At 46.2% G+C, this 71,744-nt stretch overlaps 4 protein-coding genes across 5 annotated transcripts; 2 read left to right on the top strand and 2 right to left on the bottom strand.

The window, feature by feature from the left end:
• Positions 1-18,779: 18,779 nt before the first annotated feature.
• On the top strand, positions 18,780-21,101 carry LOC127336452 (uncharacterized). The gene is made up of 2 exons (XM_051363258.1): positions 18,780-20,515; positions 20,896-21,101. Exons 1-2 carry the CDS (start codon positions 19,100-19,102, stop codon positions 21,004-21,006), a joined length of 1,527 nt encoding a protein of 508 aa, XP_051219218.1. The 5' UTR covers positions 18,780-19,099; the 3' UTR covers positions 21,007-21,101.
• A 1,509-nt stretch (positions 21,102-22,610) lies between these two features.
• Positions 22,611-30,294, bottom strand: LOC127336451 (mechanosensitive ion channel protein 1, mitochondrial). The gene is made up of 8 exons (XM_051363257.2): positions 30,137-30,294; positions 28,712-29,474; positions 28,011-28,282; positions 27,354-27,454; positions 26,473-26,580; positions 25,340-25,561; positions 24,509-24,643; positions 22,611-23,054 (listed from the first exon to the last, which is right to left on the bottom strand). Exons 2-7 carry the CDS (start codon positions 29,449-29,451, stop codon positions 24,542-24,544), a joined length of 1,545 nt encoding a protein of 514 aa, XP_051219217.1. The 5' UTR covers positions 29,452-29,474; positions 30,137-30,294; the 3' UTR covers positions 22,611-23,054; positions 24,509-24,541.
• Positions 30,295-37,553: 7,259 nt separating this feature from the next.
• On the top strand, positions 37,554-40,829 carry LOC127336449 (ferric reduction oxidase 2-like). Of its 2 annotated transcripts, none has more exons than XM_051363256.2 (7): positions 37,554-37,882; positions 37,984-38,092; positions 38,212-38,382; positions 38,465-38,699; positions 38,784-39,111; positions 39,213-40,184; positions 40,273-40,829. In XM_051363256.2, the coding sequence occupies exons 1-7, from the start codon at positions 37,690-37,692 to the stop codon at positions 40,410-40,412; spliced, it is 2,148 nt and encodes a 715-aa protein (XP_051219216.1). In that variant the 5' UTR covers positions 37,554-37,689; the 3' UTR covers positions 40,413-40,829. The 2 variants fall into 2 exon arrangements, with proteins under 2 accessions (XP_051219216.1, XP_051219214.1); XM_051363254.2 differs by having other exon boundaries at positions 37,555-37,882; positions 38,197-38,382.
• An 8,061-nt stretch (positions 40,830-48,890) lies between these two features.
• Positions 48,891-50,812, bottom strand: LOC127336448 (uncharacterized). The gene is made up of 4 exons (XM_051363253.2): positions 50,537-50,812; positions 49,773-49,869; positions 49,483-49,682; positions 48,891-49,399 (listed from the first exon to the last, which is right to left on the bottom strand). The coding sequence occupies exons 2-3, from the start codon at positions 49,840-49,842 to the stop codon at positions 49,492-49,494; spliced, it is 261 nt and encodes an 86-aa protein (XP_051219213.1). The 5' UTR covers positions 49,843-49,869; positions 50,537-50,812; the 3' UTR covers positions 48,891-49,399; positions 49,483-49,491.
• Positions 50,813-71,744: the final 20,932 nt, after the last annotated feature.

The raw sequence follows: 71,744 nt of genomic DNA, 5'->3' as shown, positions 1-71,744 counted from the left end.
TGAGAGAATGGGAAGAACTACTTGGGCTCAAGGTGGAAGAAAGGTATTTATAGCCCAAGTGGAAAAATAACTGTTGGGGGAAAAAGACAGAAAAACGGGCAGCAAATTGGGCAGGAAAAACGGCCCAGCCGGTCACCAGGCCGGCCGACCGGAGCAGCAGCCGGCCAGGCCGGTCAGCAGTCGGCCGACTGCCCAAGAATGCAGTGGCGGCGAGCGCGCCGAGCGGCGGATAGAGCTGTGGGCGCGCGGGCGAGCGGCTCGGTGGCGCGGCGGCGGGAAGGCCACAAAGCCGCGGGAGAGCGGCCCGAGCCGCGTGGCGGCGGCGGCCCAGCAGCGCCGGGCGGCGCGGGATCGCGAGCCGCGCGGGGGCGCGACGGGGCGCGGGCCGGACGGAGTGGCGGCCGGTTAAATTCCCTGGTTGGACCGAGGATGCGCCGGCAGGCGGTCACGGACCGGGCCTGCGGCGGACTTGGGCCAAAATGCCCCGGAGGCGGCCCGGATGGCACCAGCGCCGGACCCGGTCGCGGACCGGGTGGGCAGTTCTTTGGGCCGGTCGACCGGCCGGCTCCCTCCCCTTTTTCCCTTTTTCTTTTTATTCTTTTCTCATCTTTCCTATTTCTTTAATAACTATTGCTCCCGAACTCCGATTGACATGAAACCAATTTTGTTTGGAAGATAACAACGAATGCTATCTAATAGAAAGTGAAAACCCAAGAATCTGTAGGAGGGGATTTTATCATGAATATAAAAGGTAGAACCTTATATCATGAATAACCGGTAAAATCACCCAACATCGAAAACGCAATAGAAGATGCATGTGAACTCCGTTTTCGATGAACTTGAGCTTGTTGTAAAGCTAGCAACAAGCTCAAGAACCTCACACCGAGAAATACCAAGAAGCAATAAGAATATGCAACGCATGCAAGGATTGAGCTCCCTAAGACGATGTGATCAAGTTACCCAACCGAAAGCCCCTCTTAATAGTGCGGCTCTGTATCCTATAATCCGGTCTCCCATCAACCACCTTGAGACCGGTAAAAGGAAAACCTATCAAGGTCATACCTTTGCCTTGCGCATCCCGCTTGATCTTGATGATAACTCTTCAAGCTCTACACAAGCCGGAATGCCTCACTTGATCAATGTTGCTTTGTGAAGACTCACAAATGCTCCCCCATACACTATGATGGGAAAGCTCCATTGATGCACATCTTCACATGTCCATTATCACCAAATGGATGGCAAGCTTCAAGCATGTGATCCACTCAAGATGCTCATCTTGAACTTGCCCAACTCAACCTTGTATCTTCTCATACTCACATAAGATAGAGCATGACTAATATTGAGTTCCACATAAGAACTCCATCTTCATTTCTTCTTCTTGATCATTTCACATATATATATATTCATACCGATGATCTTGATGCCAATACATAAGGTATACCTTTATCTTCATGGCATCCATACTTGAATCCAACACATGGAGAGCAAGTAGTACCTATGAAATATTCCTTCATATAAACTCAATGAAAACATTAGTCCATAGGGGTTGTCATTGATTACCAAAACCACACATAGGGGCAATATACCCTTACACACATGTTCTACCACGGCATGATCTTGAAAGAAATCACCAATCGAATGGTCGTGGCTTCTCCGTTGGCATCATCGTTAGTGACCACACCAGCGACGGCATCGGCATCGCCAGCGACAATAACAATAACATCGATGCCGACAAAGCAGGCCAAAGTCGTCGTGCTAGGCGGGCCTTCGCTGACTCAAGGACGCAGTCGGAGGCTGAAGCCAACGAAAACCATTCTTATAGGCTCATTTGTACGCATATGTAATACTGGAGGACACCAGTAGAAATGCTCTTATCCATTTTCTTTGGATAACCCTTCTCAGACGTATGCACAAAAATATAAGCATGTAGCTTACAAGATGCAAAGCTGCAGGTGAAAGATTATGTGAAGATTATTACAGACCATGGAGTACAATACATGTCCAAATTTAGAACTCCACATTAAGCCCCAGCCGTAGAGACAAAACACGACAGAATCCCGATTCAACACCATCAGCTAACTTGACAAGGAGACACCATTCTTTTCTCAGAGTCCCCCATCTCCAACACGAGAATATTCGCGAAAACAAAAAAGGGGAGTATTTGGAATCAAGAGAAAATAATCTGCTACTCTTTGTGAGTATCACATTGGCAGCCGCAATTTTTCATTCGTACCATAGCAAAGCACTTGGGCCGTATGTGCCGTATGCATAAAGTTGTGCCCATTCTTTCGCTTTCTTTTTTGTTCTGATTTTTGTTCGAGGTAGTTGGGCTCACACACTTCTAACAACAACTAGCCAACTAGGCTTTCACAATATTTGAAATCTATCGGTCTTAGGGCCCATATGTCATATCACAACGCTGTCTCCAACTCTCCATGCACTCGATCAAACAGACAAACCACGAGCAATATGGATTTCAGGATTTGTATGGCTATCTGTTGGATGGCTATGGTCGCAGACAAACGGCTTGCATGCGCCGTCATCCTTATCACGGCCTATCTGCAGATAACCATAAAAGCATGTGTCGTATGATAGTTTGTTATGTTGTGCAGTTCCTTACCGAATAAAGCTTCGGCTGCGTGAAGCGGTGCATGCCAGCAGGTTTCATGAGAAGACCAGAAGATTGGGCGTCCAACCTTGTGGAAACCACATCACCAAGCTTGCGATGCTGCTGAACCATGTTTTGCTGATGCTAAAACATAGAACCTGTGTCACACTGTATACTGCTCCCTCTCTCTGTTAATAGTGTTAATTTTTTTATTTAGATTTAACTAAAAATAAACTAAAACGCGACACTTATAATGGATCAGAGGATGTAACAAACTAGGACAAAACCCGTGCGTTGCTACGGAAAGAAACCTAAAACCAGACTTGAACATACAAATATTCCCCTAAAATCATGAAACCAAAAGAAGAAATAATCAAGATTTTATCTGAGAAACACTATACAAGCATAGACGCTCACATACACACGCATACGCTCACCTCTATGAACGCACACACGCACATTCTACCCCTATGAGCACCTTCGAAAGACTGAGCCGGTGGATTGAATCTTGAAATTATTGCAGAGCATGGAACTCAGAGCAAATGTGCCAATTGAAATAGCAATCTAGATGTGCAACGATACATTCAAAAGCCAATGACTGGTAGTATCTTTAATTTCTAATCACATAAACATTGCTACATGAGATTATATAGCAGAAGTGCCCGTGAGTTGCACCGAGATAAGCTAAAACTCAATCGCTCCCTCCTCCATGCCACCATGGAGGAAGGTGCTCATATTTTCTCATATTCATAGCGAACAAAGTTAGTCCTAAGAAGGTGGGCTTATAAGGTCCTCGCTGCACCGACTTGTAAAGCCGCAGTCGCGTGGGCGCTTGTCACATTTTTATTGAAAATTGAAGATAGGAGTACTTTTCTGGTACTAAAGGTACCTTTTCAATTTCGTGTTTCTGTATATATTTAAAATAGTTTTCTTAGAAAATACTTAACAGAAAATGACGAAGAACAAAGTCTACATGTATTTGTTGGGATTGCTCCATTGCGATAGAGTGTGTAAAGAACAAGAAGCAGGTCCCATACGTGTGACTGAAAATAAAAAAGATACTCGTGTGATGGTGTGCTGCTAATATACAAACATTGGTTAGGGCATGTACATTGGTTTAGACGGATGCTGTCTGTAGTACTACTCCATGTCATCTATAGACAGTGATACAGACAGTATCTTTACTATTAAATGGGAGTTGGTCGTTTGACACTCAACGCACTTTGATGGTCGTCATTAAAACAATCCGGACCATTCAATCTTGTTGACATCAATCCAACCGCCTCGCGAAAACAAAATCAAGACACGATCTGATCCTCCTGTTTAGGCAGATCTCTCAAGGTAAAAAGGAATGTGATCTTCTCGTTTCTGAATGTTTCTGAATGGCAGATATCTCCGGAAATTTTGTAGACGCGGTCAGTCCTTCCTTTTAATGCCTACTTTTCAATAAACAAGGGGACTTGATTCCTTAAGGTATATCCCACAAAATCTGGACGTGATCCCTTGACCCCTGCAATCTCCAGAATATATGTCATCAGTGCAGTGCCTGCTCCGCATGAAACTAGATACTCCTCATTTCTGTTTCTTGTTCTCGGCTGCTCTTCAGATGATGATGATGTCGAAGGTGCGGGAGAGAAGCAGGCGACATCAGTATAAGCACGCCTGCGACGACCTCGTTGGAGCCTTCATGGCCGCAGTACAAGATGTTTGGGCCGCACTCGAGCTGCGGTAACGACAAACACGGCGTTACTAGATTTAGACTCCCCAACACGGCCATGTCGTTCATGGCGTCCACTCATCATGGCCGTGTGACAACCATAATGTCACATTTTGAGATCAGCAACAGTACCCTTCTTGTTATAAATTGCGGTTCTTTTCTTGAGATCCCCAAAGTGACGGTTTAGCTTAACATCTAATGGGTCATCTCAACTCTCATCTCCTTAATTTCCCCATACAATTTTCTCTCCCATGGGGCATCTGAGCCGTCACTACCGTCGGAAGAATTGAACAGTACATGAAAGATACAATATGTGTGAGATGCATCGGGGGATCCTTAAACTTGCCATGTCAGTTGCCTCCTTATCCGTGAGTTCTCTTTAGTTCAAATAAAAGTTTAAAATCACCTGTTCAAAAAAAAAAAACTTTAAAATGGGTTCTCTTTAGTTCATAAAAAGTTCTCTTTTAGTCCTTAATCTGTGGGTTCTCTTTTAGAGTATCTACGGTCGTATCATCCAAAGCGCTCCAAAGGTTTTGGAGTGCGCCAAACATTTAGCCGCTCCTAGCCGCACGCTCCAAAGCCATTTTTCATCCGACACGGGTCCAATATGGTGCCCGGCACCCCGAGGCCACCCCTACAACACAGGGGACGTTGCGGGGGCGATGGACGCAACGCGGAAACGCGTCGTAAGTAGCAGGCCCGCCTCGTCAACGACGTAGATGTATGGACGCGTGGTTTAAACCCGCCGCCTACCTCTGGTTAAACAACGTAATGGCCGCACAGCTTTCTCAGCGAGCAGCGTAGTTTCCCCATGCGGCGCAACGAAGTGTCTCGTCACGCATGGTTGCGTGGCCCTATGCACCGGTGTTATTGTGCTCTACCTCCCCGGTCTCCCTCCGTTGTATAAAGACGAACCCGCCTTCTTGGTGATTCCACACCATTCATGCCGCTCTCCCAACCTCGCCATTCCCTAGATCTTAGCCATGTCTAGCAGCCCTTAGAGCGGTCTCCCCGCCAACGGATTCGGGCGTGGTAGCCTCGCTGTTGCGGTGGCATGGGAGCTATACGCGGCATAGTACTCTGTGTCACCGGACATACGCCGACCGAGCAGCGGTGGATGGAAGATGACCGTCAACGGGATCGACATCCCGTCGGCGCCCATGCTGGTGACGAAACACTAGCGCGACAAGATCAGGACCCAGCGGTGCCTCCTGCGCCCAGATGAGCGCGCCGATCCCACCTGGGCCGCCACCAACAACGACGGTTGGTGGGTCAACTTCTTCAAAATGTGCCGAGACAAAGAGCTGCGCAACACCGATGGCCTCATCTGGCTGCTCACATCGTGGAACAAGGACATGGGTGCATGTTTCTGGGGCATGTCAGGGTGCACCCTCTCCACGGTCCTCAACGGCTTCCGCAACGGCGCCCCCATGCTTGAGATGCGCAACCATCCTTGCGGCACGATGGAGGAGGAGCACACCGACCCTCACGGCAGGCAAGACGTCGTGGTGGACAACGACTACAACTTCTTCCAGTACTATGGCCGCTCCGTCAGTCGCAGGCGTTGTTAGTTTATTTTATGTTTGAGACGTGGCCAGAACATACACGTCCCAAAAACGACAACTAACGTCAGCTTTCCTCAAACCCTTAATTCAGCGCTTGCGCCGGACGTGACGGAGTAGCGCATGTAGTACATGGATGGAATGTTCCCTTTCGGTTCGACCTTACCATGTTCAGACCGGTGTGCATGCACCTCCCATGATCTCCTCCGTGTCTACCATAGACATTGTTTACCTTTCCAGGCTTACATTTCTATCTATCGTCACAATATAATTTATTATCACAATATATTTAAGCAATTTTTTTATCAGGCGGCGATGATCGATTCCACACGAGGTCACTAATGACAAGTAAAGCGAAATATCCTATCCCTGGCAACGTTGTTCGATAGTTGCCCTAAGATAGACTACAAAATCTCGTCACGCGAATTGGTAAAGATATTCACTTATTGACGAGGTATCAACTCGTCAATGCCTACGGTATCAACTCGAAGGTGGTCAGACGAACAAAGAAGTCTAACTAAAAAGAAACGGTGGCTAGGGTTCACAAAGATCGATTCTTTCTTTGCCCTCAGCTTTACCTTTATATAGGAGGCGAAGCCGAGACTTTCCGTATCATAAAAGTATACAAACACTGGGCCGCATTGGGCCTTTCCATATATTGCTACAAGTGTTCCTATATTGACTACTTCCTCAATCCGCACGTCCTCTTCTTGGGCATTCAAATCTTCGGGTTCGTTTGCCTTCAATTCCTTAGATACCTAAAAGCATGAACCGGGGACATATACGTGACATGCCCATTAGGCATACCCATGTCAGTGGCCCCGAGATTTTATTCGAGTCATAGAATCGAGTAAAATCTCCATCCTTCATCTCTTTTGCAAATTCTTCGAGTCCACAAAAATGTTGTTTTTATTCGACATCTATATTGTACATGGATATTGGTAAATGAGGTTGGTTCATCTGACGGATCAAGTACCAGTTAATTGCTCTTGTGGCAAATCTGCATAAAACTACTTCAAGTTCAAGTTCCCGGACTCGAACCTGGAATACTAGCGTAATTCAGGACGTGTCGCTTTAGGACTTATTGAAAACTGAATTAGAGCTAAGTTATCATGTATCCAACGCGTCCGCTGAGATTTTCTTCACATATATTGAAGCGAATAAAGTGGGAGAGCGTATTCGAGTGCGATGCCACGCCACACAAGCCAGATCATGGGGTCTTATGTTCGTTATCCTTTTACAAATCACGGCATTCAGAGTTTTTACGGCGGCGAACGCGCTCTGAGAATATATTGTCGAGTGTCTTTGTTTGGCTGATGGAATGCTCCATTTCTCCAGGTCGCACCATATCTTAACATTCATTATATGTGTTTCTAATGGTTGTCTCTTTAAGGTTTTGATTCCTTCTCCATCAATAGGTCACTTTAACTTCTTCTCTATGGATAAGCATGTCTTTTTAATTTGTGTCTATTATTGATCCTCTTTTTTGCCGCCATCAGTAGAGAGTAAAATGATTCGATCTCCCAACATGCAATTGATGTTACAAACAATTGCAATCTACCTAAATGACGCACTTGAATTAGCACAACTTGGTTAGAATGCCGATTTTTTTGGCCACGTAGATCACCGGTTGGTATTCCAGATAATTCAAACAGGTAAATATCTCTAAAAATAAACCCAAATATTTTACTCAGTTTTCAATCATAAAGATAATGATGATATATTTATCTGGAGGAATGAGCCTGGTTATTTTAATTTTTACATTATGTTATCATGGAATGGTAAAGTAGTGGTTCATCTAATATACACTCTGGGTATTCTATATTCTACGTGGCATTGTTTTTTTCATTTTTCACTTGAACTATACATGCTAATGATAAATATTGTTGTGCAAAATGTTTTCGAGCCCAGGAAGAAGTTTTTTGGTACACTTGCTCAAGTACCATAGAAATAAAACAGAAGAAAATATTCCTAACATTGTATGACAACATCTAAGGATCATCGAGGAGTAGATATTTTGAATATAAATATTTAGTCGAGTGCTTATTTAATATTTATAAACGATGCCAGTTATAATGGTTGTCAAAATATAATTCAAACCAGATAGAATCTTATGAGTTCATAGAATAACCTCTAGCCTTTTTAGAAATATAATTGTTTACATCTATTATAATATAAATAGGAGCCGTAGCAACGCACGGGCATTCAACTAGTATACAATAGTCTGTCTGTAAGTTATCTATTTTTAGTCATAGCTATATGTGAGTATAAATTATAGACACCCTTCATACAACAGCAAAAATGGTGTCTGTAAGCTGTCTGTAAGAAGCCTACAGACTGTCTGTAACTTTACAGACAGCCTCCTTCTCTCTCCTCATTCTCTTTCCTCCACATCACCAAAATCACCTATAACTACCTCTTACAGACAGCTGAGTCATCATCATTGTACATGCCCTTATGTGTTATTACATAAACTGGAAAAAAAACTGTGCGTTATTTACAGAGAAAAGGATAAGGCATTGGCCTTCTTCCTTACAACGCACAGATAGGCATAAAAGGGGATCTCGATGCCCCGATCTCCAAGGCCTCCACTCCACCAGTGCGGTGTTCCGGTCTCTCCCACTACGCCATCTTTGCCCACAAGGCTCCTTGCTCCATCCTTCTCGTTGGACTCTGTCGGGCGGGCCGCTGCTGGCTGAACGCCCACTCCTGACAAAAGCGTGGTGCGGCTGCTGATTTCCAGCAGTAGAAAGGAAGCTCCAAATAGAAATTGCTACTCGATTCAATAGCAATACTCCAAATCCACGCCACCTGTGCCTCTTGTAGCTCCTGGATACTTCGCGGGGTAGGAGACCGGCGAGAGGTGCACGAGGTCGCCTGGGCAGGCTGGACGGCGCCCAGCCTGACTCCCATTGCAGCTTGAGGAAGTCAGAACCTACCCGTCGGCATCCTGGCCAGCGACCCGCAGGGCCTCGCCGGCGCCGCCGCGGCCCGTGCCCATCTCCTCGTTCATGTCGCAATCCCCGTCCACGCTGCTCCTTGCTGTTCAGCTCCGTCCACGCCTGCCTCCGGTACTCATCTCCTCGTCTCCCCGTCCATGTCTGCCTCCCAGCCCCGCTTGATGGAGGAATCGGGGAGAGGACGCCGATAATCTCCGGGATCCACCTAGATCTACTTCTTGATCCAGAATTTGTTCACTATGATTTCTATGGAAATCGTCGGGAGAGGAGAGCTTGAGCCTCGGGAGTGCAGCCATGGGAGCGGTAGGTTCAGGCGTTCAGCCTCAGGTGGTGTGCGGCAAGAAAAATAAACAAATCGGTACCGGCAGGGATGCTTTGGCGGTTTCTTTGGGCTCGGCCCACTTGGCCCGTTCGGTCGATGGTTCGGTCCATGGTGCGCAAGATCGATCAACCCCGACGTACACATACGAACCAACGGATTGCAATTTAATAGTAAAGATTATACAGTAACAATTCATCTTGTCAACTCGTAACAAGCACAACTGGAGGAGTACATAGTATAGAGTTTGACCACCAGGCACACGTCACAAAACACCTCTTCTTTTTTTGGGTGATGCATATGCAGTTATTATGCACCACTCGAGGAATGATTTTGACAAAAGCTCGTAGTCATAGGACCCTCCTAGCTACACGGCGAAGAATGTGCGCACTTAATTCCCTGGGAAAGAGTGGACATGGAAAGCGACCAAGCAACACGCCTGCTCGGATTTTCAATCAGCAACTTTCCAATGCGAGCATTAGAGCAAGTACAATAAGTCCTAGTCAGCTGGCTATAAGGATTAAAATAGTATATTATTGCTTAGTTGGAGGAGAGAGGGGAGGAGAGAGAAGGAGAGTGGGCTCTTATGCAAGAGCCAGCTCTAGCACGTGCTCCTAGGCACTTTGTGAGAGTGAAAGGTGGGTCACGCATTGATTAAGTACTACATTTTTATAGCTCACTATTGTATATATTGACTCTAAATTGGCTATAGATGACATGACACTTGGCTTATAGCCAGCAGCTGGCTATACTATTGGAATTGCTCTTAGGATACGGGCAACCAAATATTGCTGCGGACAGCACCAACATTCCCGGCGCCGCATGACGCGAAATGGATGTAGAACGGGCAAAAGGGAACGGTCTCGGCATGGTTGGGCAGCGAAGGCGACGCCGCCTGAGATGGTGGAAAGGCAACGGATTCACTCCCGTTTAGTTCTTCTCGCACAAGACGTCGCCGCCGAGGGAATCACTTATTATTGCACAGATCTTATTTCGATATATCCTTTTCTCATTCTCCTCCTGGATACGTCGGCGTGCGAGCGTGCGACTAGCTTTCCACTTAGGCTGCCACTAGGACTATGATCAGCTGATTAGTCTCACTGAGTCTTCTTGTTAAAGCGGAACATTGTCTACGGTCGTGCCGGGGATGGAAACGGATGCGAATCGAATAGTGTCCTTACCATATCAGTTTTCGTATTTTTAAAACGAATACATATGCGGATACAGATATTACTGAATATGAATTTGGAGCGGATGTTACTCGAATACGAATACGGATCTAAGGTTTTCTCAATTTAGAGCGGATACGAATATATATAAAAAATAGACTCGTGTTTTATAATGAGCCAACTATAGAATGACAGAGCGATAAATATATTGATATAATGCATAGTAGTATCAAATTCATTCAATCATATAAAAGAACATTTAATCGATTTTTTTAGTTTCTCTAGGTTAGGTAATTGGTATACTGGGACCGAATTACTAAAATTGGCTAACATAACCTTATTCGGATACAGGATTATACATTTTCATATCCACATTTGCTTCAAAATTCAATACCATATTTATATTTGTTTTTGTAAAATGGATCCGGATATTTACCATATCCATTATCATGGACGCTCGGATTCAGATATTACCACTTTCATTTTCAATATCTCTAATACGAATGTTGGATAATACGGATTATCCACTACCAGTTTCCACCCCTAGTTCGTGTGTGCCATGGTAATTGAAGCTGTTGAATCTGCAACCGCTAGAAGTTGTGAAGAATTCAGGCAGTGCAGTTGTTTGGCTTAAGCGCGTCATTTCAGCACAAGTCGGTCATTTAAGGCCATGTTTGATTCATAGGAATGTTGGAGGAAAACACTAAAAATAGAAAATTTTCTTTGGTGACACTATTCATCTATTTGATTTAAAAGAATTGAGTATAGGAAAAGTGTAGGAATATTTCCTTTGGCATAGGTTTTATAGAGAAATCAAAGAAATTCTACAATCCACTTAAACCTCTTTTTTATCGTTCCTATGCATAAAGAAGAAGACAAAGGTCATAAGTTGCATGATAATGATCTAAACTTATCTTTACATTTATTTTAATCATGATTTAATTATGGTTTAAATGATTATTGTGTTCTTGCTAATCCTGTGAATCAAACACCTGATATAACAAATTCCTACGCTTTTACAATCTTATGGGATTACACATACATTTCTATCATACTTCTATGTTTTTCCTATTCATAAGTTTGTGATATCCTGTGAATCAAACAAGCTCTAAGAGTTTTCCTCCAGCGAAAGAAACAAGGAGGTGACCTAGGATTCCACCCTAGTCGTCGCCGTCTGCCTTGTGTATGACCAGGAATCGACGGGTTTGTGCCATTTGATGTTGGTCGCTCCGGCGGCAGGAGCGGATAGGGACCACATACCTCCTAAAGCTAGAGATTGATCAACCATCGACAATGCTATGGTGGCTATGGCGGTGTTGTGCGGGCTAATAATAAGTATACCCGCTTCCTCGTCCACCTTGTCTGCGACAATCTCGTCGGTGTCGGGAATCATCTGATCGTTGATCAACCAGCGACGTAGCTTCCATGGATTGGTGAATCTCGTTTAGTTTACGTGTGTTAGAGGTTTGTGTCAGAAGATTCAGATTAACTCAATCGCTTAATGGCAACTGCTTCAGCTCTGGGACATTGGTCCTTAAGGGCATATGCACTAAAACTTGGCTGACATCAACAACGCATGCCAGCTCCAGTAAGGGAGGCACGGACAGCGATACGCCGGCGGCTTGCTTTAGCGGCAGTAAAGGCCGTTGAGTGGTTTAAGGACCTTGATGTAATTTATTTTATGCTGAGGCCGAGTGCTTGGTACTTATCAGAACTTCAATAATGATTCTGATTTTCCTATAAAAAAACCCACACGTATTAACTCGTGTACGTTTGAGATATGGAGCATCCGTGTTCTACGGGGCCGAAGGACTATTTACAGTACGTTTGGGATCCTATCGTCGTTACTCTATCTATAAAAAGATGCTCCAAATTTGTTTAAATTTAAACTTCTGTCTAGATACTCTTTAGTGCATAGCTATATATATCTAAATTTAGACATATCTCCAACATTATTTTATGAATAGAGGTAGTAGTATAATATTTGTCGGGGGGTAGGCGTGATGATTGCTGATGATCCAGTGCTCTCCATTGTAGGCAGTAGGATCGAGCTGCCCCGTCCCTTTCATGGTCCTTTCCTTTCCCGTGGTGCCATAGCCATCGACATTTTTATATAGTCCTAGGTAGTGTAGGAGAATCACATTATCTTCTCTTTATTATAATAATCGCACTAATTTGGTTTTGTTTGGCAGTATGCCATCGTTAAATTCGGGTCCGGCCTCTGGCTTTTAATTTTCGGCGCACCTAGTTATGTAGAGCAAATAGACAGACACGAGACCCCATACGGCCATAACCCAACAGCACCACGTGAATTTCAGACAGTCCAAAAGTTCATGTACACAGCAATCATGCAAGATTGACGTACTCGCATACTTCTGATTACTGAGCTTGGGCAGAAGTCTCAGCTTTCAGGTCCAAGTCGATATAGCACACGCGGACATGCCACACGCCACCGCTTCGGGCAAGACGACGTAGCTTGAACAACTGAACGCAATCTGGAAAATGGATGAGATGAGAAGACGATACGTACGGCTAAGCTCTAGCAACTGTTTTGTGTTCCTGGAAGCCGCTGCCTTTTTGGATACGCAAAAAAGGCCACACTCAAAAACCTATCTTCTGCGGTTCTGCCTTCCAGGGGTTTTGGCGAAGTGGCTGATCTTTATACATACTTTACAAGAGCTCCCGTCGTTTGAATTGGATGTGGAAACCCCTGACATCCTTCCGGTCTCTCTGCACACTACACTTTTCATGAGATATCTTCTTTTTTTTTTGCGGAAAGGATCGATATGCATTTATCCAAGATTCTTACAGAAAAACCCAGAAACAAAGAAAAATACAAAGGAGGTCCTCCTGGGCTTCCGCTTCGTCTCCGTGAAGCAACACGCTACGCCGGCATGGCCGACCGCCACTCCTCCAAGAAGCCTTGGACTGGAAGGAGACCCCAAGCGGTCGGGGGGTCGACGCTCCTCGGCACCAGGGCGCCTCCATCTTGCACCGCAGACGACGAGGCGATCTTGGACAGACACACACGAACCTTCGAGATCTACACAAGCCGGCACCGCCGTCCCACGGCCACCGGCGCGGGGAAGAGCCACTCGAGAGCTCCGCCGAGCCTCGAGCGAGAAGAGGACAGCAGATCCGCGGCGGAGCTCCACGGGAGCCGCACCAACGGAGGAGGGAACCACTGCCATCAAAAGAAGCCACTCCGGCGCCGCCAGACCCTCCACAGCGCCGCCAGCTAGCCACCCACACACACCTAAGCTATAAGCACACCGGGATCCGTAGATTCCCCGTCCCGGAGGGCGAGGGATCCACCGGATCGCCGGCGGCGAGCCTGGTCGCGCGGAATCGCCCAAACAATCGCCTTTTCACTGTAGACGGGGAAAAGGAAAGAGGTCTTTTCATGAGATATCTTGTCCTCCCGTTCTCGGTTTGGTGCCTCAGAAGAATTGATTTCCAACGCCTTGAAGACAAGGTTGCCGGCAAGTTACCCGTGGAGTGGAAAATTCATACATGGCCGGCTGTACATCCTTAGTAAAATTGGTCCTCACCCCACAAAAACGATCTACCACTTGACTCCATCTCATGTGCATCAAGATACCATCAAGTAAATCAACAAGTTGAAGTGAGCAATTCTTTGGTCCGCACCAACAAGACCACATGTGCTCAATGCAAGGTCATTTGGGAAACAGTTTGCCTTCCCAAGAATCTTGGGGGCCTTGGTGTGCTAAACACTGAAAAGTTTGCAAAAGTGTTAAGATTAAGGCGGCCTTGGGTTGAGTGCAAATAGCCTAGAAAAATTGGGTGGGGACCGGGAACCCCTCCAACGTCGATGATATAAATTTCTTCTACGTCGCTACATCGATCACGATTGGCAACAGAAAGAAAGCTCCTTTGTGGGAGGCTCCTTGCCTTGATAAAAGGAAACCGAAAGAGATTGCCTCATTAATCTTCAAGTCCCTAAAAGTATGAAGTGGAGAGTTTCTAAAGCGTTGGAGGAAAACACATGGATAGGAAAAATCACCATGGATGAAGCTTTCACTTTGAAACATACTATTCAACAATTCATTGACCTTTGGATCCAACTAAGGGATCTGCACCTCAATGCCACCGTTGATGACACCATCATTTGGAATCTTTTGACCAATGGAGATTACTCCGCTTCCTTAGCATACAATGCGCCATTTTTGGGTACAATGCTCTCCAACATGAATAGACAGGTTTGGAAGAATTGAGCCCCACTGAAAATCAAGTTCTTCGCTTGGCTTGCTCTCCAATAACGTTTGTGGACGGACGACTGTTTAGCCAATTATGGTTGGCCAAATTGTGGCATTTGTCTACTTTCCAAGCAAGCTCTTAAATTGATCAATCACCTCCTTGTAAATTGCCGCTTCTCCATCCGCTTTTGGGTATTCATTAAAGATTGGATGGATCTCCACCCACTAGACCTCCAACAATGGTCAATGCTATCTTTCAAGGCATGGTGGTGAAGATGTCAGTATCTACTCTTAACCGGAAGGTCATGATATCCCTTGCCATGCTTGTTTCTTGGGAGATTTGGAATGAAATAAACTCGAGTGTCCTCTTATCCTTCTAGAAACAAAAAATCAAAAAGAGGCTAACCGCTTTTGGGATCACTGTGGGTACCAAGCGTTTGAGTGAAATCATATCGGGAGAGTAGGCTCCTTTGTAGTATTTTTTTACTCTTTTGTTATCGCAACTCCTTAATTAATGGAATTGGGGCAAAGCCTTTTCCCCGTTAAAAGAAGTGTTTCCCTATATCCATATGATTCAAAATATATTGTAACACAAATACTAATCAATCTTATTATGTTTAACCATAACATAGTGCAACGGTATTTCAAATTAAAAAAAAGTTGAAATCAATAATTAAATATGATCGGAATCAATCAAAAAGTCTAAATAAAACAAGAATAAACATGAATAGATAATAACATATAGGATGAAATAATCTTCGAAAAATAAGGACTTGCCGGAATGGCGGTCACGGTGGAGCAAGACGTCTGCGATGGGGCTTCCGTGCGGTGGCTCGCTGAAGTTAGGTACTCGCGATGCATCAACAACAACGAAGCTCCAACGTGGTGGTGTGATGAACTCAGAAGCGACACTAGCTAGAGAGCTAATAATGACGGAGATTCGTGCTCCACATCCTGGGATCGAAACACATTCATCATAATCGTCGGATTACCGGCACGTGTCCAAAACCCTAGCAGTAAAATCAGCCACAAAGATTTGTTACCGTTAGAACGCTTACATCTGATATCAAATTAGGCGGAGCGGAAATTTTACCCTAGATTCCAGGTAAGTATGCGGTAATTCCTATTCAAAGATGCGGGATTTCGCGAAATGACAGTGGAAGGAACATTTCAAGGATCTAATCGATGTATACCACTTTGAAGAAGAAGATAAGATTCCGCCTAGACTTAGACTGTCAGGCGGAAACTATTTTAAAATATGGAGTTCTCCAAGGTTCAAGCATGATCTGCCCTAAAGATATAAGACGAAGAAAGGGCATGGCCTGCACTAGGCGGAAGAATCCTGGAATCTCAAAGAACTATAAGGCTACTATTGTGGATATACTCCATGTGTATACCAACAACGTGGACCAATTCCGGCAAGTCCGGTGACCCACAGATGGTGGATGCGCCTATGGCCCAACCGGGCAGCCTAGTTGCCCATTGACCAAGATGGGGAGTCCAGGATCAGAATCTCTAGCCGGATCCATCATCATCATAACGAGCCGGAACAATTCCGACATAGGTTAGCTGAATCCTTTCGGATACAGCAAGTTATATCAATTATGTTAGTGTTGGTAGAGTTCGACTTGGACTACTCCTTGTAAACCCTAGATCCTGACGCCTTTATAAGCTAAATCTTGGGAGCCCTTGAGGGACAACTCAACCTATTGTAATCTCGCACCTGTCTCCTGAATAATTCCAGACAAGCAGCAGTAGGACCTCACCACCATAGTGAGGTTTCCGAAACTAGGTAACTCGTGCGTCCTGGTTCCGATGAATCCTTGCCCTATGGCTCTCTCTCCCCACCGTGAGGCACCCATTATCGGAGTACCATCGATCATGCAATGGCACTCGGTGTGATGATGGGATAGGTTGGTGGGGTTGCTGCCGCAGATGTTAGGGTTAGGTTTAGTTTTAAGGTTGTGTTTTCCCTTGTGGTGTTTGGCCTTGTGCCATATCGAGGCTTTGATATGACGTCCCCGAGCGGCATTGGACATTGGAAACATCCTTTCTCTGGTCGGCTTCCATGGAAGACGTCGTTTGTGTGTGGATTCAGCAGGAGATTCTTAAATAATCTCGTCGCCCCTCTCCCTTGTCCACTTTCTTCTCGCCTCCATTGAGGAGGAGGGGTGAGGTGGAACGGGAGTGTCTGGAGGTTTGTCCTATCCCTCTCCTTTGTTGTTGCCGTTGTCATGGTGATAGGAGTGAAGGTGGAGATGGAGCAAGCCCCCAATCTTCTCGATTGGTCCCATGCTCATCATCATCGACATGCATCTAGAACTATGGTGCGCTTCGTCGGTTGCCGGTATCCATGCAGTTGAATCCTCTGGCCTAAATGTGGCTCTTTCAAGAATTCCTCTCGGGCCAAGGTTGGCAAGAAGGGAGGCGGTGCATATTTCTTCTAGCATCCAGGTCATCTACGTCCTCAAGGTGTTGGAAGTGGCAGAGTGGCGACATCATCACACCAAGTGGTTTCATCCCCGGTTGGGGTGGCCCTGGATTAGTGAAGAAGATGATGTTTGTACATGATCGTGTTTTTTTATTTTCCCTTTAGGGCCTTCTTGCAAAGTTTAGGGACTGGTTTGTAATTGCTTTTTTTAGGTCATGTTTTGGGTTGTCTTGTAATTTTTGTCCTTATCTAATAGAGCATCTTGGGTCTCAAACAAACCTTTTGACCATCAAAAGGCATACCAAAGATTTTTGGAAAGACACATTGAAATGGAAGCGCTCGAACCTATTCAGAAGTAAGTTTAGGATGAGGTTTCCAGATCGATTCTTCTCTATATCTAAAGATTTAACTATCAATGGCCGGCTGCTCCATCTATTGGATCTTCGAGCGGAGCTCGACTGCTTTCACATGGGGGTAGGGGACATGAAGACAACTCCTAGGTCATAAAGGGGCATCAACGGGTAAGAACCGGCTCTGGGAGGGGGTGTCCTGGCCCCCAGGTGGGTGTCACATACTAAGAATCCAAGCGATGGCGAAAACTAAATATGACGCGTTCTACTAGTCCATTTCGCCAGATAGAGGCGTGAGCACTAGTGAATAAGGCAGGCGTTCACTAACGTTTCACCAGCATCTTCTAACCAGACCCAACACGCTCTTCTGCATGCGTGCTCTCTGCTATCGCATTATTAATTTGATTCAAACTTGCAAAACAGGGAAGGCCAATCTTAGACTATATGCATGAGGTGAAATTATCACCACGAGAAGAGAAGAAGGTTGTGCTTGGTAGCAAAGTCTTTTTGAAGCATCGACACTCTCAAAATACCACACCACAATTTTAAATACTTCGCTGTGTTCGTATGTGACTAAAGACTGCGGTATTAATACTTCACTATGCCTCAAAACATGCTATTTTGAAGTATTGGAGATACAGCTCTAGACCTCTTGCTCTGAATCTAAAGTCTTACCAGAGGATACGCAAAGTACTGTGGCTGTAATACTTGAGTTTTAAAAATATTTTTTGTTGCCAAACTAGGCCAAAATGTTTATGGAAGCGAACACATGCTGATTTCATTACACTCAGAAGTCGTTTGGAAGCTAGGTTTTCATTTCATTTGTAGCATTTTGAGTATTCATTTCATTTACATTGTAATTTCAGAAATGAACACTTGTTTGGTTGCCACAAGAATTGTAAATGACAGTAGAATTCAATATTGAATTTGTTTGGTTGCCACAGGAATTATGAATGACATGTTTCAGCTCGGAATTGTGATTACACATGACATCATTTTGCTGGATTTCCTAAATGAAATGATGGTCCAATTCTGTGGCAACCAAATAGCCCACATATGGAATTTTAAAATAAATTTAAGGATTCCAGACTCAAATGATGGATACCAAACGATCTCTCAGTGTAATGTAAAGTCGATCAGTGTTTCGAACTCCAAATCAGAGCGCCCCTTAATCTGAAACACCCGTTCGCACAAATATAGCAACAGTAGCTGGTGCGTCAATACACCTTTCCTGGTTCGTAAATATCCAGGTCGGATTATGCGCAAACGGCCAGCCCAAAATTAACCCGTTCTGTGATCCGTACGCAGAAGAAGAAAACAGCGTCGTCACAGGCAGGTAATCATCACCCCCAGACAACACTTTTCCTTAAATAAACAGGAAACTAAATGAACTTGATTAGCGACGGGACATGCAGGCAGTGCAGCACCGGCACGGGAAGAAAGGTGCCAAACCACACCCACTCCGCCGCACCCACAGGAAGAGAAGAGGAGTGAGAGAACGAGGTAGGAGCTGCGCCGCGCAAGAACCAGAACCAGAAGCAGAGCAAGACGCGGGGGCCGATCCATGGGCGACCTGGCACTCTCTCCACGCACCGTGTAAATCGCCCAAATCTCACTCGCTCCGGTACCAAGTCAGTCCACCAGTCTACCCCATCCACCCCACCCGCCGCGGCCCAGGGCGAGAGTCAAACCGGAACTGCATTTGCCGCCGACCGTTGCCACCTCCACCACGCCGGCGGGCGGCGGCGGCAGCCACGGCGCCAGGGATGAAGGGAGGCGGCGGCGCCGCCGCCGGGAAGGAGACCGCCACCGGCTCCTTCCTCCGCTTCCTCCTCCTGCTCCTCCTCCCCCTCACCGCCCTCTACTTCTTCTACACCCTCCACCTCCTCCTCGCCTCCGCCGCCTCCTCCGCCGCCACCTCCTCCTCCAACTGCCCGCCCGACTCCACCACCGCCCGCCTCTCCACCACCAACCGCACCGCCGCCGCCACCGCCACCACCACCACCGCCACGGCCACGACGCTGCAGCACGTGGTGTTCGGCATCGCGGCGTCGGCGCGGTACTGGGACAAGCGCAAGGAGTACATCAAGACGTGGTGGCGGCCGCGGGGCGCCATGCGCGGGTACGTCTGGCTAGACCGCGCCGTCCCCGACTCCAACCTCTCCACCTCCGCCACCGGCCTCCCCGCCCTCAAAATCTCCTCCGACACCGCCGCCTTCCCCTACACGCACCGCCGGGGCCACCGCTCCGCCATCCGCATCTCGCGCATCGTCTCCGAGACCTTCCGCCTGAACCTCCCCAACGTGCACTGGTTCGTCATGGGCGACGACGACACCGTCTTCTTCCCGGACAACCTCCTCGCCGTCCTCAACAAATTCGACCACCGCCAGCCCTACTACATCGGGTCCCTCTCCGAGAGCCACCTGCAGAACATCTACTTCTCCTACGGGATGGCCTACGGCGGCGGCGGGTTCGCCATCAGCCGCCCGCTGGCCGAGTCCCTCGCGCGGATCCAGGACGGCTGCATCCGCCGCTACCCGGCGCTCTACGGCAGCGACGACCGGATCCAGGCCTGCATGGCGGAGCTCGGCGTGCCGCTCACCAAGCACCCCGGCTTCCACCAGTACGACGTCTACGGGGACCTCCTCGGCCTCCTCGCCGCGCACCCCGTGGCCCCCATCGTCACCCTGCACCACCTCGACGTCGTCGCGCCACTATTCCCAAACTCTCCCTCCCGGCCCGCCGCGGTCCGCAGGCTCTTCGCCGGGCCCGTCAAGCTCGACCCGGCGGGGATAATGCAGCAGTCCATCTGCTACGACGGCGCCAACCGCTGGACGGTGTCCGTGGCCTGGGGCTTCGCCGTGCTCGTGTCCAGGGGCGTCACCTCGCCGAGGGAGATGGAGATGCCGGCCAGGACGTTCCTCAACTGGTACCGCCGCGCCGACTACACCGCCTACGCGTTCAACACCAGGCCACTCGCGCGCACCCCGTGCCACAAGCCCGCCGTCTACTACCTCACGCCGGACGCGCGCGGCGGCGGGGAGACAACGGTCACGCGCTACCAGCGGTGGCGCCCCGCCAACGAGACGCGGCCACCGTGCCGCTGGAATATCACCGACCCGGACGCGCATCTCGACCGCATCGTCGTGCTCAAGAAGCCTGACCCGGGGATATGGGACCGGGTAATTCTTCTTCTAGTACCAACTACCAATTCAATTCCTCCTCCTTTTCATTTCATCAGTATACAACGACTCAACATGGCCAATTGCTGTTTAAAATTAAGACACTGATCATCAATCTAGTAATATGCAAGGTTTAGCAAGACATTATTTTGCCAAACAGTAGCATTCGGGCAAGTGGTGAACTGCAATGTCAAATCTAGAAATTTTAGCAAACCATAAACGTTTGATAATTGCATACTAGGTTTGGTTGGTTGACTATCTGCGGGAATGTTGTATGCTAATTAATGATTGCTGATGCAATGTCCTGTTCTCAGACATTGATTTATGATTATGCTTTGTTTAGCAAGTTTTCTGATGCTTCGCTCACATGGATGTTGCAGTCACCGAGGAGGAACTGCTGTAGAGTGATGTCGTCGCCCAAGGGTGCGAGGAAGACGATGACCATCGACGTGGGCGTCTGCAGGGACGGCGAGTTCAGCCAAGTAGTTTAGTCTGTCCAGACAGAGGAGAGTAGGACGATTCTATAAATTTTTTCTCTACCTGTAATTCTTGCTGGAAGATAACAAACGAGACCCTCGTTTGGTCATCTCCTGCCGTGTTCGTTGCTTCACGAGTCACCAGGTACAAGGACTCGAGCTTTTGGCCGGACTTCCGGCCATCGCTCGCGCCACTTGCTGCCCCCACAGGGTCGACGGTGACGGATGAGGCCGTGCAGGTTCGCTCCCTGTGATGAGGCTGTAGCGAAGTGGTGTGGGGCTGGGATTTGGATTTTGGGGAAAGCTTGGATTCAGGCTTTCAGTGACAAGATCCAGGCATTGAGTCAACATGGAGGGGATGGGAACACGGTTCTGGTGTGGCCCTTGCGGGGGACGTGTGTTTATGTACGAAATCGGATCCCTGCGTCGGTTCTGGTACTCGGCTTGGCTAGCTATGGCCACGGCAAAAGGAAGAACATACCCAGCGACAGCTTGTACAGGGAATTCGCTTGCTTTCTCGCAATACGGACGACCAAATCTACCGGCACCCATGCTCCCCATCATAATTAATCAAGGTCATGTAGAGAGTGTCCATTGATTCGACCGAACCATCAGCAGCAGATCTATAAATGCTCGCTCAGGCGGGATTCAACAGGTGGCGCACCGCCACGCTTAAAAACGATTTCATCTTTCAGCGTGCACATGGCCAAGAAAAGGACGTCACATGCCGACCGTCCTAGTTTGATTCATATCTGCTCCTGATTCTATCCTAGTCCAAGATATCAGAGCAAAGGTCCTGCCAAACTTGAGATTATTTTAGTATCCTACCTCTGCAATGTTAATGAGTTAGATACGTCTACAGTCATTGTTTATTGATTGAGTAGTAGACTAGCAGTGTCCACACTGCTAGACGCCGTTACTTTACTGCTAATCATTTTGATTTTTTGATGAAGCACATTGTTCTCTTCATGATATACTCAGCGTTGAAGCAAAGTACGTACTACTCAAGCATACGAATAGAGCAAAGTACTACTCAAGCATACGAATAGAAGAAGCATACTCCCTCGTTCTTTTTTTTTTTTTTTTTTTTTTTTTTTTTGAGATTTCCTCAACTTAGTACAGCTGTAGTATCTGAACTTATGCACTAACACACTCCACACGCACACCACACGCACACACACCCCTAGTGCACAAGCTAGATAGCACACGTACTAAACCGCGAGCCTAGTCAACTCCAGGGTTAAACCCTATGGCAGTGGGAAGCACTGCAATACCTCTAACCGAACCGCGGGAGGAAACTAATATCTTTTATTCTGGGGCAGAGCCCCCGGTGAGACACCCGGAAAATCGCTCCCACTGGGAATCGATCCCGGGCGGGCTGTGTGGCCACCGCCAACCACAGCCACCGAGCTACACGCTCGTTCTGAAAGTCTACACTCTAGCCCTAAAATTTATTCTGAAATTTGCACTCTTTATTAGATACTATAATTTTCAATGTAGCTTGAACTGGTTGTTTACCGTAGTACGAATAGGATCATCAATTCAAAGGCACGCAGATCTAGAAATTAAAAAACAGCTTGAACAAACGACGCGTGTCATACATGTCCCCGACAGCCCGATTCAGGACAAAGCTGCCATCACGTCTATTTATGCGTCCAAAGCAACAATTACACGCATCAACATGTTCCAGCATTTAGAGTTCCAAGGCCACATATGGGAAAATGCTGGTCCCTGATGCGGCTGGTAAACCGGGCAAGGCTTCAGGTGGATCATGATGATAAGCTACGAGAGTCAGACATCCATCAAGTTACCACAGCTAACACTAAACGAAACAGGGTAACCTACCCGCTAACCAGTATCAGCAAACATAGCAAAAAAGTTTAACAGGTTGACAGTGATATTCTCCGGCAACAAAAGTGGAAACTTGACCTTTGTTCCAAATGAAACATTCGTATATGCAGTCGACGGTTTGAAGACATGAAAGACTGAGGTCCTTGCCTTCGCACACCAAGCAAAATTTCCTACCCACCGCGTATGTACTCCTGCAGACTAACGAGATTCACCTGCCAAAGATGCAATTCACTCGTCAAAGAATGTACAGATCTTACTTATCCAAGTAATGTAAGCAAACCAACTCTATTACTGTATAGAAGGCCAGAAGAAAAAAAAAAATAGTCCACCCAATCATGTTTTCTTATATTATCCCAATATATAATGTATTAGGCAGCCAAAGTCTATTATATAAGACAAATGAAAAAAGAAAATCGTTCATCCAATCCAATCATGTTTGCTTAGAAACAGAACCAACTGAAATAAGAGGCCAGAGGCAAGCTGCATACTACTTGCATCATTGCATGTCTTGACATGTTAACCTCTAGGGCATGCGATATATAGAGATTACATTAACCCACAGAGAAAGAAACATGCATGCACATCTAAAAGGACAGTTCAAATTTTCTGCATGCTAAATGTCTATGGGCAGCTTTTCAGTTTGTGAGGAACTGAAACCATAAAGTGGCGTCACATTTGAGCTAGAAATGGTAAATTCCACAAATGAGTGAATGAAAAAAAAACACTTAACAGTTTGATACGTTATGAGAACCTGGCAATGGTTTGAAAACTGAACCATACTTCAACTGAACCCGCACAAATATGTCTGTCAACCCAATTCAAACTAAACCCATTCGAATTCGCAAAAAAAAAAAACTAAACCCATTCGATACTTTTATCAGCCCAACCAAAACAAAACCAGTCGATCTTTCCACCCAAACCAAACTAAACCTAGCTCCCACCCGTGGGTTTAAACCATTTAGTTAAATCGGTTGAAAACAGTTCGCTCTAGTGGGTCGATGCATCAGCCAGGTAGGTGTCCTTGCCAAGCCCAGAGAGCTCAACGACTCATCCTCCTCTTTTGTTGCAACTCCTCCACCGCCAGCGCCACCTTATCTTTTCAGTTGCTTCATTTTGCCATCCACCGCCATTCCTTCTCGCCTGACACCACCCCTTCATTGTTGCCACCCCCACCCCATCTCAACCGTGTACTGCAGCTGCTCAGGCTCCTGGAGGCAGGGCCAGCAAGCTGCACGCAAATGGTGATGGCTGAAGTCGCAGAGGCGGGGCAGGCGAGTGGCGGCGGTCAGAGGCATGGCCGACATGCAGGGGAGGCTGCGGCTATAGAGGATTTGAGAAATTGGAAGGGCCATCGTGGGAGAGAGACTGTAGGCCTGCAAACCTGCAAGCCGATCTCCCCAACCGATTGTGAACCATGGGTTTAACTTGGCTGGAACCAGAACTGTTCAAGACCGTACCTGACCATACCCAGCTGTTCTCTACAAGAAACCGAACTAAACCAACCTGTTGTCAAACTCAGCCCATTTACAACCCAAACCAAACAAACCCATGAGAGAAAACACACACGGTTTAGATACAACAATTCGCAAATTTAGTTATGACGGCTACTAATGTATCTTGGATAGTTCATCTACAGGGTACAGCAGCCAAATAATAAAACACTTACCCTACTTGAGATTGAGAAACATCAGAATCAACATCACTGTGTGGTGATGCGCCCAAATTCAACGCCATGTGACTTGATAATCTTTGCAGCTCCCAAAAGAATGTCTTGTTCTGCATATAGTAACTCGTCCTTTTTCTGAAATGTGCCAGAAATTCATGTCAAGAAACAAAAAGATAAAGAAGACGAAGGACGATAAGTATTCTAAACTCACTAGTCAACAGGTTACAGCACAGTAAGAGCATTGTTCTACGTTGATATGCCCTTGTGGTGAATTCTGGATAATAACCAAACTATGAATAACTGAGGGAGATATATAAGCGACTACAAGCATCCTATTAGTAAATAGGTAGGTACTGCATTACTGTGGAACATCAAACTGCATTAAGTTGGACAGACTCTGACAAAAAATGGTGTTATGTTCATTTCGAGAAGACAAGGGTACTTTGGATCATATTTCCCGGTCTTGTTGCAGCACAGCTCCAGAGCACCAGTAGCAACTGCAACTTACAACTTGGATTCAACAGAACAGGTTGATATGATGCAATCTAGTAAGTGTTGATCACCATTTTATGCTAAAGGCATTGATGCAAAGAGATACACAACATTTCACATCATATCTTCTCTTCCACTTTCGATCACGGGCCAGGGTCTAAGAGAAACATGCATGTACAAGTACAATATACAACCAGTGTTGCCAGGTCATCACCATTTGACCTTTATCTGGCGCTTACTGTGAGAATTAAGCCACTGTTTTTCTTAATCTTGTCATCCAAACAAATACCTTACCAAAATCCAACATAATAGCTATGAAAAATAATAAATTTAACGCACCATTTTTTGGAGGATGCACCCTATGACGAGCTCTCCATATGAATCTTCCAATTTTGAGAGATAGCAGTAAGGAGCATCTGTTTCCAAGATAACTTTTGGGTTGGATCTTAACATAGCCCTTATCTCCTCTGAAAATGCTGGAACCTTCTGAATGTCCTCAAGTCTTATAGGAATCCTGGTAACACTAACTCGCGATTTAGCACGTGACCTGTTCACTATAATCTGCAAATTATTCAAAGAACCCCATGTAAGAAGGTAGGTCCCCGCTGGTACTGATAATCCTATTCAATAACAGCAAGACATAAATAATACACTGACGAAAACAAGCAACAATATTCTCCACATGCATTGTCATCTTTCTAGGATATTTTAACTAAAGAATGAACGAAAACGACATGGTCAAAAGAAAAAGAATGAAAACGTTTGAATAACTTTTCTACTCCCAATTCCACTACATCTGGAACGAGGCTAAAAATAGAACAGATCACTATTAGAAAATCATAAACTGTTAAAAAGGTGCACCCCATGCAAAAAGTTCCCACACATTGTGGTCTTGGTAAAATCCTAACATATTAAGTTTCAGTAAACAGTAGCAAGCTTTAGCAGGATAAATGGCTAACTACTGTGGTCGCTAAGTTCTTAATTTGTTCATCTTGAGCTATAGTAACCATCGCTAATCATAAAAAATTGCAATTGCATGAGATACACATGCGAAATTACCACATTGCAATTTCCTATGTTGCTTATGGTGTGTCTAGTGATTATCACATTGACTAAAGATATTAAGGGTATTAGTACTTCAAGTACTGGAATATTGCATATAAGATGGTTCCAGGATCATATGTATAAGATATACATCCAAATGTGCAAAGTGGTTCATTCAAGTTGCCTTAAGTAACCCATGAAAAAAAATTCAGCACAAATTACTAGCTAGAGGAAATCCAGCCTACTGTAGCGAGTGATATCATGTCGCCCAGTGCCAAGAAAAACAACGCACTCAGCAAAATCAGGATTATGACCAACAAATGGAAAATGCAAGATGTTATGCACTGTGACACATAACATGTCACCATGTAAGTATAATGTGTGCTATAAGGATATAGTAGTATCCAGTAAAAGAAGATGTGAGATACCTGACTGGAGAAGAGAGAGTTGGGTACTGTGAAGGGTTGCTTTTCTGGACTGATCAATGATGTAGAAGTGAGTCCTATTTCAACCACCGTACCTTCTATTGACCCAGCCTGCAACAGTTCCTTTTTTACTTGAGAGCCTCTATACGTTATGTATTACACAATTATAACAACAAAAGGTAATAATTGGCCTGTGGATATCTATGATTATCTCCAAACATAGGCTTCGTGAGAAATAAGGTAGCATCTGACTGACAACAAGATATGATTAAACACATAAAATACTTCCTCCTAACATTATCAAGTGCTGAAAGCACAGTAGCATTCGGTCAAGAAAGCACAATACGTGAGAAAATTGGAATATTGGAAAGTGTGTTTATCCATTAAAACAAACACAGTGGTTATAACTGTATGAGTGGGTTTTCATGGCTTGGGTCAACTTTCTTTCCTCCCTCATAAAGCCTCTCAACGACCATGAATTGGTAATTGGTATCACTTTGCTGGAGTGTAATGTAACGGTTAAACACTGTAAGATTTCGGGTTTATTTTCGTCAGAGCATGCCCTCACATATCTCAAGCTTAAGATGAACATCTCCTTTCTCCTAGGGGATGATAATCATGAACTCATATTTCTCAATGTTATTGTTTGATAACTTACTAGCAACCACTTGCGTTTATCACACAGCAAACCAATCATCACTGTTACCAAAATCTACTACACTAGATAAGAAAATTATACGAGAGTCCAAGGTCAGCGAAATTTCGTAGTGCATATGATAACTCATGGTAGCTCCAGGTTAATGAAATTTCAGAGTACATATGGTAAACTTATGGTTCTAGCAAATATTTGTCCAGAAAAAGTGATCGGATATATGATAAGGCACCTTTATGTATTCTCCAACTGAGAATGGCTGAGACAATTGTAGGGAGAACCCATTCAGCACGTTACCCATGACATCTCTAGCAGCAAAAGCCGTAGCAACACCTGCAGCGTACAGCAAAGTAAAAAGGACTTTAGTTTTGTTCGAAGTATTACCTAGTGCAATCAAGAAATATCAGGAGTCATCATACTGAGTAGAAATGGCTGTAGTATTGAAGTGCAGATAACTGAAGACAGTAACATTCCTATATATTTCTGCACTTTAGCATGCATAGCATAAATATACATGAAGTTATACAAGATCCATATTATGCAGCTACTGAATAGGTCCATCATGGATCCATTTCTTGTATCATATCATTCTAATAAACATAAATGACCACATCTCATTTATGATAACTAATTTGTACAGCAGGGTAAGCCAAATAAATACAATGCGGCTTCGGTAAGGAGTAAAAGATTCTTTCAGAAGGAAAAGGAAGATACTGAGATATTCTGGTCTGAGAAGCACATGGCATGACGAAACAAACAATTATTCAGTGCTTACTTGTACACACTATGCTTGGTTATTAAATTTTATTTTTTTGCAGACGATGATTTCTAAATGGATTATTATATAGGCATATCACATATTATTCCTCAAAACTGTTCCGAATATTACCTCCCACACCACCAACAGTTAATATTGATTGAACAGCTACACCACAAGCCTCAGCAAGACCCATTACTCCAAGTGCAATCAGTCCAATTGATGACACTGTGTTAAATGCTGATAACCTGGCTCTGTCAGTAACTAAGGCAGTTTGGTTGGTCATAGCTTTGGTGATAAAGTTTGCTTTCCACCTATGAAGGAACCAGACAGTAGAGAGAACAAATGCACCCCTCAATGCTTGTGGAAAATAAGGTGTTACGCTTGGTGCCATCACTGCAGCCCTGATGAAGAGAAAATTTCAGAAATAATGAGCATTCGCAGAACACAATATGCCACTTTTTATCAGGCTAAACCTTAAGCACAAGTATTCATACAATTGCTGAACATAAATGAATATTGCAGTGTGGTGTCATTAACAAGAAAATAGGTAAAAGAAGCATCCTCGAATTTGATGGAACTGTTTTCTTGCAAATATTAAAGAAATATGGTCAATCTAGAGCATATTATTTTTATAAGGCAGCAGCTGCTTCGACGCTGCCATACAATTACAGTAAGTGTTCCTAAAGAAGATGTGAATCTGTATCCATCAGAGCGAAATGAAAGACATCAGTCCAGATCAAATAGCATGCATAAGAAAAGATTAAGAAAAAAACACATGAACATGATAGAAAGTGATAAAGCTCTACAAGGTAAGTTAAAGAGAAGCTCACATCTCTGAAAATGCCATAAATGTGATAAAGTATTTTGCAGGATCCTCCAATGCACTCCAAAGGCTGGTGGGATACGAAGCATCAGTCTTGGTCGAGTTCCCCAAAAGTGCTGATATAGGATTCTGTGACCCATACTGATGAAGCCTCTTCAAGATGACAGGCATGACAAACCATGCCATGACTGTACCAAATAATGTTCCTCCAAGTGGGACAACTACCTTTTCCAGATCTGGATGTGCCTCAAAGAACTGCTGTACATGGGGTGTAACTGCATCAGTCATCTCCTTCACTTTCTTGCCTGCATCAGTCGTAGCATCTATAGTGGAGTTGCGAGCATTTTCAAGGAGGTCCATCCAAGTACCAGCCCCTGTAGTGACAGCCTCGGAGCTTTCGGTAGGAGGAACCGGAACTTCTGGCTTAATTCCAGCATCTGACGAGTAAGCCCGGCAAATGCTTGAAGCAGCTAAAGGTCCTGGCAATGCATTAGAGCTACTGTTTGAAGTAATCATCCATTTAGTCCCCGTGTGAGCGGAAAGGGGCGCTGGAGAGACTCGAGAGAACCGGTCCACTGCCCTGGTGTGGCCAAGAACTGAAGTGCCCAGCTTCCCCGGACGCTTTGCAAAGCTGCTGAACCCCCTCGATGAAGCGGAAGATATAGAAGGCCCGACATACAGCTCCATGAGATTTTCACCCGCAGCTGCTAGAGACGAACGGCGCAAGATTGCTGCAACCCCAGACATCGGCCGCTGCTTCAGAAACTAACCTGGCAGGTAATACACAGGAGAGAGCTGTAACCAAGATGTGAAGAGAAGTTGTGTCCAGAAATATGAAACTGATAAATATGCAGATATGAAGAATGAACAGAATTAGAGCAACAGGAAGGTTAATGCTGAACTGTATCAGGGATGACTAGCAGACCGAGGATGACATAATTCAACAGCAGAGCAACGATGTATGATCTGTCAGGGCTCCCTGGCACGCTGAAACTGAAGTTTCGCCCGCACAGCTAGCACTAAATTTCAGTATTAACCCTGTCACAGCAAACTAAACTTCGCCCGCACAGCCAAAATCAGGTGAATCCGCGGGGGAAATCCGGGTCTACGACTGGAATCGAAGGAACGAACCACAAACCGACAGCCCCTACCAGTGCCCCGATGCTGCATTTGCATAAATCCACGAATCAGGGCAGGCGACACGGAACCGAACCGGGTGAAGAGCAGCAGCCGAAATAGAACACGCATCGAGACGCTGGAAGTAGTAAAGCCGACGGCGCGCGGCGAAGGCTCCGCAAGCAGCGACCGCGGCACCTAGAAGCGGCTAGAACTACGAACCCACATCACCGTCGCAGGAACGGGAACCTTCTGAACTGACAGCGGCGCCGCTGAATCGAAGAGGGGAGGGGGAGGGCTGACAGCCGGGGCTTACGGTTTCGAGAGGCGGCGGAGACCCGAGATCCGGCGGCGAGCTTGCTTCGTCCCCACCTCGCGCCCGCCGCGCTTCGAAACCCTGGCCGGGAGAGAGAGAGCGTGGCCGACGGCGACGGATTGGTCAAGTTACCTTTCGCTTTGCTCTGTCCTTTCTTTCTTGCGGGAGAGGAAAGGAGCCGATGTCGTGGTGAGGCTGCGAGTGGGACCCCCTCCCTTCCCCCACCCCGCGGCGTGCGCTGCGTGTCTTCTTTCCCATTTTTCTGACTGTAATAATAAACCTTTTATTTTTCAGGGAATATTTTTCGTTCCGAAAATCGAGCCACTGTGAAGCCCAAGTGAGCAACCCCTGAAGCCCATTTTAGTTAGTGTCCTTTTTTAATTTTTTTGGCAAAACCCTGCGTTATCCTCACACCGAACTACAAGATTGGGGCCGATTGCATCCTAGTGTATTAAAAATAAAATATTTACAGCCTTACTACAAAAATCCAAGGGCTAAATGTGCGTCTAAAAAAGAGAAACAACCATGAGATTTTGCCTCCACGTGTCTCTGTCGTTGATCAGAAGCAGACTCGCCACTAACAAGCCCGTCCGCTGCCACTAGGATCGCCGGCTCAGCAACATTGCTGAACCTCCACTCACCGTGAAGGCAACACCAGATCGTCGGCTCGGCAAATTGAAAATTACTCGTCGGGCGCAAGCCATCCTAGAGAAACAAGTCATCGAGAGACCGCACCCGCTGACTCAGGCAGAGCAGCCCCACTGGAGAAGCACCCAACAACATGCTCTAGACCAGAAATTGCCCTCGTAGGACTAGAGAACGAGGCCTCCAAACTGCAGGTAAAAGGATGACACAAGAAGACCAAGAACCAGCCGTAGATCGGTCTCTCCCTGGCGCGAAGATACAAAAGAAAATATCGCTACAAAGAGCCAGTGGCATCGCCGTGTAATTGATCGAGAAAGCATGTGAGCACCCCAAACCGATCAAAGAAAACACATACACATTCACCAAAGTGGGCCGCGGCCCACCATCATCACATGCATGTTCATCTTCTTCCCGACCTTCTTGCCCACGGTCCTCCTCCACCACGAGCAGATGTGTGGCCATGGGCCTAGATGTGTGGGAAGATGTTGAATATATTTGCTTAGTCTCTTTCAACAAACCTAATATGATTTGACAGCTAATTCTATAGAAACAATCCTTGAAAAAATTAAAAATTACATTGGAATAAAAAATGGACACGCACAATTCGTCTAGCCGTATTTGGGTTGCCTCGTCATGCTGCCCATGTTGCCTCCACGTGTCTCCGCAACTGACCAGAATAAGACTCGCCAGCGACAAGCCCATCTGCTGCAACTAGGGAGTAGACATTGTTGAACCTCCGCTCACCATGAAGGCGACACCAGATCGTCGGCTCAGCAAATTCAAAATTAGTCATCGATATCCTAGAGAAACAAGTCGTCGAGAGATTACGCCCGCTAACTCAGGCAGAGCTCCCCCACCGGAGAAGCACGCAACAACATGGTCTAGATCCAAAATCGAATCCATCTTAGGACATCAGAACGAGAGCCTCCAAAATGAAGGTAGAGGGAAGGCACAAGAAGGCCAAGAACCAACCGTAGATCGGTCTCTCCATAACGCAGAGATACAAAAGGAAACATCGCTAGAAAGAGCCAATGTCGCCATGTAATTTACTGAGGAAGCATGTGAGCACCCCAAACCGATCCTCTTGAGACCCCAAGAGAGTGGAAAGAAAAGGCCCTCCTAGTTGACGCTTCATAGGTCGGCGAGCAAGCAGTCACATACAAGTTCACCAACATGAGACGTGGCCCACCATCATCACATGCATGCTCGTCTTCTTCCCGACCTTCTTTCCCACGGCTTTTCTTCGCCACGAGCAGCTCGACCCCCCCCCCCCCCCCCCGTGCATGTCCTCCACCGCCTTGGCCTCCCTCTATTCTAACCCATCTCTGGCACCGATAATCCCTCCCAACAACCGAACCTTAAGACCTCATCGTCAGCGAGCTTCCCGCACCCGACCCCCATGCCGCACCCTAAACCCTACCTGTTCTTCCTCGCCTTTACTCGTGTCATCGCGGCAAGCCACGTCGTCGCCAGCTAAAGCGAGGACCTTCCCACGGCGACGCGTTCGGTGCCAAATAAGGTTTGCCCAAAAGAAACTAACTAACCCTTTCTCAAAAAGAAGAAGAAGAAAGAAACAACCCTGGTGCAGCTTAGCATGAGGATGTTGTGTTCGTAATAGAAATCAGGCCCAACACAACAGCACACCTGGCTTCGGCCTGCCGCGTGTAATGCGTTCCACCGTGTTGGCCAGCATGGCGCGCTTGGCGTCACGAGCCGACGCGTGCGGAGCCGAAATCGTTAAAAAAAGGCCGACCTTCGCGAAGGGAAGGCAATTCGCTCCGCACGCGACAAGTGGCGCGCTGTGGTGCCAGAAAATCCATGGGAAGTGGTCTCCCTGCTCGCCACGTGTCGCAAGAGGAAGCAAGGTGGGGATGGGGGAGGAGAGAGAAGACTGGGTTGTGTCAGTTTTTCCCTTTTTCTTCTAGATTCGTTTTTTCAAAATGAAATATCTTGAGAACCGTAAGTCCAAATTGCGAACCGTTTTCACTTTTGAGATCTTCGCGTCGAGATCTTCAAAACTAGATCCCATGTTGATAGGTTTGAAGATACTTTTTTTTCGTACTTCCAATAATATTATGATTGTACTTGTGGTGTGTACCTAACTGTACTCGTCTTTCAACTGATAAGTACTTCTGTTTTTAGTGTATTTGGTGCAATTTTTCCCTTTACTCGCTAACTGTACTCGCTCGTGTGCGGGATCGTGCATTTTACGCTTGATCAGATTTGCTCGTGTGCGCCATCACATTTACGTACATGTACTTGCTCGTGTTCACGATCGCACTTTCGTATGCGCGTTTGTACCGTCACGTGGTATCGTACTTGTGTTCAATCGTACTCGTGTGTTGTGCGTGATCGCATCGTGCGTGCACGATCAGGATCGCATTTGTACTCGTCTGTGTGTTCAACTGTACTCGTGTGTTATGCGTGACTATACCTGCTCGTGTGCACTACTGTACCTGTTCGTGTGCGTGACTGTACTTGCTCGTCTATGTAACTGTACTCGGTGGTACTCGTCATCCATTCGTGCTTCGGCCGGACGTACGCGTCTACGATCGCGGCCGGACGTATGCGGCAGTTTGCTAGTAGGTACAAGTAAAGGCCAAGCTAGCTAGTTTACAGATTGTGTCACGTATATGCAGGCTAATGTTCTTTTTGCCATGGAGAGCCTTGTAGTTGCGCGGGGAGCCGCACCATGAATCGTACGTGTACGCGCGGGAGCCGGCGTACTTCCGTCCAGAACGTGCGCGGGAGCTGTACTTCCGTCCCGAACGCTGCGGTTTGTTTTCTGAGAAGCTGCCACGTGTCGATCGCACGTTGATTACGCGGGAGGAAGTTCCCTTTAGGCCTCGTTTGGTCGGAGTGGGTTCCTGTGTTTGTTAGTGTATTATCGAGCGAGTTTTGGGTGTACACCTGATACCCTTCTCCAGCCCAAGAATAGCTGAGTGTAAAAAACGCGAGCCCCACCTCGTGTCTGAAAAACGAGTCAACCCAACGTGTTTCCACGGGTTTCCCTAGGTATACACGTCTAGAATCTAGGCTGCCAAACGGCTATAAGGTGTATTTTCGTGTAACTGTTTGGGCTGGTATAATACAAGTGTATCCACTAAAAGACACGGCTGCCAAACAAGGCCTTACGAAGATCGGCCTCCAGGTAGTGATACCCGTGCGGAGCCAGCTCCACCACGCACGGAGGCGGCACCTCAGTGCGCGGCGCCATCGGCGGCCCTTTTGCGCTCGCCGTACAGTGTCGCCACCACCGCCCATGCCGGGTCGTCGTCGCTCATTAGCCGATGCGCGCGCGCGGCGAGATCCCGTCACGTATATCTCCCGGCTACATCTACGCGTACCTACGTGCTCGGCGCATCTCTTCCTCCCTCTTCTCCCACACAGCCCACACACGTCACTGGATCGCACGAGCAGACATCATCAAGATGTCAAGTTGACCAAGCGAGGAAGAGAAAGATCGGGTGGAGGGAAGACACGATCACACGACACGACGCAAGTTGGCTAGCTAGGATGGCGCCACTACACTTGTGGCGACAGTATGTTTTATTGTGCTTCTCAGCTAAAGTTTGGTCAAAATCAAGGTTTAATATGTTTGACCAAGTATATATGACAAAACACCTCCCTCGTTCACTAATGTTAGATATTTCAGACATCGCAAAGTGGACTAGATATGGACTAAAATGAGTGAATCTAGACACTAAATGGACTAGATACGGACTAAAATAAGTAAATCTAAAAAAACCTAAAAGATCTTGCATTATTGAAATAATATGAATATATTAATTTAATGTTATAATATTCTTTCCATTCATTAATGTTAGATCTTTTATTTATTTTAAAGTGCGTAGTGCCTATAACCTGGCATTAGATCTTTTCTCTACAATATTCCTCGAAGAACTTGATCATCGAAACTGATTGTTCTGCTGTGTTGGAAGCCTTTAGCAATGAAAACCTTAACAAGACTGATCTAGGCATTGTTGCAAAGGAATTTAGATTGAAAAAGCCTCCTGATCACCAAGTCTCTCTAGTGAAGGTTGATAGGAACTGCAATATGGTGGCTCATTCTATATGTCAGATGAGTCGTAGAGAGTTGAGTAGTGGTGTGTTACTAAGTGCGGTCCCGACCTGCGTGTCGAGATCAGCTTGGAATGATTGTAATCAAAACCCTGTTGATTAATTAATACAATACCACTTTCAAAAAAAGATCTTTTATATATTTTAAAGTGGACTACATATTGACTAAAATGGGCGAATCTAGAGTCTAGACACTAAAAGTCGGCTAAATTCGGACTAAAATGATTGAATTTACAAAAAGCTAAAATATCTTACATTAGTGCACCAGAGGGAGTTTGACGCATTTTTTCTATATAATAGTCAAACTTTGCATCGTTTTATTTTGACCAAACTTTATGGAGTGAGTAATACTCGTATCGTTTCTTGATATAAGCTATATAGTTTTTTGAGAAAAATCCTAAAATATATGATATATCGGGTTGCACCACTTACATGGAGATTTTTATTAGGAATTTTATTATATTTTCTTATCTAATGCAAACTTGATGGGATCTTCGTGAAGACGGGGGTGACGTAGGCGCAGTAGATTATAACGAGCACAGAAATGGTAATCATATCTATTCTCTACGGCCACGTGCAGGTGCTCCCGTGTTGGACAATTAAGAAACAGAAGGTGGGGTGTGAACTGAACGATGTGGCGCTCTCTTTCGTGTTGTATCTTTTGTGCGTGCACGATGTGTATAGGGCCGATGAAGATGATGCAGTGTATATAGAGCCACAAGGCATGGGAAATCAAATAACGGAGGCCGGCATCAATGCATACAAGGTGCAATACAGGTGCCAAAAGTGGATTCCCTGCCATCATTATATCTCCATGATATCTTTGGATATGAATGAGCACTCTCCACTCCACAGATCGAGCATTATATACTTACTGCTACCTTGCATAGCATAGAGCATCTGACCGAATACGGTGGTCGTTAACTGAACGCTAGAGAACTGTGATGGAATTTCAGATGGAAGATACTCCTACCAAAAGGCAAGAAGCCAAGAACCGCCCGCCCTCCGCGGCAACAACGGCCCAGAGCGCCATGCATCTCCTGGCCGCTGTTTTGTTCGTCGGGTGGCTTGTGATGTGGGCGGTGTTCCATACCAGGACTTATAGCTCGACACGGGTGACAAAGGATTAATTTGTCAATGCCTACAGATTGTAGACTTAGGGTTTCGCGGAAAGTAGAGGGCAAGTAGATCTCGAAGGTTCAGCCGAAAAAGGTGCTCGACTATGAAAACTAGGATTTATGTTGACAATGGATTCGATCTTTTCTTTCTCCCTCAGCTCCCCTTTATATAGGAGGTGGAGCCGAGACTTTCGTGCCGTACAAGTTATAAACTGTCGGTAGACACGCTGGGCCTTTCCTATCTTGCTACACAATTCCTAATACAACTCTAGTTTCCTTATCGAGAATCTATGGGCTTCTGAGCCTTCAATACTTCGAGACATGAGCTTCCAGACAACCTCAAGTACTTTATTCAGCAGGCACTTCTGACATGCCTATGTCAATGGGCGACCAAGCTCGCTACACTCACTAGCCAACTTGACCCACATGCCATATTTTCATCTACCTCTAGTCTCTCTCTCAATCTCTCTCCCCTCGTAACCGCACGCACTCCACGCTCCAGGCTCCCTGTCACCTCCGCACGACCCCCTCCGCTATCACTCGGTTGCGCGCTCCCTCATCTTCTTTGCCTGCCTCGTCGACAACTAGCATGAGTGTCACTAGGCAGCTCGCCAGCATGTGTGTACGACATCATCACGTTGGGCGGGTTTTCAGGGGGGGGGGGGGGGGGGGGCAATCGGGCACATTCCCACATATGGAGGTACAGGCGAAGGGGGAATCAGGGTTGGCGCGTGACCTGGGCATCTTAGCTTGGTCCCTAGGACTGGTTGGTGGCACCATCGCGAAGGACGGACATGCGACATCTAGTCTTGGTTGCTGCAAGGACGACGGGTGACCACATGCATGCATCCCGTTGACCATGGATGACTCGACTTGTTGTCCTCGAGTGCTCAGTGCGAGCACATGGGATGGGGATCGATTCAAAATTGAACATAATAGGAAGAATTGGCGCAGAAGGTAAATATGACATGTGGATCCCACTATCAATGAGAGTAGCATGTAATCCCTCTCGGGATCATCATATTACCGTTGCGCCAAACAAGCCTAGGGTCCAAAGACCAGGATTGACAAGTTCAGAGAGTTAATTTTGGAATTCAAATCTAGGATTTTATTTAGCTTTTGTCTACAAGTTTAAGGTTTGTTTTGGATTTTTCTCCATGTCAAGCTGACCAAGGGAGGAAGAGAAAGACTCGGACGGGAGACACGACGCGACGCAAGTTGACAAGCTAGTATGGTCTATGGAGCCACTCCACTTGCGACAACAGTAGATTACAACTAGCACAGAAATGGTAATGATAATCTTTCTCTGCGTCTACGCGCAGGTGCTCCCGTCCCGTTGGATGAGAAACCGAAGGTGGGGTGTGAACCGAACGATGTGACGCTCTCTTTCGTGCCATATTGTCATATCTTTTCTGCATGCCGCACGATGCGTATAGGGCCGATCGATGAAGATGATGTGTAGAGCCACAAGGCGTGGAGCATCAAATAACGGGGGTCGGCATCAATGCATACGGCTCAATACAGGTGCCAAAAGTGGATTCCCTGCCATTATCTCCATTTTATATGACTATATCTCCCGATATGAATGAGCACTCCACGGATCTAGTATACCACTCGTGCGTACGCATCTGCCTACCTTGAAGAAGACAACAACAACAGCCTAGAGCATCTTACCGTATACGGTGGTGATTGACTGTGATCGAATTTCAGATGGAAGATACTCCTGCCAAAGGCAAGAAGCGCCCGCCCTCCGCCGCGGCGGCGGCGGCCCGGAGCGCCATGCTTCTCCTGGCCGCCGTCGTGCTCGTCGGGTGGCTCGTGGTGTGGGCGGTGTACCCAACCAGGACTTACAGCTCGACATGGGCGCCCAAGCTTGCCACGCTCACCGGCTTCGGGAAACAAGGTTTTATCTATCTTCTTCCTCTCGCCACTTGTATGCACTGCAACGTTGGCATCAGTTCTAGCGAGGTAACACTCTTCTGTTCATCATGCTTTTACTTGCAGCGATTAGGATGATGCTGTTCGTGTTCCCCGTATTGTTCGTCTACGTTGCTGCCTGCGTTTACCTGCATTTGCACAAGGACGGTGACCACGACACCCGGAGCCGGACCAGGCACGGTCAATATTTCTGGCTAAGAAACAATCTGATCAACGCAATCTAATAAGTACATATATAGCCACTGGGAATCGTGACAATCCCGATGATTGATTATGCAGGGTGGGGTTTAGCAGGAGAATGGCAGCCTGGAGGAGACCCCTGCTGGTGAGAGGCCCGCTGGGGATCGTCACACCCATCGAGCTCGCCTTCCTCCTAATGCTCCTCGCGCTCCTCGTCTGGTTCTACAGCGCCTACGTCACCGCCGAGTTCGCCAAGATCCGCATCAAGTTACCAGGCGAGAAACTGTAAGTGTATGCACAGCCGAAAATCTGATATCTGAACATAATAACTCCCTGAAAACTTAGTACGTACGCGCAACGTTCTCAGGTGGCAGGCGCGGCTGGAGAAAGCGGCGCGGCGGCTTGGCACCGCCGGGAGCTTGTGCGTCGCGCTCCTGTTCCTCCCTGTGGCGCGCGGCTCGGCTCTCCTGCCGCTCGTCGGCCTCACGTCGGAGGCCAGCGTCAAGTACCACGTCTGGCTGGGCAATCTCGCCATGGTCATCTTCACCGCTCATGGTCTCTGCTACATCTCTTTCTGGGCGTCGACCGATCAAATCGATGAGGTAGTTACACTTTTAAGATTCAGATAACTTGGGAGCTGGGACTGAACTTGGCACTCCGTGACCTGCACCTGTCGTATACAACAGATGCTGAAATGGGCGAAAACGAGGATGGCGAACGTCGCCGGGGAGCTGACGCTGCTGTGCGGCCTCGCGATGTGGGCGACGGCGCTGCCACGCGTCCGCCGCCGGATGTTCGAGCTCTTCTACTACGCGCACCACCTCTACGTTCCCTTCGTCCTGTTCTGCGCGCTTCACGTCGGCGTCACCGCTTTCTGCTTCGTCCTGCCCGGCGTCTTCGTCTTCGCGGTCGACCGGTGCCTCCGGTTCCTGCAGTCGCGCGCCCGCGTCCGTCTCGTCTCCGCCCGCCTCCTGCCGTCCCAGGCCGTCGAGCTCAACTTCGCCAAAAGCCCCTGTAAGCAACATACTACGTACATGCATGACGCCGTGACACGAGGAAGGCACAAAGGACAATTAACTTGACTGACACTGCCGCCTGCCGTGATACGTGTGCAGGTCTGAAGTACAGTCCCACGAGCACGCTCTTCGTCAACGTGCCGAGCGTCTCGCGGCTCCAGTGGCACCCGTTCACGGTGACGTCGAGCAGCAGCCTCGAGCCCGACACGCTAAGCGTCGTCGTCACGAGCAGAGGATCCTGGACGCATAAGGTCTACGAGACGGTGTCGTCTCTGCCCCCGTCGGGCGGCCACCTCGGCGTCTCCGTCGAGGGGCCGTACAGCGCGGCCGATGCGTCCACGCGCTTCCTGGGGTACGACTCCCTGGTGATGGTCAGCGGCGGCAGCGGCATCACGCCGTTCATCTCCGTCATCCGCGAGCTCGTTCACCAGAGCGGCGCGGCGGAAACCGTGCAGGCGCCGAGGCTTCTCCTTGTCTGCGTCTTCAAGACGTCGGCCGAGCTGGACATGCTGGACCTCCTCGTCCCTATCTCCGGCGGCTTGTCGGCCATTTCCCGCCTCGACCTGCGCATCGAGGCCTTCGTCACGAGGGAAAGCGAGCCCTCCGCTGCGCGCAAGCAGCCCGGTCGAGAGATCTGGTTCAAGCCGTGGCCGTCGGACGTCCCCGTCGCTCCGGTGCTCGGCTCCAGCGGCTGGCTCTGTCTCGGCGCCGTCGTGGCATCTTCTTTTGCCGTCTTCCTCGTGCTCGTTGCTGCGCTGCAGCGGTTCTACATCTACACCGTTGACGGCGACACCAACCACGTGTACCCGTGGGCGGCGAGAACAATGCTGAACCTGCTGTTCCTCGGCGTCAGCGTCGCCGGCGTGACCGGTGCTGCGTTCCTGTGGAATAATCGGGGGAGCGCCGACGAGGAGATGAAGGTAAAGAGCGTGGACGGGCCGACGCCAGGGATGTCGCCGGTGGCGTTGTTCCATTGGGCTGGCGGCGTGGAGAGGGAGCTGGAGAGTTTGCCCGCGCAGCCTCTTCTGCAGGCTACAAACGTGCACTTCGGCCACCGTCCGGATCTCAAACGTAAGCTTTACGGTGCATATACGTACATTTGGTCTGGTTTTTGTTTAGCTCTCTGCTGAGTTCAAATGGTCGAATTGGATTTGTGCAGGGATGTTGCTGGGGATTGAGGGCGAAAATGTTGGGGTGATGGCGAGCGGTCCGCAAGGGATGCTTGAGGAGGTCGCCACTATCTGCTCGTCTGGTCCACCAAGCAATCTGCATTTCCAGTGCATAAGCTTCACTTGGTGAATAACGCAAAACTAGTCTGCGCAATGATGCAATAACAACTTGCTACGGACACGATGCTCCCGTTTGAACAGTAAACCCCCCAAAAAAACAAATAAAAATTAAAAAATAAAAATTCTAAAAAACAATGTACAATAAACATGAGCAGTGTTCTAACTACATGCCAAAATTCTCCAAGAGAAAATATATGTTGTGGTCCGTGCAAAAAGGGAAAAACTGATGGTTGTAAGCAACAAATTTGAATCCTCTAGGAACACCTTTTTTCGGATTTGTTGGAAATCAGGCGCCTGATACTTAATAAGTTTAAGTCATGCGCTTGGAGATTAGTATTTGTGCTTGTAGATTCGTGCTCCGACTTGGGCTTTTTTTGTGTGTTTGTGTTATTGTTGGTCCGGTGCGTCAATGGGCTGAACTTGTTTTTGCGGGCCTCTTTGTTGTGGGATGTTCCTATCATGGGCCGTGTCCGCTTGATTTGCATATTGCCTTTCCATTCTAGCGAGTGATATTTAGTTTTTTTTGTTTGTTTTGCCTTTTTGTGCTTCATTGTAGTTCATTGAAGATAAAGTAGTGATACATGTCCGAGTAGAAGTACTTGTGTCATGTCTATTCGTATGTGAACCTATAGGGTCACACACTTAAGGGGCTAGAAGTCTAATTCAGATTGGATCGGCATTATACCAGGCTTAGGGTACTATAATGGGACACAAGTGTCGAAGCCCACATTGACGCCTATATAACAAAGGGTGGGGCGAGCTGATTAGGATTGATGAGGCGGTGGTGAGCGCGTTGGGACAAGATCTGGATTATCTGGAGGGTAGGCAGGGGAGAGCAGGCGGGGACATGGGGAAATGGTGGGAGGAACGCCCACCGGTGACGCATGGAGCGTGGCGTCGAGCTAGTGCGGGGTGGTGCGCTCCTTCGCGGGGGCGAGTCGGTGCAAATCTTGAGACAACGGCGAGGGGACTCCCTGACGGCGCGTCATAGGAAAAAGATGGAGTTGAGAGCATCAGACTCTAAATATGGGGCGGGTCGAGTCGGCCCGCACCAAACTTGATGTTCAACCAGACGCTAGGCGTGGCACACCATCGTTTGGTGCGCCGCAGTGCGGCACACATGCAATTGCCATGGCGCACTGAAAAACTAATTATATTGAAGTCGGTAATAGTAATTATATTACTAGCTATACAATTAAAATCTAATACTAGTACGGTGCTACCAATTTTTAGGACTCTTCTTCTTCTCCTTCTTCCCCTTCTTCTCCTCCTTCTTCTCCTTCTCTTCCTCTTTCTCCTCCTCCTCCTCCTCCTCCTCCTTTTTCTTCTCCTTCTTCTTCTTCTGCTCCTTCTCCTTCTTCAATGGTGCTAAAGAGGGAGTCTTTTGTGCCGATTGGTTTGCACCGGTTGCACAACCGGTGCAAAAGCCAGTTACGAACCGGTGATATAGGTCTGTTCTCTACTAGTAACCAGAAACTCATGTGCAACCAAAAAATTATTGTTCACCATTTTTTCAAAGGGTAGCTGTTAGTGAACAAATATGATTACTAATTTACTATGCATAGTAGTTAGCAAAGTCTGGAATTATCAAAGGGAGTCCATTAACACGTTGTTCTCTATCTAAATTTATCTTCATGTTTATTTTTAAATGAGTGTAGTCCAAATGAGTCTTTTGAAAAATGCTCAGTATGCCATTATAATTGTGGTCTTATCTGCAAAATAGTTCACACCAAGTTATTCTACTAGACAAAAACTGCATTGTAAGTTTGTAACACGTCAATTAATTAGCACAAGATGATCAAATATTCAAAACCAAAGGACCAATAGGTTTGAAGCATTCACAACATTGACAAATCATCCACAACATAGTAGCACAACCAGAAAATAATACACAACCACAGGGATAGCGACATTTTGATCTCATGATAAGTATTCAACCATAGTTAGCAAACGAACTTGCTACTTCGCCGGCACAGAATCCAGTGGGGCTCCATTCTGATCAGAAACTGCCTCAGGCTCCACCTCCCTCTTGTAGACCTCTATGTTGGCATACTCCACAAGAAATCTGTCCAGGCCTATCTGCATGGCCCCTGACTGGTGCAGCTCCTTTAACAGAATCATCTTATTCCGCTCCTCGTCCGTCATTGCAACAGGGGGCGGCGCGTCTTCTTCTCTGCACGATACCAAAATCATAGAGGACAAGACAGTGAAACTGCGTTTCCAAGGTGATCGAAAAGTAATAGGGAGTAGTTTGAAGGGTTCGAGGGTGAACCTGCAGGTTGGACGAGGTCCGCGGGAGCGATGGTCGGCGCGAGGCGGGCGAGCGGCTTCTCCTTCTCCTCATCCTCCTCCTGCGCAGAGATTTAGAGAGATGGTGAGACAAAGGCAAAGTAAACCCTAGATTTTTTTTGGCGGCGATTGTGGTGGGGCATGACGAAGGAGTGGTCCTGCTATCTCGGGAAGGAGGGGGGGTCGAAGGAGAACCTGGATCGATGATCATTGCCGCGGGGGTAGGGGCAGTAGCCATGAGGCAACAGCGTGCGTCGTGCGAATTGCGGCGAGGAGGAGAAGGTGAACGATGGAATGGGGAATTGAGGGGAAAATGCTCGGTATAGCCAGGTGTGATCATGTACGGGGAATTTTATTATTCGCCTCACTTTACTTGTACCTCTATGATTTTCCCTTATTTACTCTAAACTTAACTTTTTGCCACTCTTTTGTTTGCTAATTTATAATTTGCCCTGACAAGCTGGGCTCACTTTGTTATGACCAAAACATCCTCGGTACCTGTTTTACATGGATCGAGTGAGGAGAGCACCCATTCTTTCGGTTAGCTTGCTCCTGTACCTTCACATCCTGAGAAGAGGACCGAACCATGCCGGCAGCCAACCCAACCCACTGGGGATGAGTTTTTCGCATGGAGGATCCCAAACAGGAGGCGTTGGAGGCGGCGTCCACGAAGGATCTGGAGACCAGGAGGAGGATGGCGGGGCAACGTCTCCGGTGACAGTGTCGGAGGCTACCGGAACGGAACAAAGGCCAACGACGGGGGAGGCGCTAGAACGAGAGCAGTGGGGTCACGCGGCAGCGTCGACGACGTCCCCAAAGAGGCGGGGCAAGGTGGTCGCGCGGCTTGGCGACGCGAGGTCACGTCCTGGTGGCGCGCTGAGATGTGGTGGCGGGCGTGGCGACGGGGTCACATCCTGGTGGCACGCGGAGATGCGGTGGCGTGCGTGGCGGCGGGGTTACACCCTGGTGGCACGGGGATGCCAGATGGCATGCAGACGGAGGCGGCTAGGAGGGTCGGAGGAAGGCAACGCATGGAGCGCAAGTGTTGGGTGGGGGACACTTAGAAAGGGGTAGTTTTGTCTTGAAGTCTTTTGTTAAATCTTCAAAAATAAAGAAAATAACTCAAAAGGGTAAATCACAAGTTGGCAAAGAAAAGAGTGGCAAAAAAAATGAGGTCAAAGAAAATAAATAAGGGCAAATCATAGAGGTGCTAAGTAAAGTGGGGCAAATAATAAAATTTCCCATCCTATACACGGGGTGTGCCGTGTGAAGCGGCGTCGAACGGTTCCACCACTGTGTACCCTTTCAGATTGATGGGATCGGCCCAACTAATTTTTTTCATGAACCGAGGCAACCGACAGAACATCTAGAAACTTCTACGAACTATTAAAGGTCCATTCACAAAAGGTCTATCATGCAATATGATAGAAAATGTATTGAGAGAGATGGGTTTGAGACCTACACAACTACACTATAATCTGTTCGTATTGGTAACCTACTCTAAGTGATCGGAGATCCTCTAAATTAAAGTTGGGAGACAAATTGTTGGTCAGCTAGGAAGAGAGTATCCCTACATTGAATTTACCTCTCCGTGAAGATTTAATACTCTCCTAATTTGCATGGTACTTTGATATTTATTTTATTGTGTTCTAAGTGGCTTCTTTAAGAAAAGATGGTTGATAACCCACAAGTATAGGGGATCGCGGCAGTCTTCGAGGGAAGTAAAACCCAAATTTATTGATTCGACACAAGGGGAGGTAAATAATACTTATAAGCCTTAACAACTGAGTTGTCAATTCAGCTGCACCTGGAAAAGCACTAGTAACAGGGGTGATGTGAAAGCAGCAGTAATATGAGAGCAATAGTAATAGTAACACAGCAGCAGTAATAGTAATATGAGAGCAATGGCACCAGAAAATAGTTGATACTACTTCCAATGTCATGTAGAACGAGTATATGATGATGAGATATGGACCGGGGTTCCCAGCTATCTACACTAGTGGTAACTCTAATAACAAGTGTTGGGTGAACAAATTACAGTTGGGCAATTGATAGGATTGAAATAGCATTAAGACAGAACATCAAGATCATTAATCGTGTAGGCATGTTTCCCATATATAGTCATACGTGCTCGCAATGAGAAACTTGTACAACATCTTTTGTCCTACCAGCCGGTGGCAGCCGGGCCTCTAGGGAATCTACTGGATATTAAGGCACTCCTTTTAATAGAGCACCGGAGCAAAGCATTAACACTCCGTGAAAACATGTGATCCTCATATCTAAGCCTTCCCCTCCAGTTGTCCCAATTTCTGTCACTTTGGGGCCTTTGGTTCCGGACATAGACATGTGCATACAACTTGTAGATAAAATCTAGAGCTTAAATCTAAGATCATGCCACTCGGGCCCTAGTGACAAGCATTAAACATAACAAGATTGCAGCAACAATAACTTCACAAACTTTATAGATAGACTAATCATAATGTAACAATCCATCGGATCCCAACAAACACAACACCGATTACATCAGATGAATCTCAATCATGTAAGGCAGCTCATGAGATCATTGCATTGAAGTACATGGGGGAGAGAATACCAACTAGCTACAGCTAGAACCCGTAGTCCATGGGGGAACTACTCACGGAGCATGATGGAGGCGGTGGCGTCGATGGAGATGGCTTCCGGGGGCACTTCCCCGTCCCGGCAGGGTGCCGGAACAGAGACTTCTGTCCCCCGAATTGGAGTTTCGCGATGGTGGCGGCGCCCATGGAGTCTTTCTGGAGTTTCGTCTATCGGTATCGCGTTTTTAGGTCGAAAGGGCTTATATAGGCGAAGATGCGGCGCAGGAGGGGCACCAGGGCGCCCTCCCCATAGGCCGGCGCGGCCAGGGGCCTGCCCGCGCGGCCCTATGGTGTGGGGCCCCTGGGCCTCCCCTCCGGGTCTCCTTCGGTGTCCTGGTCTGTCTCGGTGAATTATGATGTGTGGTCTTCGTTTCGTCAAATTCCGAGAATATTGACCGAACAGCCTTTCTGGAACAAAAAAACAACAGAAAACAGCAACTGGCCCTTCGGCATCTTGTTAATATGTTAGTTCCATAAAATGCATAAAAATATTATAAAGTGCAAGCAAAACATGTAAGTATTGTCATAAAACAAGCATGGAACATCAGAAATTATAGGTACGTTGGAGACGTATCAATGGTGTCCCATAGAATATCTTCTGAAGAACACATCTATATGAGCCAGATTGTTAAACTTTGCAATCTGTGAGAGTTGAGTGCTCTCTAATAAACTCATGAAAGACCGTGAAATGTGACATATAAGATCCATACCGCAAGAAAACCTCATGACAGCCTTGTACCGGTCTAGGTTTTGTGTGAAGCTAGTGCGCAGAAAACATTTAGTTTAAGGCATAGTCCGCTATTCAAGTTGCAAACTAGTGTATTATAAAGTTCTTAGTGGAAGTTCAAGTTAACAGTATCCACATGCACCGGTATATAAACAATGTTCTAGAATAATGGTTTTTAATGTACCAATAAGACTTTGTGGAGGATTGTTAGAATTTGACCTTGTACCTTAGCCCATATCCCAAGAAAAATTCTAAAATTCTCTTTGGCCCATTCATATATGGTAAGAAGAGGGACTAAGTTAGTCTCACATTACTAGTTGAGAGAAATGTGGAGTGGTTTATAAGGAGGCAGTTCTACGGAAATAGCTAACGGAACCCGGGTACGCGAAAGTGCAGCCAATCCGAAAGCAACATCTGTCTAATGCATGTGTATTTCCTGGCACGTATATGAGGTATGTGGTGTGTATTTCTCTGCTCACTGGCGCGTGACATTGATTAGCATTAAATTCCCTGCCGCTCCTTCCCATCTCTTCTTCCTCGCCATCCACAACCTCTGCCGCATCCTTTCTTCCTCCTCGTCTCTAGCACGGCCACTGGACAAATCCAGAACCTCCTGGTATCGGCGCCAGCGCGGTCGAGTTCATGAGAGCAGGCGCCCTCCAGAGCCCGGAACGCACACTCGAAGAGCTCGAGGGGGCACCTCCGAATCCTCGTTGGAGTACAGCTCCATGAACCACGCGAGCTACGCGAGCGCCTCCACCTTCCGCAGCCACCTCTCGAGCCCCACGTCGACCACTCTCCGGCTGAGAAGGAGCTCCTTCTTGATCTCCTCTGTCTTGGAGCCCGCGGTGGCGCCCATCGTCGCCTCCAAGAACTGGGCGGCGAACTGGCCAAGAACAGCCGCCCCCACCTCCGCGCACTCCTCCGCGCGCGCCATGTCGGAGGAGGGCGAGGACCAGGCCCTGCCCAAGCGCCGCGCGCCACGCCGCCGCCGGACCAAGTGCTCGACAACGTCCTCGAGACCGCGCTCCACTTCCTAGCCACCCCGCGCGACTGGAGCGCCACCTCCCTCGTCTGCCGTTCCTGGCACCGCGCCGAGTCCACCACCCACGTCTGCCTCTCCGTCCGCAACATCCTCGCCGCCTCCCTCAAGCGCATCACCGTCACGGACGACCACCTCGTCCTGCACAAGGAACCTGGCCCTGCTCGCTGAACTGTGGCGCCGGATACTGCAGCCGCTGGGGGACTACAGGTTCGGCAAGCACATCGTGTGGGAGGGCGGCGTGGGGCTCTTCATGGTCTCCGGGGCGGTCCTGCTGGCGCTCGCGCTCGCCGGCTCCGGGGATTCCAGCTGCGGTCGCCGTTCCACAGGTGCTGCGGTCACGTGCTTGATTTCCTCTTTCTTTTTTGTTCCTCTCGATTGTGTTGGATTTGTACAGATTCCCCTTGATCTCATTCCAATCGAGTTATTTTTTTCTTCTGATCCAAATGGTCATGCTGTAACAAAAGTATGTGTATCTTCTTTTTCTGATCAATGGTCCTTTAATAATGTTAACAGTCTATTTTTCCATCATTAATTAATTGGAAGAACTGCTAATTGATATTTCCATATTTCAAGAAGAATGTTTCATAAATATGTTTGTAACACAAAACTATTAGTACAAAATGTCAATTTTAGATTAGTACAAAATGGCATCTTTTTAAATTTAACATTTTATCTTGATGTTTTTAATATTCTTATGAGATAAAAGTTTATCTTACAAATCGAAATTGCTTCTAAATGGAGTAATCCGATGATTTTTAATCCTAATGAAAATTATCTGTCAGCAATGCCACACCTGCACAAAATGTCTACTTTGGATTAGTACAAAATGGCATCATTTTTACATCTTCATTTTGTAACAATCTTTGAAAAATCTACAAATAGGTCTCAAATAGTAATGCACAAATCTGAATCCTTCCGAGAAACTCTAAAATCAAGTTCTTGTCATGCTAATTGATACATTTGATATCACTAATTACTAATTGGTCTCAGTTTGACTATTCAAAGTTACAATTAGTCTGTTAAGCGTTCTCTCAATATTGTGGCATGGTACAGCATATCCTGCACCATGAGAGTAAATGTCATTAACTGCTCGCCCAGTATCGTACGCGCAGGCCCGTGTATAACGCTGAGTATGCGACAGGCGGAAATGAAAGTCAGGGGCGTATTCACCAGGCGCTATATTAGCTCCTAATCTCGCGGCACCAACAGACGACGGTGATAACGACCTCGCGCGTTGCCATGTCCCAATCGTCCGGGTCGGACAGTTCTAGCCTTATAAGTGAGTGAGAAGAGAGAGAGAGCCCCCACACACTCCTCCTCCTCGCCGCTCGCCCCGCCCTCCACACCACACCTTTGCACGACGCATCGCGGGTTACGAAAATCTCGCAGAACCAAGCATGCATTTTTGTTGTTCCAAAAAAATTATCGGGTGATTAATTACGAGTCATTAACGAATGCATTAATGCAGCCGTTTTGTTCCAGTTTTTCTGGATCTTGCCTGCCTACTCAGATGTGGGCTGCCCTCCACGACCTTCCGGAGAGATAAACCCGAACACTAGATAAACCCGAACGCAAACTCTAGCCGCCTATACGAGACACATATGAGAACGCCTCTTTGCAGAACCCTCATCCTGTCCTTCGGCGGGGGGCAATAGTCCTCTGAAATCCTCCCTCTTGTAGACCTATTCAAAATACTCCATGTGTTTCATGAAACTTCATTTATATACACAATTTGGCTAAAATAGCCTACCAAAAGTCTTACATTCGGGACCCATGTACTTGCATAGAAAGTTAGAAACACTACGACGATGAAGACAACAACTTGCAAATGCCAATTTATATACTTTGCTTTCAGCAGTCAGCACTTACATGCTATAATTCCGAATCCCAATACCATAGAGAGAATCCGACTACATAATCGGATGAACAAGATCCTGAAAATCTCCATCTGACTGGATCAGGCATTCAGGCTATTTAGGAATCTGTTTCCTTCCGTATTGCCGTCGTACCATTCGCACATGAGCAAGATGGAAACCTGTATGAGGCAGACCGCGACGAAGAGGACCAGTAACCCGAGAACGAGCACGTCAATACACAACAGAGCCGACCCCAGGTAGGAGTCGTGGAACTGAGAACTCAAAATTCTGAAAAGTTACTACACTTTACTACTACAACATTCTTCAGACTTCAGATTGCCTACTAAGCTACTACATACAGTACTAGACTACTACAGAGGAGTAACATCACCACAGCTTCGCAATATGTACAAGGCTTGCCTCTGGAAAGTTACCAACTCAAAGATCAGCCATGGTAGCTCCCTGAACAAAATTTGTGAATTTTGTATTACTACGACATTACAGGGAAACATAGAGATAAGCACATAGGCAACATCTTCAGGTACCTGGCTGACTCATTTGCTGTCTTCATCACTAGATGAAGTTTGAAAGAGCGAGAGCGCGATCAGGGGGCCTAGAACGGGTGGCATGGGAGGTGGTCGGCTAAAAGCAACGAGGGGCTCGGCGTTTTCATCTTTTGTGAGGGCCGACTTAGTAGACCTGATCTCCTTCTCATGCTTCTGGGGAGTAGTAATCGTCATCAGCCCTATTGAAGTTGAACACAACTAAAATTAGCCACTGAACTACTTCTTGAGAAACCATTGAGCAAACTGAGAATACATATATCTTGACATACTTGGCAGTCCATTGACAGGCTTGATCTGTCTGGCTGCAGTTTCCACAAGAGATTTCGCACTTGCCCCCATGGAATCGATGTGCTAGCTGCCTGCAATCTTTACTCAAACAACAGATTCACCAGAATAAGCATGCACCAGTTATATGTTTGGCATCCACAAATATATACCATGAAGTTCACGGAGCTTGAATATACTACAATTAATTAATTAAATGATTCTCAAGTGCCAACATATATCTGAAACCATACAGCAAGAGGCATGCAGAAAACGCAGATAGAATTGATTAGAAATTCAGAATGTTTACCTCAAAAAAAAAAAATCAGAATGCAGCAAGAAACGAGGAGAAATTTTTGTTCGCGCGAAGAACGATTTTGTGTTGGCTTTCACAAAACGATACCATGGATCCGATCTTCGCATCAATTGACCTATGAATTAGCAAGCATATCCAAGGACATGATAACTTGATTGCCACACACATACAAATCATGTCCACGGGTCGGCTCTAGAGAAGATGAAGAAGAAATTCGAACACACCATATCCATATGTCTTCCTAAATTTACCGGTATCTCATTTCCATGGGAGGAAACCGCACATATGCATATCGTTTCCTCAAGAACAAGCAAGCATATTAAAAATATAAGACAGATTGGAGGTAACGATATCCATGCATGTGGGATGCAAACAATACAGGATTATCTAGGAGAGCACGATAGGGGAAACCGCAAACTGCGACACAAATCGCCAAGCACCAATAAGCCCTACCTTGATTTCTCAGCGGAGGATCGATTGAGTTTGAGCGCCGAATGATGGCGTGTCCTTGATTTGGTTATGACGGTCTCTCAGGTTGTGGAGGATGGGCGAAACGTCAGGAACTTTCTGGGAGCTGGCAGGATACCAGAATCATCCATTCCCTCGAAGAGCATATGGGCTTACACTTGCGTCCGAACGAGCTGGAGGTCAGGGTACGGAGGGCCGAATCTGAACGAGGTCCATCTAGGCCGGTGAACTCAAGAAGTCATAATGGGCCTGTTACCCGCTTCCGATCGAAGGTTTCATGGTCTCCTCGTCAGCCCTCTTCTGATTCTTATTATAACAAAAAAATATCACTTTTTTCTATGAAAAAAAACTTGCGAGAACGGCGACTCGGCGAGTATATGCGAGAGTACAGTGTACGAGACCTGGTCGCACTAGGCTGCTAACTTCGTTCATCACGTCGAGCAGCCGCCTACCTACGGTCAACAGACAACAGTCTGTTTCCAGATTGGCATTGGACTGAGCTAGCCAGCCGACTTTCGGCCAGCAAATGCGCACCGAGGAGCAGCCACTTAAAATATCTAGTCCTCGTCAGTACCGAGGAGCAGCCACTTAAAATATCTAGTCCTCGTCAGTGTACATGTCAACACTGTTATACTGTAATCTAAATTCATATACTAAAGGGTGGCTAACTCTGACGAGCGGAGCGAGACCAGTCGCCACGCCCCGCGGTACGGATCGTTGCCACCGCCTATGTATATACATATTATAAGCCGTCAGCTAGGATTTATCAGATTATAAGATAAACCATGGTGTTTGTAAACACTACCCGATATAGTGAAGTATTTGTTGACTAGCGTCCGTGATTTTTCCTCTTCTGTGTTGGAAGGGGTTTTCTTTTATCGCTCTTCGTTATTTGCTTGTCGCGTTTTTAACAGACACACATCTTCCTATTTCACAGTATATGGTTCTTAGCACGGTATGATAAGCATGGTGTCACATCATCAAATAGCTGCAACATATATCTTGACATACCTTTTTGCTGCTTCTCGGGCAACAACCTTGGTGCCCTAAAATAGTGTCGGTGTACCACTATTATTGCGCGCCGGAATTAACTCTCGCCCAGGTCCGGGCCAGATATTGCTACCACGGATGTACCACTATACTGGTGCGCCAGCGGTAAGTGTAGTCAGAACCTCCACCATCGGTGGATAACCTTTTTAGTTTAAAATAAAATAATAGAAATTCAAATTTTAAAATTCTTTGAGATGTTCATATGTTATGTAACCTAGTTGTTAGGAAACATAAGAACCATGAATTTGATATATTTTATAAAATGACGCCATGTTTCGGTAAAACATTCAACGTCAGATGAACAGAAACAGTTACATCCAAATTCAACTTCCTACTGATGTTTATCGAACTTTTAGATTCCTCAAAATCAAAAGTAGAGTTTTCTGAGGTTTTAGAATTCGATGCAAAAAGAACCTCACCCTAATCTGAAAACCATACCATGGCTCTTCTCTCTCTATCTTTGGTCACTTTCTTCTCATCATCTTCCCATTATGCACCATCTTCCCCTTCTCCACCTTCTTTCTTTTCCTCATCTTTCCCTTCTCCACCCGCTTCTTCCCACTCCTCCTTCCTCTCCCTCCCTCCGGCGCCCATTCTCTCCCTTCCTCTGACGCCCTTCCTGTACCTTCCTCCGGCAACCACCTCCGAGATGGATGCCTCTGGTGAACTCAAGCTACTGCCTCTGGTGCCCTTCCTCTACCTCCTTCTAGCAAGCTACTTCCTCTGGTGAACACCTCCTATCGCTCCCTCCATCCGAAGACCACCTCCTCTCCCTTCCTCTTGCGATATGCCCACTACCACGGCGACGACCAGATCTAGATATCAATTGAGGTTTTTTTAGTTCTGAAAAAGAATATCGTCGGTGTGCCAGCCTGGTGCGCCAGCGATATGCTACTACCATTGGCGTGTTACCACATGAGCGCACGAGTGCGTTGTCGATAATCTATTTTGGTCCACCAGCGGTAGTCCTTTTCCTAGTAGTGTTAAGCTCTTGCAGGATGATAGGAGCCCGGAAGATTAGGATTCACAATTAAGCTCTTACCACATTCATCAAGGAATCACGTTGACGTGGGGTAACCACGACAATGCCCATACGTGATGGACTTGGGTTTTGGAGAAGAAGCGTAAGCGTGGTTTTGACGGCGTACAAGCACACCACACATGAGACAAAATGAGGTTTTACCCAGCTTCAGGCCTCCGATGTAGAAATTCTACGTGTTGCTTGTCTGCTTGTAGTATGATGATGATTACACGGAGTCGCCAATGAGGTGAAAGTGGTGTTGATATAGCGTAACTAGGGTTTGGCGTTTGCGTACCTCTCTCTTGTCTTACCCTTGCCCGTTGGCCCCTCCTGGCTTTAATAAAAAAGTTAGGTCCTAGGTTACCGAGTCGAGGTAGGTTACAATGATTAGAACTTTCCTTTACGAGCTTAGTCCTTATTGTACACGTTGAGTCAATGGGCCTTTAGATGCCTCATGCAGCCCAACTCCATCTTGATGAAGGGACCTTTGTGGGCCTTTGCTTAAGCTACACCAAGTATACCAATAGAAGGGACCCATTTAGGTGTAGCCTAGCGCCACTGCCATCCACCCACTGTTGAGCACATCACCTGCCGCGGTGCGTGGTAGACCCCATTTGTAAAGGAGTTGGGGCTCCCGAACGCGGTGCAGAATGGAGGTCGGCCCATGTGGGGCAGAGCCGACGGAAAAAGGAAGGAAATGCAACATCTCTAGTGGTCTTCTCCCATCCATCTCACGGATTTATCTGTTGTTGGCCGCCCTTGATCTAGACACCATTGAATTCCAACATCTTCCACCAGTGGTCTTCATGGATTGGCGCATGACACTCGTGTACCATTAGATCGGATGGGGTATGGTTGTGAGGGTCGGCAAACGTTAACACGTGCGACATCATGGGGACGTGACACAAAGATCCACTGTCCATCAACTCCATGGTGCACATCGGCATCAAAAAAATACGAAGTGATCTCCATTGTGTTGCGATAGGTGGGTAATGTCAAGGTGGATACCATTGCAAGGCCAAAAGCTTTTGATGTGGCTCAAGTCAAGTTCGCCTCTGCTAAGTAATGGCAGAGGGGGTGGTCTTGGATGCGATGAACATCATACTTTGCAGGTAGTCATGCGGCCATGGTTCCGTTGCGGGGCGTTGTTTCCATCAAAACTGCACGTCTGATGCTAGTGAGCTAGCTGATTGTTGATTTCCAGCTGCGGTCTTGATAAGTGGGGCCGGCAACATTGGGAAACTTCATTTAGTGGTGCTACTTAAGTACCACATCTCAATTTACAGGGAGAAAACCATTGATCTGGCCATCATTGGTTGTACCTGGCAATATCGATCGCTCTCTTTTAAAGGCATTGTGTGGAGGCTCGAATTTTCTCTGGGTGAAAGCCGAAGATTTGTTGACCGATGATGCTTATGCATTATTTTATTCTTGGAAGCATCACTTTTGTAGTTCCTCTTTGTAAACTTGGGTGTTGTTATCGGTGATGATTTGGCTCTCGCTGGAGCAAGTAGTTGGTCAATATGGCCGGTACTTTTTATTTCCTTTATATATTTTTAGCCGGATGCATCTTTAATTTCTTCACCAGTGACCAGTATTGACATTATGCTCGTGGGGAGAGGCTAGATGTAATTCTGATACTAATATATTCCCTCTCTGTCGGAAAGAATCAGGAATTCGTATGATGAAATTAAGCTCTTGCAGAACATCAGTATTCGTATGAGATCTGGTGCCGCGCTCGAAGCAATCGTACGTGGCGAAAGCGACGTAACTATTTTAGAAACGGTGTGGATGCAAACGGCTGACGCTGCACACACAACATTATTGATTTATAGAGCACTTCACACTGTATTTTGCCCACACAATCTAAGGAAACTCTAGTTTAGAGCCAGCGCGTGGCGGTGCGGTGCATTTGTATAAGCTTGCTCGCGGCGTGGGCGTCGACGTGTCGCCGTGCCGGGGTGCGCATGCGCACCGCGCTCATGCAATTGACGCACGCAGTGGCGCACGCATGAGCCGGACAGGCCCCTGGATTTTATAGTGCAGCGACGCAGAGTACGTACTCTACGTAGTGTTCGGTCGGTTTATCCGCAAGTGCTGCGCATGCGCGTGTGTACGTGTCTCCCGCTCAGTTGTTCTCACCGTCCGCTGTGTGATCGAGCACGCCACGAAATAGATAACATAAAATGAACATACAGCTATGGAGCATGGTAGGGGGCTAGGGGCAATGGTGTTTCTTAAACCATGGATGGATGGCCATGAGAACATTTTGACATACCGTAGAAAAGAGATAGAATTTTCAAATCACCGTTTCGGTTTTGTTATTCCTGTGATAGTAGCTAACAAATAATCGTTTCCAAGTCAATTATCTGATCTAATCATTGCGATTCGTGTATAGGTAAAAGTGACTAAATTGGTGCACGCCCTGATTTTTACTCTAACATGATTTGCACACTGGTGCCCGAGCCCCCAATGCAGCTTTGCCCCTACGAGAAAAGAAACTACTTTCTCCGTTCTACGAAAATTATCTAAGATATATCTAAATTTCGATAAATTTTAGATGCCTTTCACAAGATGGAGTACTTATTTCTAAATCAACAAAGAAATAATTGCTCATATATAAACATATACTACCTTAATTTTGATTTAATCAACGCCGGACACCATGTACTACATGTTGGTCATCGCCACAGCTCCACATCAATTTAACCGGAACAGAGGGAGTATATAGGTCTAATGTTAAGATTTTCAATCGAGGCTAATGTAAATAACGAGTCACCCTAGTATTTACAAATGAGATATCACATCCACACAAGAAATATATGATGTTTGATCAATATAACAACCTGTGTCCACCCATCCTATGTGAGGATTGATTACCATATTTTAATATTTTCACACTATGTCGAACTATATTTTTCATGATGAATCGACTCAAATTTAGAAAGTACATGTTCATAGTCAAATCCTGAATTTATTGTGCTCTCGATCGACATTATACATCTAGCTTTATATATTAAGGTGTGAAATGTGGATGTACGTACCACGCTGATCAGTATAGCGAGAAAAGTGAGAGTATATGAATCGCAAAGCACGAACCGTTTTGGATCTACGTGTAGTATAGGTCATGGGCTAGAAGAAGTATTTCACTATGGCTCGTGAAATAAGCCCTCGCTAGCATTGCCATTTACTTTATCGCCGTGCTTGACATTGCTATAGAGGTGCTCACGGATATTGATAGAATAAGAAGAGCCTGACAAGGTCACTGATTAAAAATACTAAGTCAATTGGAAGACGATGTGCAAACCGAAAGACTATGGAGCCCTTAGGATTCTCAACCTCGAGATATTTGCTTCGGCCCTTTGCATGAGATTGCCATGGCATGAGTGGAATGAATAGGCTATACCGTGGTTCGGCCTAGGGACCCCTTGCACCTCGCAAAACCGCGATCTCTTTGCGGCAGCCACAATGGTCACCATCGGAGACAAAAAAAAATAAGGCACACTTTTGGGAGGCGTCATGGCTAAACGGAACATGGCCTAAAGATATCACCCCTCTCATATTGGACACCTCATAAAAGGAGAAATTTGATCGGTTAGCAAAGCTTTAGACAATGAGTTTTGGGTGACCCAAATCAATACTCAAGATGGGCTATCCCTTGATCACATTATGCAATTCTCCAAGCTATGTGAAATGCTATAAGTGGTGCAAATGGATCACAACAAACCATATACAACTGTTTGGAGTCTCATCAATGATGGATGGTACTCTTGTAAGACGGCTTAAAATATGCAATTTTGCGTCATGCAAAATCATCCATGCCTTCTTTTCTGGTTTGGAAGCCATGTGCCCCTCCCAAATGCAAAATGTTTGCTTGGTTGATCCTTCAAGATAGAGCGTCGACAGTGGATGGACTTTAGAAAATAGGATGATAAAACTGTGGCAAGTGCAAGCTATGTAGCCAAGGGAAAGAATCCGCTTGTCATCTCCTCTAGAAATGTCGGTTCACCATTCGAGTTTGGTCCACTTTGAAGAATTGGCTTGGCCCTCATGACATTGAACCAAGCAATTGGCAAACTATGTGCTCCATCAAAGAATGATGGTTGAGGCGATTCAGAAGAATGGCCAATCTAAGGTCATGACTTCCCTTGCCATGTTGGTGTCATGGGAAATTTGGAAGGAAACCATGCCTTACTTCAGTCATGCTTGCATCAAAAATCAAAGAGAAAGCAGGCTATGTTTTTTTTCGAAATGGGGATATACCCCGGCTTCTGCATCATGACGATGCACACGGCCATTTATTTAAATAAGGTTCAAAAAGTATTGTTTACAACTCAAGCATCACCGAGGATTGATACAAGAACCAACCATCGAAAACAAACCATACTATGACTACAAATCAGCATAGTCTTCTAGTATGTCGCCAACCAGTCTGGCACAAGATATCCTGAGCGACCATCAGGAGCCGTGTGCATCCAGAAGCCATGGCATCCCGCTGCCCCTCCGGGGAAAGTAGGGCCCAAAGCTAGACCCAATGAGAGACCATATGAATAACCTGCAAGAAATGAAAATAGGGTTTTTTTATTCAAAATTATATCATTTCTGGACCTCCAAATAGACCAACATAAGGCAGAAATCCCAATCCGGATAAAAGCCTTAGATTTTCTATCTACTCCATTTAACCAATTACCAAACATATTAGTAATATTGGTGGGAGGTGGAAGATCATAAGTGAAATTAACCGTACGCTATAAGAGCCTAGCTAAAGGACATTCAATAAAAAGATGTTGAATGGTCTCCTTTTCCCCACAGAAAACACATTTTGTACACCCATTCCAATGACGTTTAGCTAGATTATCCTTAGTTAACATCACTTTATTACTCATAAACCACATGAAAATATTAATCTTAAGTGGTACTTTAACTTTCCAGAGATACTTTCTCAAAAAAGGGGTATGGTCACATATAAGATCTTCATACATCGACTTGACAGTAAACATCCCATTAGATGTCAGCTTCCAAACAAAACGATCATCCTCATCATTCAAAGTAACCATCATTAGTTTTCTGCATAATTGTAGCCAGGAAGTCCATTTACTACCACTCAACACCCTTCGGAATGTAATATTCAACGGTGGTTGGGCAAGCATCTGTGCAACTGTGACATTCTGATGATGAACAATATTATACAAAGACGGATATTGCTGAGCCAAAGAAGTATTTCCTAACCAGGTATCTTCCTAGAAGCGAATGGTCTCACCATTACCCACTTTGAAAATTCCCCTTGAGAAAAACTCATGTTTGACCTCCATCATACCTTTCAAAAATGGAGAATCAGTAGGCTTAGCTTGAACCTCTGCTAATGTCTTCTGTCTTAGGTATTTGATCTGTAGCAATTCTTGCCACACCCCATCTTCGTTAAGAAGTTTAAAGAGCCATTTACTCAATAAACATCTATTTTTGATTACGAGAACCTCAATACCTGTTATCACCAGAATTTGACCGGATCAGAGGTGGGCCGCGATTAAAGATGGGCTTGAAGGATATACATGGAAGAAATACATGAATCGGCCTTATATGCAAAGTTTGGGCTAGTTTGCCCGTGTATCTGTAATATAGTAGGATACGTGTCGATTAGATAGAGTTTGGCTCGTGCCCGGTTGGGATTATTCCCACGTTAGAAAGTCTACGGACTATAAATATGTATCTAGGGTTTATGAAATAAACAACAATCACGTTCACCACAAACCAATCTAGGCGCATCGCCAACTCCCTTGTCTCGAGGGTTTCTTCCGGGTAAGCATCATGCTGCCTTGCGATCTAGGCAGTACACGTTTATTCGCTGTTCATGCGTTGCTCGTGCTGAAGCCTTGTTGATGGCGAGCAACGTAGTTATCTTAGATGTGTTAGGGTTAGCATTGTTCATCGTATCATATGCTGTCTTCGTGCAACCCTTAGACGTCTAGCCGCCCTTACACCTATCTTAGGTGTAAGGGCGGCACCCCGCTTGATCATTATTTAGTAGATCCGATCCGTTATGATTGCTCCTTGTTCTTCAAGGATTAGTTTAATATCTGCATAGTTAGGCCTTACAAACGGGTTGAAGGATCCAGTGGCGCGTAGGGTGTAGTTTGCTAGCCCTAGACAGGATGTTCCGGGGATCAACTTCGTGTTGGTTTTTAGGCCTTGTCTAGGGTCGGTTTACGATCACCGTGCGTGGCCGCCGGGCTCAATCACGAGTAGGATGTTCCGATTATGTGGAGAAAACCCTAAATCGTAGTAGGTCGTTTTAGCTTTATATTGATCAAGCAGGACCACCATATATTCCTACACCTCGTACGGATCATGGGTGGATCGGCTCTTTGAGCCGATTCACAGGACAACCTGAGAGCCGATCGAGACTCGTATTTAATGTTTACGTGTATGCCATGCAGGAAACTAAGCGAGGCACATCCATCACCTTCCTGACCAGGTATAGGTCAGGTGACACGCCCTTGCACCAGCATCGGACGTGCGTGCCGAGTCTTTGCGGGCCATCGCTCGGAGGGACCAGGGCCAGCCGCAGTCCTGGGAGCCTCCCGGCTCTACTGTGTTGCCCGTCGCTGCTCGCCGGTGGGTTTCTGACCGCAACACATTCTGGCACGCCCGGTGGGACAGTCTTCGACATCAACCGCATCGCCATCTACATCTGAGATGGCGGAAGGCACCCCAGTCACGTACGAGGATCTGATCGAGGAGCTGTTATCACCAGAATTTAACCGAGTCAGAGGTGGGCCGCGATCAAGATGAACTTGAAGAATATACATGGAAGAAATACGTGAATCGGCCTGTTTTGCAAAGTTTTGGCTAGTTTGCCCGTGTATCTGTAATATAGTAGGATACGTGTCGGTTAGTTAGAGTTTGTCTCGTGCACGGTGGGGATTATTCCCATGTTAGAAAGTCTACGGACTATAAATATGTATCTAGAGTTTATGAAATAAACAACAATCACGTTCACCACAAATCAATCTAGGCGCATCGCCAACTCCCTTGTCTCGAGGGTTTCTTCCGGGTAAGCATCATGCTGCCTAGATCGCATCTAGGCAGTACAAGTTTATTCGTCGTTCATGCGTTGCTCGTACTGAAGCCTTTTTGATGGCGAGCAACGTAGTTATCTTAGATGTGTTAGGGTTAGCATTGTTCTTCGTATCATATGCTGTCGTAGTGCAACCCTTATACATCTAGCCGCCCTTACACCTATCTTAGGTGTAGGGGCGGCACCCCGCTTGATCATTATTTAGTAGATCCGATCCGTTATGGTTGCTCCTTGTTCTTCGAGGATTAGTTTAATATCTGCATAGTTAGGCCTTACAAAGGGTTGGAGGATCCAGCGACGCGTAGGGTGTAGTTTGCTAGCCCTAGACAAGATGTTCCGGGGATCAACCTCGTGTTGGTTTTTAGGCCCTGTTTAGGATCGGCTTACGATCACCGTGCGTGACCGCAAGGCCCAATCACGAGTAGGATGATCCGATTATGCGGTGAAAACCCCAAATCGTCGTAGATCATTTTAGCTTTATCTTGATCAAGCAGGACCACCATATATTCGTACACCTCGTGCGAATCATGGGCGGATCGGCTCTTTGAGCCGATTCACAGGACAACCTGAGAGCCGATCGAGGCTCGTATTTAATGTTTACGTGTATGCGATGCAGGAAACTAAGCGAGGCATCTCCATCACCTTCCTGACCAGGTATAGGTCAGGTGGCACGCCCTTGCACCAGCATCGGACGTGCGTGCCGGAGTTCTGTGCGGGCCGTCGCTCGGAGGGACCAGGGTCAGCCGCAGCCCTAAGTTGCTCCCGGCTCTCCTGTGTTGCCCGTCGCTGCTCGCCGGTGGGTTTCTGACCGCAACACATTCTGGCACGCCCGGTGGGACGATCTTCGACATCAACCACATCGCCATCTACATCTGAGATGGCGGACGGCACTCCAGTCACGTACGAGGATCTGACCGAGGAGCTCAAGAAGAAGTATGACGAGGTCAAAGCGATCCTCGAAGCCGACCTCATCGGCTCCTTTCACAGAACCCGCTCACATGGCATCAGGTGGAAAGGGTTCTCGCCTGAAGGTGCGCTCGATGGAATAGACCTATCCCCCCCATCAGAAGAACGCACCAGGTCCCTGCGTCAGGAGGTTAACTTCATGGTAGCTCATTCGCTACACCGCCACTCTGAGAACCTGGTGAACACTTTGGAGCGTGTTGCTCTTCGAGTGATCCAGGAGATCATGAGGCACCAGTACTCTCCGTCAGGACCAGCTCTCGGGACATACCAAGGAGAGGTGCCACTCCAGTCCCGTCCACCGCTGCCATTCGCGTTGGCAGCACCAGAAGTGCCGAATTCACCGGCATTCGTCGTCTACAAGATCGGTGGTGACCCTAGCGACTGCCAGTTCTTGTACGAGGCGCCTAAGGAGATCCCTCACGGATACACGTGCACATACGTGCCAGACTGCAGTAACTGGGCACTCACAAACCAGACTGCAGCAGCAGGGACTTCTGGAAAAGCAGGAGGAACTTCAGCGACAGATCTTGCCAAGTACGCCACTCCAACAAACCTCCAGAGCGCAGCTCCTGCAGTTGGCTCAGAGCTGGAAAAGCAAGCATGGCTGGCTAAGTAAGCCACTCCGGCGAATCTTCAGAGTTCGACTCCTGCAGCCAGCACCGCGGATCAAATCAGTACTATACTGAGAGACCAGTTCGGCATGGTGCTGAAAAGGAGGACAATCGGCTATTCCAAGCCGTACCCCAACGAGTACGAGTTGATCCCGCTACCACCCAAATATCGGCTCCCTGATTTCTCCAAGTTCAATGGATCAGATGGTTCCAGCTCCATCGAGCATGTGAGCCGATACTTGGCACAGCTGGGCACGATCTCGGCGAGATGAGCTACGTGTGAGGTTCTTCGCACAGTCCCTCACAGATCGGCTTTCGGGTGGTACACTTCGTTGCCACGGACTCGATCCGGACTTGGAAGCGATTGGAAGAACAGTTCCACATGCAGTATCACTCAGAGGCTTCCGAGTCTGGCCTTGCCGATCTAGCACAAATACGTCAGAAGCGTGGAGAAACTGTGGCAGAATACGTCCAGCGCTTCAGAAATCTAAGGAACCGATGTTATTCGGCTCGTGTGACTGAAAAGGAGGCAGTCGAGCTGGCAGTGGTGGGCCTTGCATCACAAATCAAGGATATGGCCTCCCAAGCAGACTACCCTTCACTGGCGCACATGGTTCAGAAACTGTCATTATATGAACAGCGCCACCCGGACTTGTACCAGGACAAATTCAAGCGTGCGGTAGTCCTGGTTGAGGCAGATGAAGACGAAGGCTCTGCGGGAGATCAAGAAGTAGCAGTGGCTGAATGGACTCGGGGGGCAACCCCGTGTCCTGCAAATGGGTTAAGCCACCAGGTCCGCCCAGAGGGTTCGATTTTGACGTGACTAAAACTGAGCAAATCTTCGACCTCCTACTCAAGGAGAAGCAGTTGAAGTTACCCGAAGGCCTCAAGATCCCCACGGTACAGGAGCTGAACGGAAAGCCATACTGCAAATGGCATAACTCGTTCTCCCATGCTACCAACGACTGCAGGGTGTGGCGTCAGCAGATCCAAATGGCGATAGAACAAGGACGTCTGATTTTTAACCAGTACGCCATGAAGGTCGATGATGTCTACTTCCCCCTCCTTTTCCTGTAGACAGTGTTGGGCCTCCAAGAGCAGAGGTTTGTAGAACAGCAGCAAGTTTTCCCTTAAGTGGATCACCCAAGGTTTATCGAACTCAGGGAGGAAGAGGTCAAAGATATCCCTCTCATGCAACCCTGCAACCACAAAGCAAGAAGTCTCTTGTGTCCCCAACACACCAAATAGGTGCACTAGTTCGGCGAAGAGATAGTGAAATACAGGTAGTATGAATATATATGAGCAGTAGCAACGGTGCCAGAAAATAGCTTGCTGGCGTGTAGTTGATGGTGGTAGTATTGCAGCAGTAATAACGCAGTAAAACAGTAAACAAGCAGCGATAGCAGTATTTAGGAACAAGGCCTAGGGATTACACTTTCACTAGTGGACACTCTCAACATTGATCACATAACAGAATAGATAAATGCATACTCTACACTATTGTTGGATGATGAACACATTGCGTAGGATTACACGAACCCTCAATGCCGGAGTTAACAAGCTCCACAATTAATGTTCATATTTTAGTAACCTTATAGTGTAAGATAGATCAAAAGACTAAACCAAGTACTAACATAGCATGCACACTGTCACCTTCATGCATATGTAGGAGGAATAGATCACATCAATACTATCATAGCAATAGTTAACTTCATAATCTACAAGAGATCATAATCATAGCATAAACCAAGTACTAACACGGATGCACACACTGTCACCATTACACCGTGCAGGAGGAATAAAACTACTTTAATAACATCACTAGAGTAGCACATAGATAAATTGTGATACAAAACTCATATGAATCTCAATCATGTAAAGCAGCTCATGAGATTATTGTATTGAGGTACATGGGAGAGAGATGAACCACATAGCTACAGCGGAGCCCTCAGCCTCGGGGGTGGATTACTCCCTCCTCATCATGGAGGCAGCGATGGCGGTGAAGATGGCGGTGGAGATGGCTCCGGGGGCAATTCCCCGTCCCGGCAGGGTGCCGAAACAGAGTTCTGTCCCCCGAATTGGAGTTTCGCGATGGCGGCGGCGCCCCTGGAGTCTTTCTGGAGTTTCGTCAATTGGTACTGCGTTTTTAGGTCGAAAGGGGTTTTATAGGCGAAGAGGCGGCGCAGGAGGGCTGACAGGGTGGCCTCACCATAGGCCGGCGCGGCCAGACCCTAGCCCGCGCGGCCCTATGGTGTGGGGCCCCCTGGCTCTCCTCCGACTCTCCTTCGGTGTTCTGGAGCCTTCCGGGAAAAATAGGAGGTTTGGCGTTGATTTCGTCCAATTCCGAGAATATTGCCCGAACAGCCTTTCTGGAACCAACAACAGCAGAAAACAACAACTGGCCTTTCGGCATCTCGTCAATAGGTTAGTTCCGGAAAACGCATAATAATGACATAAAGTGTGAACAAAACATGTCGGTATTGTCATAAAACAAACATGGAACATCAGAAATTATAGATACGTTGGAGACATATCAGCATCCCCAAGCTTAGTTCCTGCTCGTCCCGAGTAGGTAAACGATAAAAGATAATTTCTGAGGTGACATGCTACCAACATAATCTTAATCATACTATTGTAAAGCATATGAGATGAATGCATCGATTCGAAACAATGTAAATGCAATGAGTAAACAATTGAATCATATAGCAAAGACTTTTCATGAATAGTACTTTCAAGACAAGCATCAATAAGTCTTGCATAAGAGTTACTCATAAAGCAATAAATTCTTAGTAAAGGTATTGAAGCAACACAATGGAAGATTAAGTTTCAGCGGTTGCTTTCAACTTGTAACATGTATATCTCATGGATAGTTGTCAATGCAAAGCAATATAACAAGTGCAATAAGCAAATATGTAAGAATCAATGCACAGTTCACACAAATGTTTGCTTCTTGAGGTAGAGAGAGATAGGTGAACTGACTCAACAATAAAAGTAAAAGAATGGTCCTTCAAAGAGGAAAGCATCGATTGCTATATTTGTGCTAGAGCTTTTATTTTGAAAACATAAAGAGAGCATAAAAATAAAGTTTTGAGAGGTGTATTGTTGTTGTCAACGAATGGTAGCGGGTACTCTAACCCCCTTGCCAGACAAACCTTCAAAGAGCGGCTCCCATTTTATTTTATTTTTGTGTGGCACTCCTTCCAACCTTTCTTTCACAAACCATGGCTAACCGAATCCTCGGGTGCCTGCCAACAATCTCATACCATGAAGGAGTGCCTTTTTATTTTAGTTTTATTATGATGACACTCCTCCCAACCTTTGCTTACACAAGCCATGGCTAACCGAATCCTTCGGGTGCCGTCCAACAATCACATACCATGGAGGAGTGTCTATTTTTGTTAATTAATTTGGGACTGGGAATCCCATTGCTAGCTCTTTTTGCAAAATTATTGGATAAGCGGATGAAGCCACTAGTCCATTGGTGAAAGTTGCCCAACAAGATTGAAAGATAAACACCACATACTTCCTCATGAGCTATAAAACATTGACACAAATCAGAGGTGATAAATTTTGAATTGTTTAAAGGTAGCACTCAAGCAATTTACTTTGGAATGGCAGGAAATACCATGTAGTAGGTAGGTATGGTGGACACAAATGGCATAGTGTTGTTTGGCTCAAGGATTTGGATGCATGAGAAGTATTCCCTCTCGATACAAGGTTTAGGCTAGCAAGGTTGTTTGAAGCAAACACAAGCACGAACTAGTACAGCAAAACTCACATAAAAGACATATTACAAGCATTATAAGACTATACATCGTCTTCCTTGTTGTTCAAACAACTCACTAGAAAATATCTAGACTCTAGAGAAACCACTCATGCAAACCAAATTTTAACAAGCTCTATGTATTTCTTCACTAATAGGTGCAAGGTATATGATGCAAGAGCTTAAACATGAGCACAACAATTGCCAAGTATCAAGTTATTCAAGACATCATACCAATTACTACATGTAGCATTTTCCGTTTCCAACCATATAACAATTAACGAAGCAGTTTCAACCTTCGCCATGAAAATTAAAAGCTAAGAACACATGTGTTCATATGAACCAGCGGAGCGTGTCTCTCTCCCACACAAGCATTTATTCAACAAAAACAAAAACAAGAAACATACTGACGCTCCAAGAAAAGCACATAAGATGTGACCGAATAAAAATATAGTTTCAAGAGAAAGAACCTGATAATTTGTCGATGAAGAAGGGGATGCCTTGGGCATCCCCAAGCTTAGACGCTTGAGTCTTCTGGACATATGCAGGGGTGAACCACCGGGGCATCCCCAAGCTTAGAGCTTTCACTCTTCTTGATCATAGTATATCATCCTCCTCTCTTGACCCTTGAAAACTTCCTTCACACCAAACTTCTCATAAACTTCATTAGAGGGGTTAGTACATAATCAAAAACTCACATGTTCAGAGGTGACACAATCATTCTTAACACTTCTGGACATTGCTTAAAGCTACTGGAAGGCAATGGAACAAAGAAATCCACCCAACACAGCGAAAGAAGCAATGCGAAATAAAAGGCAGAATCTGTCAAAACAGAACAGTCCGTAAAGACGAATTTTTAATAAATACTTCCGTTACTCAGATCAGAAAACTCAAAACTAATGAAAGTTGTGTACATATCTGAGGAACACGCACGTAAATTGGCATATTTTTTTGATTTTTCTACAGAGAAAACAGCCCAGATTCGTGACAGATAGAAATCTGTTTCTGCGCAGAAATCCAAATCTAGTATCAACCTTCGATTAGAGGCTTCACTTGGCACAACAAAACACAAAACTAAGATAAGGAGAGGTTGCTACAGTAGTAAACAACTTCCAAGACACAAATATAAAACAAAGTACTGTAGCAAAATAACACATGGGTTATCTCCCAAGAAGTTCTTTCTTTATAGCCATTAAGATGGGCTCAGCAGTTTTAATGATCCACTCGCGGGAAATAGTATTTGAAGCAAAAGAGAGCTTCAAGAGGCAAATTAAAAACACATTTAAGCCTAACATGCTTCCTATGCAGAGGAATCTTGTACACAAATGAATTCATGAAGAACAAAGTGACGAGCATAAGAGGATAGAACACGAGTAACTTCAAGATTCTCAACATAAAGAGGGGAAACTTAATATTATTAAGATGCATATAACCATATTTCCCTCTCTCATAATAACTTTCAGTAGCATCATTGATGAAATCCACAATATACCCATCACTTAAAACATTCTTATCATGGTTCATATGCATAGAAGTATCATTAATTTTGGCATAAGAAGAGTTCTTCTCACTAATAGTAACTGGAGCAAGATTATTATCAAGAATTTGAACATGGTAAACAAGTTGCATATTAAGGGAATTGTTTTTGGTAATCCAATCATGACTATGACAAGTTTCATAAGGACAGTTATTACCTATATCATAGCATTCTTTATAATAATCATCAAAGATCGGAGGCACAGTGTCATCATAAGAAATAGAATAGTTATCTTTCACAGTCGGTTTATCTATGACCATACCATCGTTGTTATTAGAAGGAGATGTATCAAACACATAATGATCAGTAGCAAAAGGATTTTCAAACACCTCTTCCCCAAGCTTAGAGCTTTCTATATCATTTTGGGAGGAAGCATGGATAGCACTGACACTATGGCAATTATTATCATCATCATTTTCAGAATTAGTTTCCCAGAGATTTGCAATATCAAAAGTAGTATGCTCATTCAAATCATGATCACTAATGTATGTAGAGAGCATAGGAAGATCATCGTATTCAGATTCATTATCACAATAATCATTAGGAGCAACATACTTACGGTTACCTAGCGTTATCTCATTCACGCGGGGATACGCCGTTACCTCTCTCTTTTTATTCTCCTTCTTCTTCTTCTTCTTCTTCGTTCCCTTCTTCTTCTTCTTCTCTTCCTTCTCCTCGTTCCCTTCTTTAGGAGGAAGAGGCTTGAAGGGTAGCTTGTCCGCATAGCCTAATTTACTTTCAGAAACAATAGAAGAAACTTGGGAGGATCCCTCCTTTTCATTAATTAGTTGAAAACACACAGTGGTCCTATCATATTTTGGCAAGGTGTCATCTTCTAAAATATTTTGTATGTAAGTATTTGTATGGCTATTATCAATGCAATAAGAAAAACACCCATGCAGGACATCATCAATATCAAGATCACTCATATGTAACAAAGAGATTTTTCTCGACAGTTCTTCACACCCCAAAAATAAAGTAAGTTCATCATGCTGATTAGGAGTAATTTCATCATCACAATACAAATTTGCAGCACTCATTGAGTTCAAATTATCATCGGAAGAGCATTGAAAATTAAAATGACCCACTTCATGGCAAACTTCACAAATAAAAGGATAGAGGGCACAAACTTTTTTACCAAGATCATCTAGAGCCCTAAACCACTTTCTAGTTTTTTCATTAATATGATGGATGCAATATTCATCTTTGACTTGATTAATTCCACAAGGTCTATGCATTCCACAAAAATTAACATGCTTATAAGAAATAGCGTTCTTAGGAGTTTGATCATGCTTATTGCAATAATTAACAGCAATTTCATTCTTCATGCAACCCTCTTTAAAAGGTTCATGATACTTATCAAAATTCTTTTTAGGCAATTCAAAATGAGAAGCAAAGGCTTTATAAAGATTTGCAGCAACTTGAGAGTCAAGACCATAAGTAGCACTCATATTTCGAAATTTATCGGTATCCATAAAAGCTTAAATGCATTCATAATCATAATTTATACCTGACTCTTTACCTTCATTGTTCTCCCATCCTTCAGCATTCTCCTTAATCCGATCAAGAAGATCCCACCTAGCTTCAACCTCCTTGCTTGTGAAAGATCCCTCCGAACACGCGTCCAGATAGTCCTTGTGTTGTCCTGAAAGCCTCGCATAAAAATTATTAACAATAACATTACGGGGGAGCTCATGAATGGGACATTTGAGCATTAGTGATTTCAATCTCCCCCACGCTTGAGAAATACTCTCTCCATCACGAGGATAAAAGTTATAAATATAATTCCTATCAATATGCACTTCATGAGGAGGATAAAATTTAGAATAAAAGAGAGATGCAATTTCCTCCCAACCAAGAGAATAACTATTCTCCAACAATTTATACCAATGCGCCGCTTTACCAGACAGTGAAACGGAGAATAGCTTCTTCTTCACTTCATCCATAGAGATACCTGCACACTTGAATAACCCGCATAATTCGTGCAAAAACAGTAAATGATCTCTAGGATGGACAGTTCCATCCCCTTTATAGTGGTTGTCCATAACACGTTCAATAATTTTCATAGGTATTTTATACGGAATACTTTCAGCAGGTGGATTCAAAATATCAGAAGCATCATTAGAGTTATCGCATATGGGAGATAAAGCGTTATCAGAGCAAAATATTTCTTCCAAAGCTGAGGAGCAAAAAAGATTATTTTTATATAAACTAGCTTCCCCAAGCTTAGACTTATCCATAGTATTAGCAGTAATTGCATTCATACTAATAACATCACTACTAGCATGCAAATAAGGTTTCATAGGTTTTTTAATTTTCGCATTAAACAATTCTAAATCAGGAAATAGATTAAAAAGCTCACCAATTTTTTTGTTGTTTTCCATTATGCCTAACTAGTGTAAACAAGAAACAAAAAGTTGCAATTGCAGGATCTAAAGGAAATAGCTTCGAGTACTTACGGCGCCGGGAAATAGCTTAGTAGCCAAGATCCGGAGTGTGAGTACCTTTTACCTTTCCTCCCCGGCAACGGCGCCAGAAAATAGCTTGATGTCTACTTCCCCCTCCTTTTCCTGTAGACAGTGTTGGGCCTCCAAGAGCAGAGGTTTGTAGAACAGCAGCAAGTTTTCCCTTAAGTGGATCACCCAAGGTTTATCGAACTCAGGGAGGAAGAGGTCAAAGATATCCCTCTCATGCAACCCTGCAACCACAAAGCAAGAAGTCTCTTGTGTCCCCAACACACCAAATAGGTGCACTAGTTCGGCGAAGAGATAATGAAATACAGGTGGTATGAATATATATGAGCAGTAGCAACGGTGCCAGAAAATAGCTTGCTGGCGTGTAGTTGATGGTGGTAGTATTGCAGCAGTAATAACGCAGTAAAACAGTAAACAAGCAGCGATAGCAGTATTTAGGAACAAGGCCTAGGGATTACACTTTCACTAGTGGACACTCTCAACATTGATCACATAACAGAATAGATAAATGCATACTCTACACTATTGTTGGATATGAACACATTGCGTAGGATTACACGAACCCTCAATGCCGGAGTTAACAAGCTCCACAATTAATGTTCATATTTTAGTAACCTTATAGTGTAAGATAGATCAAAAGACTAAACCAAGTACTAACATAGCATGCACACTGTCACCTTCATGCATATGTAGGAGGAATAGATCACATCAATACTATCATAGCAATAGTTAACTTCATAATCTACAAGAGATCATAATCATAGCATAAACCAAGTACTAACACGGATGCACACACTGTCACCATTACACCGTGCAGGAGGAATAAAACTACTTTAATAACATCACTAGAGTAGCACATAGATAAATTGTGATACAAAACTCATATGAATCTCAATCATGTAAAGCAGCTCATGAGATTATTGTATTGAGGTACATGGGAGAGAGATGAACCACATAGCTACAGCGGAGCCCTCAGCCTCGGGGGTGGATTACTCCCTCCTCATCATGGAGGCAGCGATGGCGGTGAAGATGGCGGTGGAGATGGCTCCGGGGGCAATTCCCCGTCCCGGCAGGGTGCCGAAACAGAGTTCTGTCCCCCGAATTGGAGTTTCGCGATGGCGGCGGCGCCCCTGGAGTCTTTCTGGAGTTTCGTCAATTGGTACTGCATTTTTAGGTCGAAAGGGGTTTTATAGGCGAAGAGGCGGCGCAGGAGGGCTGACAGGGTGGCCTCACCATAGGCCGGCGCGGCCAGACCCTAGCCCGCGCGGCCCTATGGTGTGGGGCCCCCTGGCTCTCCTCCGACTCTCCTTCGGTGTTCTGGAGCCTTCCGGGAAAAATAGGAGGTTTGGCGTTGATTTCGTCCAATTCCGAGAATATTGCCCGAACAGCCTTTCTGGAACCAAAAACAGCAGAAAACAGCAACTGGCCTTTCGGCATCTCGTCAATAGGTTAGTTCCGGAAAACGCATAATAATGACATAAAGTGTGAACAAAACATGTCGGTATTGTCATAAAACAAACATGGAACATCAGAAATTATAGATACGTTGGAGACGTATCAGTCGATACCCACCCCTTCCCCGCCGTTAACATGGTGGAGTGCACTTACCCTGAAGGTTGCCAGCCAGGATTCTCGTTCAACATCAACATGGTAGGACCTGGACACCACTCTGGCAAGGATGGAGACGAGGGTAGCTGCTCTCGTAGCAAGGACACAGAGGAGGCCGCTCCACGCGATCGGCTCCGTCACGATGGCAAGCGCTACATCACAGAGGGAGAGGAATGTAAGATATCAGCGACCTCTCTCCGATCACCTCCTCAACAAGTACGTGAGTCAATATAGCCAACGCCGACGATCCAGCGACGATGATGATAGAGACCGTCTGGCTAGGGACGCCAGGAGACATCGTCGGCATGATCGCAATGAGGAGGAGTACGAGCGCCGTGCCAAGGAAAAATCGAGGGAGCAAGACGACGAGGATAGGCACTGGGACTGCCCCTTCTTCAGACACTGCTGGGATTCAGGAATGAGCCGATTGCCTACAATCGGCAACTGCCCAGAATGTAGACAGAAGAGGAAGGATGCAGCTAACGTGTCCGTGTTCAAACGTCTAGGGCCTCTCCCACCTCGGAGCAAGCACGCTGAGTCCCCTCGGGTGGAAGATCTCGAGGATTTGGGAGACGATGATGAAGAAGAAGAAGACAGGTACCACCGGCCAAGGTGGTGCCCTGATGGGCTCAGCCGTTCCCAAAAGCGTAGGGTTCAGCGACTGCGCGGCTTGGAGGAAGCCGAAAGGTTATACCTGCACACGCTAAGGAAGGCGCGGCCTGATCTGGCCGCGAAGATCCAGCGAACCCTGGATGAAGAGGGTCGACCACAAAAAATGGAGTGGCGCCCCAAGCAAAGGAAAGCCGATGATGAAACATCGGCTGGCACAAACATGGTGTTCATCCTTCCTACAGAGTTCAGTGCTCCAGGATTAGACGAGGCACCTGTGGCACAACTTGACTACGGCCCACGGCCGGTTATCTTTGAGAAGCCATGAGAAAGAAGCTACAGACATCTGAAGGCCCTGTACTTGCGAGGTTATATCGATGGGAGGCCTGTCAACAAGATGCTGGTGGACACCGGAGCGGCAGTCAACATTATGCCATACTCCATGTTACGTCGGTTGGGACGCTCTAGCTCGGATCTGA

The sequence above is a fragment of the Lolium perenne genome, chromosome 2 (genome assembly GCF_019359855.2).
Source record: "Lolium perenne isolate Kyuss_39 chromosome 2, Kyuss_2.0, whole genome shotgun sequence".
Classification (NCBI taxonomy): Eukaryota; Viridiplantae; Streptophyta; class Magnoliopsida; order Poales; family Poaceae; genus Lolium; species Lolium perenne.
This window is presented reverse-complemented; position numbering and strand designations above follow the sequence as displayed.

Coding starts and splice junctions, on each gene's coding strand:
- LOC127336452 (XM_051363258.1), top strand. CDS start 19,100: ATGAAGGGAGGCGGCGGCGCCGCCGCCGGGAAGGAGACCGCCACCGGC. Junction 20,516..20,895: donor ACCCGGGGATATGGGACCGG/GTAATTCTTCTT, acceptor TGGATGTTGCAG/TCACCGAGGAGGAACTGCTG.
- LOC127336451 (XM_051363257.2), bottom strand. CDS start 29,451: ATGTCTGGGGTTGCAGCAATCTTGCGCCGTTCGTCTCTAGCAGCTGCG. Junction 27,455..28,010: donor AACTGTTGGTGGTGTGGGAG/GTAATATTCGGA, acceptor TGTACGCTGCAG/GTGTTGCTACGGCTTTTGCT. Junction 25,562..26,472: donor ACTCTCTCTTCTCCAGTCAG/GTATCTCACATC, acceptor AATAATTTGCAG/ATTATAGTGAACAGGTCACG.
- LOC127336449 (XM_051363254.2), top strand. CDS start 37,690: ATGGAAGATACTCCTGCCAAAGGCAAGAAGCGCCCGCCCTCCGCCGCG. Junction 37,883..37,983: donor CACCGGCTTCGGGAAACAAG/GTTTTATCTATC, acceptor TTTTACTTGCAG/CGATTAGGATGATGCTGTTC. Junction 38,700..38,783: donor CGACCGATCAAATCGATGAG/GTAGTTACACTT, acceptor CGTATACAACAG/ATGCTGAAATGGGCGAAAAC.
- LOC127336448 (XM_051363253.2), bottom strand. CDS start 49,842: ATGGGGGCAAGTGCGAAATCTCTTGTGGAAACTGCAGCCAGACAGATC. Junction 49,683..49,772: donor GCCTGTCAATGGACTGCCAA/GTATGTCAAGAT, acceptor CAACTTCAATAG/GGCTGATGACGATTACTACT.